This window comes from Melozone crissalis, unplaced genomic scaffold (genome assembly GCF_028551555.1).
Source record: "Melozone crissalis strain CALT ecotype California unplaced genomic scaffold, PUWL_Pcris_2 ptg000042l_1, whole genome shotgun sequence".
NCBI classification, from domain to species: Eukaryota; Metazoa; Chordata; class Aves; order Passeriformes; family Passerellidae; genus Melozone; species Melozone crissalis.
In genome coordinates this window covers 2,853,366-2,925,454 of record NW_026535820.1, presented here as the reverse complement: position 1 = coordinate 2,925,454, position 72,089 = coordinate 2,853,366, and the positions used below count along the sequence as shown (strand labels likewise).

General features: G+C 37.2%; 1 protein-coding gene across 1 annotated transcript; it reads right to left on the bottom strand.

Annotated features, from left to right (window-relative positions):
• Positions 1-29,148: 29,148 nt before the first annotated feature.
• On the bottom strand, positions 29,149-60,211 carry TRPA1 (transient receptor potential cation channel subfamily A member 1). The gene is made up of 28 exons (XM_054285177.1): positions 60,112-60,211; positions 59,886-60,043; positions 57,343-57,505; positions 56,072-56,247; positions 54,262-54,369; positions 53,734-53,842; positions 53,253-53,398; positions 51,850-51,986; positions 49,514-49,562; positions 46,396-46,495; positions 45,315-45,415; positions 43,883-44,052; positions 43,619-43,783; positions 42,882-42,996; positions 41,498-41,664; positions 40,550-40,643; positions 39,549-39,608; positions 38,527-38,625; positions 37,673-37,743; positions 37,104-37,251; positions 36,411-36,500; positions 36,007-36,176; positions 33,817-33,946; positions 33,508-33,690; positions 32,499-32,567; positions 31,752-31,862; positions 31,184-31,281; positions 29,149-29,380 (listed from the first exon to the last, which is right to left on the bottom strand). The coding sequence occupies exons 1-28, from the start codon at positions 60,209-60,211 to the stop codon at positions 29,149-29,151; spliced, it is 3,519 nt and encodes a 1,172-aa protein (XP_054141152.1).
• Between the last annotated feature and the right edge of the window lie 11,878 nt (positions 60,212-72,089).

Below are 72,089 nucleotides of genomic sequence, written 5' to 3'. Positions count from 1 at the left end.
TAATTCTCAAACCATTGCAAGTCATTCCACTACAAAAACAATTTCTGAAAAAAGGCATTCAGTTTAAAACAACATTTTTTTTCTTAAGGAAAGGTATGAGCCACTTCCTTTAAAACTTTGTTTTATAAAGTTGCATTTTCCAAATATGCAATAAATATTGTCTAGCTTTTTTTTATTACTCTCTGTCTTTTTGAAAGAAGTTGATAGAGACTCCAGACGTATTGAAGGAACTGTTCTGTAGGTCTATGCTCCTCATATTTTTTCCACTCTTACTGTATCAACATCTAAAAACAATAAACAAGATTCTAATGGATGAGAAGAATAGATTTCTGAATGTTATGTTTTCTTTTCTTTTTTTTAAGCCTCCTTTTTATACAGTAATTGGCTGACTAGCCTTGAAAGTGCTGCCTGCTTAAAAATTATTTACTGTTATGCAAACAGTCATGTGGCTTCCTCAGACTTAATTTAGAAAATTTATCCCCAAAGAATTTAAGGACCCTAAATTTAAGGATGAAATGAGGCTGCTTGTTTCCCTGAGGAATTTGCTCTGCAGATACAGCAGCAACTGTTCACTAAAATGCCAGCAGTGTCACAAGTTCATTTTCACGCCAGACTTCATCTGGAGCTGCAACACAGCAGCAAGCTGTTGTCCAGCAATAGTCCACAGTATTGTTATGCTCAGGGTAAGGCAGTACTATGCTCACTGTGAAAATGCAGGTAAAAAACCCCAAAACTTCTCATTTAGTTATGACACAAACCCTCATTAAATAATTTATTTGAATACCTCTGAGTGTTCTAAACCGAGATCTTCAGTGGCAGTATTTCTTCTCCTAAAGCCCTTCTAACATGCTACACTGTCAGTGGCATTAATCTCTCATTGCCAACTCACCAACAAATAAAATTCTTTTGCTGCAATTTTTAGCTCTCTTTTCTTTTCCACTTCTGATGTGGATTAAAGCCTGCAGTCACAACTCTGATAACTTGAAGGCATTTGCTCCTACAGTATTTATCTGTTTTTTGCTTTGTTACCCAAAGGAAAATTAAGTGCTGTGCCTCAGATCAGTGAGGTCTGTAGCACACTGATGCCTTTGGAATTCTCTGACAGACATTAATCTTTGGTGAAAAAATGGAAAACTGCATCAATAACTTGGGAAGAGTTTTGAAAAGTGCCTGCCCTTGCAGGTGCAGATCTAATAGTTTGTCACGAAAGCTGTACAAAGACAAGATTGTTTCTGATGAAATGATGATTCAATGTTATTTTAGTTAACAAAATATCTTTTACAATATTGAAAACTCATCTTCTGAAACGCAGGAAGTTCCACCTGAACATGGGGAAGAAATTTGCTGTGAGAGTGACTGAGTACTGGAGCAGGTAGCCCAGAGAGGTTGAGGAGCCTTCTTCTCTGGAGATATTCATAATCTTCCTGGACACAAACCTGAGAAACCTGCTCTAGGGAGCACTGCTTGAGCAGGGGGCTTGGACTAGATGACCTCCAGTGGTCCTTTCCAATCTTACCCATTCTGCAGTCCTGTGATTTTGTCTTTCATTCTCCTCATTCTCATCACCCTGAAGTAATTTAGTAGGGCAAATCTAGAGATATGGAATTTGCTTGCTTTAAAAAATACAGTTTTTTGAAAAGAACAATAGAGAATTTCTTGCTTGTCAGAAAATGCAGATGTCTTTAGGTAGGAGTAGGACATAAGTCTGCTGACACAAAGCTTCTCTACAGCACTATATATGTTTGTCTTAAAGATTGCTGGGAAATGAGTATGCCCTGTTTTATTAGGGTTAGGTCTTAAAAATATACTCAATAAATTTCTGATACACCTTTAATCCTTTTGGACATGCAAGAGTATATCTAATATGTGCATTAAAACTTAATATTGTAAGTAAGTAAGACTTCCTTCTTGCAATAGTTTGTAGGCAGTAGGGAAGAAGTTTACATCATTGCTGCTTGATGCGAATATAAAGCTACAGAGATAGTGGACAGAAACCTCAAGTTCCCCAGGACTGCGTCTAATATGTTGCTGTGTCACAGGAATAAACTGAAAACCTCATTTTGCTAACTTTTGGCAGACAGTGGGTTCCCATTGAATGTTTAAGCCCCTTACACTCTCAAGGTTAAAGCCCAGGAGAATCTAACTCCAAGTCACCCTATGGGAGATTGGCAGATACTGCGGCAACTTCTTTTAACCTGATTCATGGAATAATACAAAACATCAGCCCCACAAAGCTGTTCTTGTATACTTGGTTAGGTGGCAACATGATATATTAATGCCCTGAATCATTATAGTAGAGGAGAGAATGAGCATAAAGGATGCATTAAAATGTAAAGCCTTGACCTACTCAATGTAGGAGAGCTGTTCTCTGGTATTAAGTTATGTGATCAAATTCCCATTAAAAAGATTGAGGTGATTTACACAGCATTGAGCAAAAGATCCCTAGAAGTGTTATTATGGAATATTTGTTTCCAAAAAAGCAGGGAATGGTAGAAAACCAAAACTCTAACCCTTACTTACACTAAATATGGCAAGTGCTATACTCCCTGACAATTTGAGACAGGACTTGAGCAAAGAATTTCAGTGAATAGAGGAAGACATCTTTTTGAAGGTTTTCTTCTGACATTTTAAAGTGGTGTAGCTACTTACAGGAAAGTCTATGAATAAATCTTCAGGCTGAGAAATGTCATGAGAAAATGAGATCAGAGCTTGACAAGCAGCCTTCATCAAAAACATATCAGTAGGAAGCTCATCTTTTTTGAATGAAATAAGACTTGAGTAAAGAACGAGAAAAACAAAATCTCATTTTTAAAGGGAAGGTATAATCTGTGTATTAGACTTCAGATCTGTAGCTGAAATAGATTGATATATCTTTCCTGGAATCAGTACAGCATAACTATGTCAGCTGAAAGCTAAAAACTTGGTATGGAAAAAAAAGGGCGTAGCAAGAAAACCAGCATGGCAAAAAGCCTGTTTGCTTGTACACATACTTTAAATTCTCAATATTAGTCCATTTGTAGGAACCAACAGCTACTTCGAAGAAAATATAGTTTTGCTCTCAAATACACAGCTCAGGCTAGGCTTAGTTAGCCAAGCAGACACTTGGAGGCTTTTCTTTTATAAAAAGTATTGTAATTGCTTTCACATATGGCAAATACAATTATGTATCTCACCAGTAGGGTGGATTATAAATGTAATCCATGAACAATGACTTATATTTCAATAGATAGCAGCTGCGCTTCTGTTAGGAATGTTACAGGAACTTGTGCCTAAAGCTAAAAAAAAAAAAAAAAAAAAAAGCAGTCAGGTAGAGGAGAAATGTAAGTTCCTGATCCTGAGAAAAGAAAGAGCTAGACTTAAATTAGCTTCTTGCTCAGCTTGCTGTACCGAGCCCTATTCAAATATGCAAGAATTATTGATTTAAGAGAGTATGCAAAACTCGTCTCTCTCAGAAAGGGTACAGTTACTATTGAAACATGTGTGCCTTGTTTTAAACAATCTCCATGACAGAAGAGCACAAAACACTCATTTGGGCTAAAATTATTTCACAGATTATGGAATTTACTGTGTCTTATTTATAAAAGTGGCTACCATCACAGATGTGAACTGTACAAATGGACAGAACTGATTGATTACTCCATAGATAAACTCATTTCACACATAATTAAGAAAAATTAACATTTGAAATATGGGAATAAGTGCATAATCAATTCAGTTTCAAGAATAATAATAAAGTTGTTCTAGATGCATGAGAAATGCAATTAAAAAAGTGTTCCAAATAAAAAGTTTGTTATGAACACATTATTTTCTCCTTAACTTTTTGTTTTCCATTTACTATTAACAGATCACCTTACATTTGCCATATACTATTGCTGCTCCAAATAATACCAGCAACTGAAGTTCAAGACAGTCTGTGAACACAGTAAGATAATACTATGCTGGTCTCTGTCTTCACAAAAGCATGAAAAGCATAATAAAGTGACATAAATGCCAGCAACAGCACAGAGTCAGACTTGCATACTCTATGTATCTCTTTTGGAGCATGATTTAAGATTAAAAATATGTTAGAAATAAATAAAATATTGAAATATTTTACCCAATTAAAAATTTAATTTTAAATTTAAAACTCTGACTCCATTGAAGTCAAGGATGTTTAGTCATCATCCTTCAACTGCTGTGACTTTTCTACAACAGCCCCGTTATAAAATTTTACTGACATATAATGAGCATTTATATGGCAGTAGTGCTGAGATGTGCCAGCAGAAGTCAGAACCTCTCTGTGCTTTACCTGCTATGAGAGGCAATCCATAATTTCCATCTATTATCATCTGCCTAGGCAAAGGAGACAGAGCTCATTGTAGTAACAGAGGCAGCACAGGGATTTGCTGAAGCAAATGATTCAATACAGCCAAATAGCCTCTATGACTTTTTGCTGCTATGGCTAGCGTGCTGTTTTGTCCTGTATTTGAGTTTGTCCAGAAAACATACTCTTCAATCAGCTCCCAGAAGTAGACCTAATAAGCTAAATAAGGAATTTTTCTTGCACATTGTATTTTCCCTGGAGTGTTCTAGGGAACTAGTTTTATCTGTAGCTGATGGGTTGAAAAAGAAGATGAAACAAAACAAAATTCCCCAAATTTAATTGGAGAATTATATAAATTTAATATCGCCCAAAGGCTCCCACAGGTTGTACTGCTAGTTGAACTCACACGACGTAGTTTATCCTCCAGACAACATTTGTATTTTTTGTTGTTTGAAAATTCTATGAGCAGTGAAAGTAATTTCCTCTCCTTACAAGTGATATTTATAAAAGGATTGTTTGCCTGGGCTCCCAGATACTAGAACTTCTTAAACCCCCACCCACAAACCAGAGTGAGTCTGATCACACATTTGAAGGGTGGAACTTCTGCCACCAAATGGGGGGGAGCAGTGGGGGCCTCCAGCTGTGCTGCTGTCCAAGTTCCATCCAGCCTCTTTAAACACTGCATCAGACCCTCAACCAGAAAAAAAAAAAATTACTGCTCCTTTGTGTAAGATTTATTGCATTAAAACAAAAAAACCCACTTTCACTGAACCATTGTCAAAAGTGCTTTTTGCCCCGGCTTGGTCCTGCTACTGCCTTTTCCCCCCGCCTTGCTCTGAGAGGTATGTTATCTTCCAATATATTATGGGATAAGTGTCACTCAACAACAAGCCTTAGGCACTTAGCAATCCTCTCTTCTGAGCTGCAATCAACCATGTCACCGTTTCAGCTCAGATGAGAGGAGGGTCTCAGGGAGGTGAGCTGCTGCCCTCACACCTTGTTCTGCCTGCAGCCCATCACTGCATTGCCCTGGGCCCTCAGCAGGCTCCACAAAATCATATTTGCCCAAGATTGTGTTCTCCTACCCCACCAAAGCCAGCCATTACCTTACATGTGCATCACCTTTCAGATCCAGAGATCTTGTTTGGGTGAGCATCAGAATAGTTTTGGATATGTAACCCCACCTTGTCCCACAGAGGGAAATAATCATCCAGGATAAGAGGAAAAAATCTCACAGGAATGATACATTTCTGTTAGTCTGCCCAGCACAAGGAGAGAGACCCAGCAAGTCCTGGACAGTGATTAGCGTGGAATTGTGCTGGTGGGGTACAGTACTGGGATTGCTTTGAAGCATAGCCTTGCCCTGTGGTTGCTAAGATGAGAAATCTCCTAAGCTCTACCTGTCCCTCATGCTGAAGAGATCTTTGATGCTCCTAGCAAGATTGCTGTTTTAACACACTGATAATGACTGCTAAAAAAGACAGTCATTATTAAAACTTTAATGTGAGAAGTCACCCAGTATAAATGTTCCTGAAGAATAAGTATCTTGTGGAAGTATAAATACCATAAAACCTTGGCTCATGCACCAGGACTCACAGGGAAGGAGGAGACTGCTCAATATTCACGTGCATAGGACAAGGCCAGGGACAAAATATTGACAAGATGAAAATTAACTCTCAGTTTTTTAACCCCAGGGGCTGTTTCTGTACTTTTTAATGTGTGGTACAAGGTCTTTATCTCAAAGCATTTTGGGACATTACCTGTAAGTTGTAAATTCTAAGCAGTTTATCTAATGCTAAAACCAGACCAAAATTCGATCTCACTCACTGTCTTTGTGGTTGTGAAAGTTAAAACTTTCCTCTTCAGGATAATGGAAGGAACAATACATAGATTATCTGTGTATAATTAATTCGGAAGCATAGATCTGACCAGCTCCCCATCATAAGCAAAGTGATTTTCTTTGAAGAAAGTGATGGCAGAAATGTTCATATGGGAAATTGTACTACACCATCCTCTCAAAATTTTTTGTTACAGTGCTTGCCTATGATTTTCTGGACTGTTGCAAATCCTAAACTGTATTTTATGTTTGTCTTATGGGAAAAAAAGCCTTGACTAAAGCATTTCCTGTGTGTGGTCTGAAGCTAGTTGTCACAAGTCAATCAGTCACACTTTCATACACCTCCTGTGTAAGTCTCTGGGGTATGGAGAGAGTTATTTTTATACCAAACAACTATATTTCCCTGTACCTCCAATAAACACAAACATGTCTCATATTTTCATCACAGTCACAGGAAAACCACGATTCCCTGCAGCCCTGTGCAAATCATACATTGTGTGTGATGGAAACTCTGTGATTTACTGGCATTTGTGAAACCAAGATGTATATCCTTGTACCTTATTTTCTCCATTTTTCAGTTAAGACATTTGCTCAAACATTAAAATTTTTGTCAGCTGGAGAGTTGACAATAGTGAGCAATGCCTATGAAGTTTAGCTCTTCTGCAGGGGGAAGTGTTTTGAGGTAAGAACTATCTGAAGGGAACAGCATGTAAAAGATTCACAAAATCCCAGAAAATATTTCCATGCAAACCTGCAGATATTCTCCAGAGTCTCTTAAAAATGACTAAGGAGGTGCTGCTTTCACTGAGTTTGTAGAGCACTTTCAACTTTAGTTTCTGTCTCCAGCACAAGGTGAAAAGTCCTGTGATGTTTGCTACTACCCACATCTAATTTGAACCATTTAGCAAGCCTCCAGTTCATTGTTTTAAAATCATACATCTTAAAACTGCACAGCTGTTCACTTCTTATTGCCAGCTAGATAAGAGCTATAAAATGCAAGCCATAAGACAAATATTTCTGAAGATTTGCTAGGTTATAGCCATTCAAAAATATTCCCTCTGCTGCCCAATATGCAAACACCCTTTCTACTGTTAGGTTTTATGACTGCCAAGGATGGAAGCTGTAAAGAATGTGATACCATTGTGCTATACCATAAACTGCTATTTCACTAGATTCTGCAATTTCTTTGGGGAAATCTAGCACCAAGGGGGAAAAAAAAAGTGGAAACCCCCCTTAATTTATTCAAAACCCTTTTCTTCTCAGATACAGTCAAATACATTATCATAAATATGTTTTACAAATAGTGCTCCAAGTACAGAGACCACCCTAACTAATGACCATGCATAGAAACCTGGGGTTTGCCTGCACAATACTGCTTCTCCAGTTCTAACAGTTATGCATTAATACGGTGTGAAAAACCTATATATAGAATGCTTTTGTTAAAATCAGATTATACTAATTCTATATGAAGTGCTTTAATGAAAAATGCTTAATGGCTGAAATACTATAAGACTGCAGTTAGAGTGCAGGTGCAAAAATGATATTCTACACTCCCTGGAGAGCAAACTTGTACATACTGTGAAATATCAATTAAAGTTTATAGTTGCCTGTACTGGTTAAATGTCTTTTTCATGGGAAATTTTCATCTTCTCTTATGAAGCACTCACTCGGGTCAAAATGTGTACTGAATTATGTGGGCATTTTGAGTTATTAAGGAATAGATTTGTTTTACAAGCAAGCTGTAAGCATTCTTTGCAGTTTTTATGAGGTCATCTACATGGCTTTTAAATGGTGCTCTTGGCCAACCTCGATTCTCAGATCAGTTCATTAATTCACACAGCTGTCTTTAAAAACTACAAGAATAATATATACTGGAGTCTGGAAGAAAGAGGTGGATTTCAAGGCTGTATTTCAATCAAGGGGCCTGTTGACATCATAAACTATGAGGGGACAGCCTAAGCTGTTTTGTGAACGGCAGCAAGCTCATGATTGAAACACAGCCTGCTCAATTAATTAACTTAGAATATGTGGAGAAAGGACGCAAAATTCACTTTCATGTGAGCACACCTCCCAGAAAGTGTCAGCTGGGACTCGTGCAACGTTCAGCATTGGTAGAGGTTGTCCTGAATAAAATCTCATCTTCTATGGTATATGCTATGATAGCCAGCCTGCTCACATGTTTCTAGATCTGAATGGGGAAGATCTGGATTTAATTTCTGATTCTGCCACACTTCCTGGGTGGTTTTGGACAGGTGTCTGACTCCCCTGTGTTTCTGTTTCACACTTTTCAATTCTGGGATAGCACATCTTTTTTCATTTCTTACTTATCCTTTTTCTATCTTGTTAAAATTTTGTGCCATAGTCTGTCTGCCAAAAAATGTATCATAGCTAATGCAAACTCTTGAGATCTCAAGATGCTGTTGAAGAGCAAATAAAATCTTAAGTACATTAATACAGGAAAAACTTGTTAGGGGGAATGTTTAAAAGAATGCAACACAAGCTCAAAAATTTGTATCAAAACTTTCTAAAAACTGTATGTGCTCCCCATTTTTAATATGCCTCTCCATAGTCTGGTAGAGAGCAAAGATCAAAATCTAAGAAGTACTTGCAACTAAGCAGGTATACAGTAGAAAATGGGTTCATTCAGAATGTGATGACTATGACAATGAGGATCCACTCCAATATTTTATCTCTTCCCCTTCACTGCAAATGAAAACTGGCATAAATAGTAAGTACAGAGCTAGAAATTGAGATACATTTATACTTAGTTTTATTTATTTTTGCAAGATATTTGAATTAAGCCAAATACAGTAGTTTAGAGGCATATTTGAGCTGAATCTCCTGCACCTGATTAATGGGTAATGTTTTCTGAATTCACTAAATTCTGAATGTGTTTATAATGAAAGCAGTCATCATGCAGTGTGCACTCCAGGTTTAAGCCCTTTCCTTTCTTTGACTTTAGGATCAAGCTATATTGAGAGATGTTTGCAACTCAGCTTTTACAGCCTGTGTGGGCAAGGTGGATGATCTGAGACCCCCTCCAGCTTAGAAAACCTGCTGTAACCTCTGCTCTATCTGCCAGCCTCAGCAGGACGCTCAATGCCAGAACGTGCCCACTGTCACTGCTGCAGAATCAGAGATCTCCAAAGGCCTACTCAGGAAAACAGAGTCACATCAGCACCAACAGGACCTTGCACTGATGCTGGCATATCCATTTGCCAAGTCAATACTTGGATTTCAGTCCTTGGGGTTCCTCTCTTTGGAGTTTCAGATCAGGTTACTTGATTTCTATGGGAGGAAGTGGAAAAGCACTGGCAGTGACACATTTATCACCACTTTACCTGTAAATGTGTGACACACAGATTATTTACCTTCCATTTGCTCTCTGCCTGGTGGCAGAGACTGAAGCAGGAAGAGCTGACAGAGAAGTTTTCCTGAGGAGTTGTGCCATGGCTGTGCACTGTGACTAATGATTATTCCCTGTCATTGTACTCAGCCTGACCCAGGATAAAACATGGGGGCAGGAGACCAAGGCACCCAGCCTGCAGTGGGAATGAAATTTTCCAGATGGTGAGAATCACAATGAGGGATGCCCTCAGTATCCTGCTGGTGCATTGCAAAGGTGCAATGAGGGTCCCTGTCAGAGGCACTGCCAGCCAAGCAGCACGTGTGGGACACTGGAAAAGAAACGCTGGCTGCTAATCAAAGGTACAGGTTATTTTGAGGAAAGAAATGGAATAGGGGCCTTCATGTAAAGTTAAACACCAGTGAAGGAGGAACATGAGGGATGCTGGACAGAGAGAAGTGGAGTTCATCCTCAGCCTCCAGGGCATGACTTTATTAACTAGCCTGAGGAGAAGCACTGTAAGGAGATAGCTGAGTCTCTATTACCACATCCTGTAAGGAAGTCACTGTGCACATTAAATGTGTAGAGAGCCCATAAATGACATTGTAACAGTGGAAATCACTGAAGATCAGATACAGCCTGCTTTTTCACTTAGAGCAAGGAGGAATAGCATAAACCATCAACACTGGCTAAAGAAAGGTCTGAAAAAAAATCAGGATATGTGCTCTGAGGAGTCTGGAAATTATTCTACCCCCATTTTTGTCAGAGCTGAAGGACTGGAAAGAGCAGAGCTTTAGGGTCTTGCAAGCTACACCACTGCAGGACCTTGGGAAGGGAGATGGTTTCCGGCAGTGGGCATTCTTCCCTCCTGCTGCCTGTGGGAAATCCAGAGCTGTGTAATTTGAATACCAGCTACCTATTGATAATACATTATTTGGAGAATCCCCCCTTCCCTGAAGAAGCACACTATTGGGTGCCATTTGGATTTTGGCCTGTTTTCGCATTTTAATCTCTTTATTAACTAATTTTGTGTTTTCTGAGCCTCTCCTGTGAGACAATGCTACTCAGTACCACTAATAATATGCAATATATGGGCAGCCAGTCCTACACTTTGTTTCCAGGATTACCTCTCAAGTATCTCATTCACAGTATCTTTAGTTCACCAGTGAAAAACACTGTGGTTTCTCCAAGTCCTGTTTGCCAGTGAGGAGAAACGAGCCAAGTCTTCTGTACACCTCATGTAGGAAACAAGCTGTGGATCCTCCATTCCTGTAAGTGGCCGAGGCCAGGCTGTGTGGGGCTTTGAGCAATCTGGTTTAATGAAATGTGACCATGCCCATGGCAGAAAGGTTGGAACTGATGATCTTCAAGATCTCTTCCAACCCGACCTATTCAATGATTCACAAATAAAAATTTGCAAAAGCCTCTCAAGTACTTATTTAGAGTTTACACATGTACTTTCAAATACTGATTTTTAAATTACATTTCTCATCCTCATGTCTGCACAGGAACTCATGACAAGTATATTTGTGTCTAGAATGCCCTTAAAATATCTTTGGAAGTGTCTGGAAAGAGCTGTAGGCTCTAGCCATGCCTCTGGAAACCTCATTATAGTCCCTGACTCATTCAGGGCAAGCAGGCAGGACTTCCAGCATCATGGAGATTGTGATGAAAGCTGGATGGTACACGGATGATGAAATTCCACACATTGCAAAACCTGTGCCTGTCAGGATAAATGGTTTCCTCTTCCAGGACAAATCCCTTTTTCATTTTAAACTAGAATCACTGCCATTGAATACACTGCAAATACAAATATAAAGCTGAACCCTGGATATAGGGCTTCCTTAGCTGTTGACAGTGTTGGCATTTTGTGGAAAAGCAATCAAACTGCTCATAAAACACTTTGTGCTGTAGTAGGCCATTTGTAATTGTGAAACTGCAAAGGCTGTGACACCACAGGGGCATCCTGAGATGCCATTGGAAAAACTAATGCTTGCTTCCTGCCCTTCTCTAAATTTTCTGTTAGGAAAGCACCAAATGCATGAAAAACCACAAAGATGCAATATCATTCACTCTTCAAGTCCTTACAACCACAGCTGCTTCTTGTTGCAGGAACCAGGTAACACTGGCTACTGATGGTAGTTCAGTTGAGCTTTCTTTGCAGTCTTTGCTATGTTTGGCAGGTAGATGCCATTAAAAAGAAGGAACAAAAGAGCTGCCATGTATTGCTCAGCTTGCCTGTTAGCTCAGTTTTACTGTTCACATTCCATGAAACCTTTATTGTATAACTCTTATATACAATAAGAGTTGTACACTCTTATATAATTGAATATTCAATATTCAGTCATTTGTCCTCATAGATCACTTCTTGGACAGAAAATTCACCTTTCCATAGTCACATTCTTCCATGGATTTTTTGTAGTTATTCCAAAAGCTTTCCTTGTAAGACCCCTGCACCTTCAATCTTGCTCCATATAACAGTTGAGAAGACAGCACTATTTCCAGTATTGTTTTTTTTTTAGCACTGCTGGCTTCCAGGAACATTTGAAAGTATTAAAATCACCTGCTCCAGCTTCCTGCCAGTTCCCTTCCACACTCAGACTGCTTCAGTTATTCCATTTTTCTCACTTATGTACTTTATTTCTAACACTGTGTAAAAAAGACACGACACGGCAGTTTTGGCAAGGATGCTCAGGGCTTTTCCTCCTTGGGTCATTTCCAGGACACACTCACGTGATTTTAAAAGATTTGCCCCCGCTTCAGGCATGAATTGGCCACAGCAACAGCTGTGCTCCACAGATGCTTTTGCACCTCTCTCCTCCATAACAGGATTTCAGGCGATGGAGCAAAACACACGGTCCCTAATTGTCCTCACTGCTCCTACACGGCTTCCTCTGCTCCTACTGCCTAGAAGTGAGCAGGAAAAGCAAATGGAAAACACTTCTTTTTTGTTTGCAACAGTTGTTCTAGTCTGCAGCTGTGTTTAATTAATTATGTGGGTAAGTGAGATGGATAGAAGTGCTTTTCAAAGCTGCTGAGAAGAGAGCTGTCTGCAGCTAATTATACTGTTACAATAATCCCATGGCATTCCTCAGACTTTTCATCCTCTGACTGAATAACAGTTTAGCAAACTATCCAAGGATCACTTATAGTTTTTAATAAACAGCTGGGAAGAGTGGTAAAGCAAAGTAGAATTCAGCTAGGAATAACTAAAAGATTTTCAGCTTGCTCATTGACAAACCATAAAAGATCAGATACCAGGAAAATACAAGCAGGATTTTCAAAATGTTTCCCCTTCTTTGCCCAAAATATTTATTTAAGTTTGTTTTTTCATTCTTTAGCTAGTTGACATGATTCATTTTAACAAAAATACTTAATACTTATCAGAACCACTTGTGAAATTTCCTCGTAACTGCCAAGAGGGAAAACCAACCAGAATATCATGTAACATTTTTGCTCATTTTGGGAAGAAAAATATGTATGTGAAAACTGAAATAGTAATGCCACAGAGCCAAAACAAAGATTTTTCAAGGACTTTGTAGCATGGGTATTTTTTTTTCTTTTTTTCCAGAACATACTTTTTGTCAAACATCCCAGGTTACACCTGAGAAATTAGATTGGGGGAGGCAAAAGAGAAACATTAAGTAGCTAGTGAATTGGGAGACCCATAATTACAAAATGACAAGTTGTTTTTTCTTCCATAAAATGCTGTAGGACAGGTTTCTTCTTCTTTGCATGCATAACCCCACATTGCAAATCGCTCACACAAGAGACACAGCACATGGATCATACTGTGAGAAGTAAAGAATAAAAATGGAAAAGATCTTCCAGTCTGTGGCCACAGAAGTAGTTTTATTTCAATATGATTATCTCTGCATAAGCCTTGGTGAGCTGCCAGTGCATAGAGAATTCCTCAATGCTGCTACCTATTATAAACATGCAATATCCCAGAGGCATATCTCTCCAAAAACACATCAGAAAATAAAGAGCAGATATGCAAGGTTAGTAAAATCAGTGCCAGCCAATGGCTAATGATACCCATCAGAGCCACTTCTACGAAGGTTTTCTGTTTGCTGAGCTTCCATTCAGGCAAAAATCCATGATGGGAGATGACTCTTAACATCAATCTATATCTCAGTTTAAACATCATGATGTTTGATTTTGCTGCATACAAAAACATGCTAGCTCAGAACTTTCTCTTGGGCATGACAGGTCTAAGTATTAATGGAAGTGTTAATTCAGCTTTCATGTCGACAGTCCAGCTAATATTGCAATTGCAGCAGCCTTTTTCAAAAGAGACACATATTTGCAGAGCTGAGTAGGCAGCAGCTACTACTTTGACAATGTTCCAGGAGCAGACGCTGTAGGTAGACAGTGGAAAAATATTTCACTTTTGTGGAATAAGCCTGAGCATGGGCAGGCAGAAGGGAGACACCAGTGTCATGCACAGACAGCCAGTGCAGACACAGCCTGGAGATTTCATTTGGCTGCCAACCATAGACAATTTTCTGCAATGGTTCAGAGCTCTACATATTGAGCAAAGACGACATTTTTCCAACCTAAATCTGTGCCTGACACTTTCATTTAGAACATGTCATTAATAATCTCACCAGAAGGAAGTATCTGAACACCGAGCATCCACAAAAATATCCTTAAAGCAGTTGTTGCAATGCAACAGCTTTTAAATCCTGTTGGCAATTTTTGCATGTATAGATAAACCAGATTAAGGGGAGAACGAGCTTGATAGTACTGTTTTTCCTCTCTGCCCCTCACCTTTCTCTCAAATGAATAGGGCAGAGTTTTGGTTTGGTTTTTTTTTTTTTTTGTTTTTTTTCTTTTTTTTTCAGAGTGGGGGTGTTCTCAACAAGGACAATCAACACTTGAAGCCTTAGAGATGTAGCTCCACCTCACCAGAATCATGTGTATTTATAGTTTGGGCCTCTGGTGTCCTCTGCAGGTGACTCACAACTGTCTCCTGAAGGGTCCTAACGGAGGTAACCTCTGCCTGGACAGACATGGCCTTTCAGAGCTGCTTGCATCTCTTGATCTCTTAGAGATGATGCAAAAGGTGATGGAGTATGGGGGGAAATGCTAAATGTGCATCAGGTGATGTCATGTTTCTTTCTCTGATATTTCTTTTGTAATTTTATTTTCTTCATTCAAAACATGACCACATAACACTCTCAAATGAGAAGACACCTGCAAAATCAGCACCTAGAATTAAATACTTGTCATGGAAACAAAAGCCTGCATCCTAAATGGGGATGGATCTCAGTCCTCGGTGGAATGTGACAGATTCTGTTTAGCTTGGTCAGGAAGAGAGCTTGTCTCCAGCCAAGAAAAATGGCATGGATAACTCAGCTGTAACAATCAAGCTTTAGGCTTTGTGTCATCTCCTTTGACTGAGTCCCTGCACAGTTTTCAGTGGCCTCTCTGCAGTTCTCAGCTAGAAAAGGTATGTTTACACAGGCCTGCACATAACAATAACTTTATTTAAGGATTCTTGTTTGCAGCATTTGCTTTTTTGAGTGTGTTTTTCAGTTAGGGGTTCATTTAGTCCTGCTGAACACTTGAAAGCTCAGCTTCCAATTTAAAGGGAATTAAATAGTGGTCTTTTGAGTTCTACTGTCTTCTACACTCTTCTGAATATGAAATAGAAAATGTCACCACAATCAAGTGCAGAGCTATGATCACATCGTGACTGTGAGAAGCATGGCACTCAGCCATACCCCATCTGAGGCAAAAAATGTGTAATTTCCATTTGCTATTTCCACTGCTAGTAACAGCTAAAGTCAACCAACCATCATGTCAGACATTTCCCACAGCATGTTGCATGACTTGGACTCCCCAATGCCAGTGGGAATAAAGTAAATGAATTCAAAGGATCCCAAGATGATATCAGATAGATTATCTCACATGGGATTTGCACAGTACTCTGGATGGCAACAGACTCTTGCATCAGTGCTGCAATAGATCAGCTACAAGAATAACCCATCCCTCCCTCCACCCAAAAATCTCAAAATTGATGGAACAATAAGAGATCACAAAAATAAAAAGAAATGGAGAATGGAAAGAGGAAGGATAGTATGGCAGAATAGCACATTTCTATAATCACAGATGTACAGAATCTGGTGACCCCATAAAGATGTAGAATATGATGAGTGTACTGCATTTTCTCTCATTTCTCTAGGGAATTTCCCATTTTGGTGACATATCTCAAGGCTGGAGACACTTCTCCCTGGAAAACTTTGTGCCAATCATTCTTTGCTTCTGGTTCACAGTGGTAAATGAACAAGATGTGAGGGAATGAGAAGGTAATACATGGCCTCCCTCCCACCTGGTCTTGAGATAACTCCTTCAAAAGATAAAACTGTGAAATTACTGCTGAAATGGACAAGGTAGCAAATACAAAGGCAGAAAATGTATTTCCCTAACAGCTCCACCACTGCTAATCACACATGACACTTATAAATGAACTGTATATAATACAGAAAGGCTTTGTTGATTTGATATGGAGCAGGGGGATTTTGGTTTTTTTCTATCTCACCAGCATAGTTTATAGATCACTTGGCTTTCCATTACTGATTGCACAGCACTCCTGGTGCATCAATGAGTGCTTACACAGTAAGTTGATATTCAGGCAACGTTTGTAGCATAATTTAGCTTTCTTTTGGCAAAAATATAGCATGGGAACCATGGTAGGATTCAGCAGCATGTGACCAGGGAGCCAGCCACAGCTCAGGGGCTGCCGCTGATGGTCCCTGTCCTGTGTCATTTATCCACCATGTGGAGGCTCTGCCATGTCATGGTGCTCATACCATGTCTACAACAGGACTGTGTTATTTTAATATGTGTGGTGTTATTTAAACCCCACTCTGCTTGTTTTGGAGAAGATCAGTTGTACAGAAATAAAAACTTGTGGCAACTATAGTGTAGAATTTATATTAATGTCAGGTTATTGAAGTTATTTTCAAAGGCAGTCACCCTGTGCATCATTTCTTATGAAGAGCAATGATTTAATGCCAAGAGAGCACACTTTATTCTAATAAAATTTTCTTTGGAAATGAAGCTTAGCTTCCAATGGGACTTCATAGATTTTGCACTTTTCATAACTTGAATCATAGACTTTTGAGCTGGAACTGAACAACAACAATAAAAAATCCTACAGTGCTATTAGGTAATTTTCTCTTTAATTTTGGCCAAAAGAACACTGCTTTTTGAAATGCACTCCCAAAATCTTTGTCTAATATATTTTTAAATCACTCATGTGATGGAACTCCTGACATTCTTCTTTAGACAATATTCCCAAATCTAATCAACCAATTAACTTTTTTTTACTCCTATTTGAATTAAATTTTCTGCCCTTAAATATTTTCTTTGAAATTCCACTTCAGTTAAAGATTTATACATATTACAATAATAAGATAAAAAATTACTCCTAAAAATGATTGTGATATAGGATATTGTTATAATACTCCCATACAATGATTGTTGTTTGTTGCAGTAGTAGTGCCCTCTGTTCAAAAAAATCTGATCCATGTGTCAGATGCACCCTGATGGACAGTGGAACCCTTGCAGCGTGGATGCTGTCAAGGAGATTGGCATCCTGTCAAAGCCAGAGGGCTTGAGGGTGAAATGAGGCACAAGCAAGAGGTCCACTGACCCAGTGAAATGTGTTTGATTGGCTGCGCAAGATCTCTTTATCTTCTAACTCCTTCTAGAGTCTCCTCCCCTGCAAGGTCGGGCTCTCGGAGGAGCAATTTATAAACTCACAGCTCATATTCTGGTTGCAGTTCCAGAACTGACACAAAATTAAATCAGTCTTGAGTGCAGTAGGATACAAAAATTACCTTCCCAGTCCGCTGAGCCCTTCAGGGCTTCCAATAAATCTCCCAGTGGCAGCATTCCAGCGCTGGTTGCCTATCTTCCTTGCCTTACAAAAAGACCTTGAAATGGAAAGAGAAGGGTTTTCTTTGAAGTCATATTTCATAGCACAAAAAGACATGCACAGAAGCAGCTGACTTAAGTGGTTCCCCCCTCTCGTTCAAAGTATTTTCTGAAAAGTCTTAAATGGGACTTTTTAGTTAATCCCCAGAATTCTTAATTGCAGGGGCCACAGCACGTATCAAAGCAGGAGCTGATGTCAACAAAGGTTCCTTTAAAAAAAAAATGAAGGCAAAACACTTTAAAAATATGCAGGCTAGCAGAAACATTGTTAGACTTCATCTAATTGCATTCCTCCCCTGAAAATTATAGCACTCCTCCCTAAAAAATATTAAACTTGAACAAGTATACTCACTTCATCTTAGAACTGGCACTGAGTGCAAATGAAATATATCCCTCTGTAATTATTAAATTGAGCAAGCCATAATTATGTCTAGTAAGATTTCCAAGGCTTCAGTAAGAGATGTGCTGAGTTTTAGAGCAACCCTTTCACTTTTGTGGAGAAGCAGGAATGGGTCTTGAGGCTGGCTGTGTGAATGGTGTGTGACCTGCCATGGGCTCCCTGCGCTATCATGTTGGCTTGTTCCTCTTCCCCAAGAGCTCATGGAGCTGGATCTCTGGCAGGGCTGCCTGAAGGGCATGGTCCCTGAACAGAGGGGCTCAGAAATACCCCCACACTATTTATTACCTGAAGGCGATGCCACTAAGGGGAGGAACAGCTCCCAGCAGGGAGAAGGTAACTGCCCTGACACAGGTGACCACAGGCATTCAGAAAGTTTTCAGAGCCTTCGTGAAGGTCGCCTTGTCCTTTCATAAAGAGCTGCTGTGGTTTCTTTAATGTCAGTCTTTTTGATGCTTGAACCAGATAAAATACTGTGCAGTGGACATGGACACCAGCCCTGGCGCCTCTCAAACTTTGGTGCTGATGCTGATGCAAGCTTTAGCCTGGGACCCATTTCTATTTTAGGTGCAGAGCCCTCTGAACCTGTCTGTGTGCAAGTGGGCTCCAGGAGGAGCTCCCACGTGAGTGACCTTTGAGGACTTCATTTTGTTTAAGGCTGCTTAAAGTGTTATTGGAAAATTCTGTAAGGCAGCTCAAGTGAGTGAAAATGATTTGCTTAGGATGAATGTAACCACCAGTGCATTACTCCACATAATCTAAACAGAGTTTCAGGCACACTTCATCTATCATTCCCTGAAAGAGGGAGGCTGAGTTAATGCTCTCTGACAAATATTATGTTTCTCAGGCAGCCCTGGTGCTGTCTTCCCTGTTTCCTGACCCACTTTGATTAGATATATAAACAGCATGACTAAAACACAGGTTGGATTTTGCTGTTGGAAATGCAAGATAAGGATACCATAAAGGCTCATCAACACCCCAGCCCTCTCTGTAAGAGACACCCAGCACTCCTGAGATTGGAGATTCCTTCTCAGTGCTGTAAGATGAGTCACTTGGCTAATAACTATGATTTAGAACAGCATTTTAATTGCTCCCTGGGCTCTGTGATGAAGACAGAAGAGGGGCAGGGTGTCACACTTGGGGACAGTGTCCTTCAGGGCAGGGGAGAGGGGAGAGCAGGGCTGATGTCCTGCAGTGAGTGAGCATTGCTCAGAGGGCAGATGGAAAGGCCCAGGAGGAAAAAAGGAAAGGATGCCAGGCAGAGCCACTGACAGCTCCTGGCAGCTGGTTTGCTAATGCTGACACTGTCCTCTGAATCTAATATGAATGTCAGGCACAGGACTTGGAGATGGCAATGAAGAGGGAAAACTCCAGCTCTTCCATGCTGCTTTTGCTACAGAAAGTGTGTCTAGCAAACCTCTTGGTGCTACAACTCTGTAGTGAGGGTTTGAGTAGGTTAATTTTGCCCTAAAAACACCCAAAGCCTCAAATGTATTCATTCATTAGCTCTAAGTGGGCCCATAGCCACATCTCTGGGCATGTATACAAAGAGTAATCAGAAGAAAATGAGGACATTTCTTTCCAAACATGTAAACCTCCCACATCCATCAAACTGCAATTCCCCTTAAGCCAGTCCTCACTGCTCACTTTCCCAGAAAGAAGAATTACAGAGCAACTTGGAAGTCAGCAAAAAATGTACAAGGCACACATCCTCGCTATATTGCTAATCCAAAGGGCTCAGAGGTTAACTGAGAGCTGGCAGGAAGAACAAAAGAGTTTTCTTTATCTGGTTTCCCTGGTACAATCATGCTAAAACATTGGCTGGAGCAGCAAAGGCTTAAGACAGCACTCCAGAGAGCTGGCCTGGTGCCCTATCTTCGGATCTTCACTCTGTTTTTTGGGGAGGGGAGTACAAACTGAGCAATGTCACCTTCCTCAGGCTGTACAGAGAGGCATCTTTCAGGCTGCTAAATTTTCACTGGTTAGAGCCAACCATACAATCTGTGCATGCTGATTGACTGAAACCCAGATTTAATTCTTCATTTTGCACAGGAAGTAAGAGTCTAATCCTACTGCCTTGTCTGTCAGATATCCAATTTCTACTGAATTGAGGCAGGAAGAAGAGCATCCCAGGGTTAGTGATATTGTCTTATGTGGGTTATAATAAGGGGAACTTCGATTGCATTTGGTGAAATCTTTATATAAAGAGACCAATCTTTTTTTTAATGGGAAAAGGAAAACAAAATAGCAAACACAAATTCTGTCATGGCTAGGAAATAAAAAATGGCTATGGTTGTCAGCCACAGCAACGGAGAAATAATTAAACTAGTTTTAACTGCTCCCAGAGACTGCCACACCAAACTGGTATGTGGGGGGACTGGCTACAGACAGCTTACATTTGGCCAGGTTATGCACAACCCCAGCAGGCAAATGTGTGATCAGGATAAATTTACAAAAGAGAGGACAATTTATTAAGGGTCAGTTTCCACAGTTACCAAGGGCTCTCCATCCTGCACTGGGCTGATGCAGCAGGGTGGGAAGAGGCCTGACAGCCCTGTCACCAGCTCAGACCACAGTCAGCTGAGTGCTTACCCAGCCCTGCTGCACCTGCACAAAGGGTGAATTGGGTTCCATGAGCCTGCTTTAACCTTCTGTGGGTGAACATTATTGTCTGAAACTCCCTGTGAGCAGAGCAAGGCTCTGTGATGGGTGTCACTGCTCTGTGCTGGGCCAAGGGAAACTTTGAACAACCTGTGTTGTTCAGGGTCAGAATAGCAGAGAAGGAAATTAAGGCATATCTTAGTCTGCAATGACAACTGAATTAATTTAGGAATTATGAAGAACAGTTTTCTATTTTTCTCTCCTTCTCTAGTGGGACTTGCTTTCCTTTAATTGACCCAGTTTATTGACTACGCTTGAATCATCTTCAGGCTGCTGCCCATTGAGCCCCCTCTGGAAGCTGATTTCAAACTCTCTGAAGTAAAAATGAAACTTTGTTTTCAATGATCTGTGGGACTTTCTGCCATGGTCATTACTTCTGAGCAGCTATTAGTTAGCCTAACAGCAAAATATGAATGGAAGAATGAAGAGTCACTGGTGGGTTTGAGGCAGCTTCACCATCCCTCCACTTCCACAGCTGCAAGCTGTGGCATTGCAGAAAGGGCATCCACAAGGCTCTGCAAGCCTGAAAGCCTCTCAGAAAATATATGGCCTCAGTTTGGGAAAGACCATACATGTTGGGGTACTTGTGACACCTGCTACACGTCTTGCCAGTCACTGCCTTGCCTTGCCTTGCTGGTTCTGGCGTAGAAGGTGATCTTGAAAAATATCTTCTTATTTTTATAACATTATCACAGTAATACACATAAACATTCTGAGGTTGCATTGCAGAAAGAGTGCAGGCCACTGAGCCAGTGAAAGCCAAATGGCAGAAGCTCTGTTTCTACAGATTAAATTATTCTAGTTGCTCAGGGTGGCCCCTGGGGACACCACTGTTTGGGAGGTTATTTTTGTCCTGGAATATATAACTCACACTGCAGCACCTGTTTTTTGGTTTTCCTGGCTGCTGGTTGTTAAGTGCACTCCATAAATGGAGATGGGAGGTCTGGGGGGTGCCTGGTGATTGTGTTTCACATCCCCCTGAGTTCCTGCCTGCACTGGCTGACCTGATTCTGCTGATAGAAGCCGACAGCCAAGTGCTGTGCTAGAATGGAGGTGGTGGCAATGAAGAGCAGCTTGAGGCTTTTTGAGCAGCAAGGGACCGCATACTCTACTCACACTTTGGCAGAAGCACAGGTCTGCTGCTTCTTCATATTAGAATGGTCTTGGTCGGGGATTGTGTAGCACAGGGCAAAATGTCGGTGGTAGTTCTCCTCTGGATGTATCCAGACGTCCTGCACATGCTCTGAAATCTGGCATAATTTGCTGGAAGATTTGCATGAACTTCTCCAGCATTTCTAAAGTTTTTCAGGCTGGGAATGTCATACCTTAACTAAGGTGCAAGTACCAGTGTGTGTCCCCTGGCAGGGACCAGGATTGCAACCTTCAATCAAGAAGGACCTTCATGCATTTCTTAAATTCCTAGGCAATGTGAAGGGTAAATGTGGCAGCAAAGTCACTGCAAAAACCACCTCTTACAAAGAAAAAATGGGGTATCTGAAGTAAGCTACCCTAAGGCTCTCAGTTCCTTTTGAGTAAAGCAGCAGAGGAAGTGCATATTCCACTCTGTTGGCTTATAGGTAAAGAGATGGACCTGGAAGGCATGGAACAGGGCAGATTGCCTGTGCTGGGTGAGGGCTCAATTCCCATCACATTGGTGTGGTATTCAGGCTGCATCTGGGGTACTGGGTCCAGCTCTGGGCTCCCCAGTACAAGAAAGACAAGGAACTACCAGAGCAGGTTTACTAGAGAGTTACAAAGATGATTAGTTGGCTGGGACATCTCTCTCATGAAGACAGGCTGAGGGAGCTGACCCTATTTAGCCTGGAGAAAGAAGACTGAGAGGGGATCTTATCAATGCATACAAATATTTATCTCAATGGCCAGACTCTTCTGTGATGCCCAGGGCCAGGACAAGGGGCAGCAGGCCCAGACTAAAATGTACGAAGTTCTATCTCAGTATGAGGAAAACTTTGCCTTTCTGAGGGTGACAGAGCACTGGAACAGGCTATCTAGAGGTTGTGGGGTCTCCTTCTCTGGAGATATTCAAAAGCTGTCTGGATGAGATTGCGTGCAACCTGCTCCAGTTGTACCTATTTTAGCAGGGGGTTTGGGCTGGATGATCTCCAGAGGCACCTTCCTACATCAGCCATTCTGTGATTCTGTGATGTTCATTTTTATTTCCTTCAGCCTCTATTATTAGAAGTTTTTACTTTTCTTAAAGTCTAGGAGGAAAAAGTCCACAGACCTAGATATGTATTATTATGCTTTGTTTCAAAATTCAACAGTAAACTCTTTACCGATTATTCAGTCTTTATTTAAAGGCTATTTTGTAAGTTAGGATTTTAGACATTAAAAAGCAATCTTTTACATCAGAATATATGCATGCTGGAACGAGGATTCCATTGTTTCACTCTAGAGTCATTAATACATGTTTTATGAGTTCCTCAGGAATAATTGGTGTGTTGCTGTTGTTATTCAGATAAGTGGATGATGCTTTTTATCTCTTCTGGAAACCAGAAAATCCTCCCTTGTGACTCACAGCCCTTATGGACTCTTGGCTCCATCCTTAATTCCCCAGCATGCCTTGCCTTTTCTTTCACCAGTGAAATTTAAGAAGCTTTAATGGCACTGATGACTTTGCTGTCCCAAACCCAGAGGTCCCAGATGACCTCTGAGCCAGTGTCACACATGTCTACACATTTTCTCCCCTCCTTTAAGATCTGCCATAATTGCCTGCCTCCCCTGGTTGGGTCAGATATGCTTTTTATTTGCAGTCCCTCCTCACTTGTCACTCACTATTCCACACTGTTTTTTCTTAGCCTCTCTGTTCATATCTATAGATTTCACAATTAAGGAAACAGTTATTTTAACAGTGTGTGTTCATTTGCTCGTGCTTTCTATAGAAAGTGGGATTGTGCTTCTCAGGGTGTGCTATGGCCAGGAGGAGGGACTCAGACATGGCATCTTCTGTGCCACCTGTGTGTGACCTCTCTGTGTGACAACAGCTACACAACAACAGCTACAGCCACACAACTGATCTCAGGCAAAGGAGGCATCCCAGATCCACCTCAGCTGCTGTGAAGCAACAATTAGGATAATCTCCCAGGTCATGGGAGGCTTCCCAGCTTCAGGCCACAGCGGATGTTGTGTCTTGGGGGCAGCAGAGGTGGATTTCAGCAGCCACCTTTGCTTTCTAAGCTCCTTTTACAGTGTTTAGAAATGAGTATTTCTGCCTTGCATTCCTGTAAGTTTATGCAGGAAACGCTTTCTTTCACTAGTCCAAATGTTTTTTGTGGTTGTATCAGCCTCACTTTGCCCCTGCATCTTTCCACTTGTGGGTGAGAGGGTAAATGTGCACTCTTCTGACTGTGGTTGTCTGCCTCTGCTTTATCTGACCTAATTGTAGAGTGTATTTTTTTTATCCTCAGTACTCATTTACTTATGTTACAAAATATTAGAAAACTTTTCAAAGCAAAATATAATTTATTTGAGTCAGATGAAGGAATGAAGAGAATAGAGAAATCTTTTGGCTAGCTTTATAAATTTATGAAGAAATATGGAATAACAGAGGTTTTTTTGGTTTTTTTTTTTTTTACATACTCAAGAAAGACTTTAAATAGCAAGGGAATAAAATCTAAATAAAATGAAATTAAATCAGTCCAGCTCTATTAAGCTTCAAAGATTTTTGCGTTAAGATTAAAGGCTGAAATGATGCAGACCTTTGTGTGTGAAACTTGTCCACAAAACACTTCACAGGGCTATCAGCCAGATTTCTTGAGGGAGAAATAATCAGGGCCCAAACTTAGACCAGACACAGATTTGAAACACTAATCCTACATCTCCTCAAAACTAAATGAGGTGAGCACATTCAGAGCACCCTGCAGACTCACTAGAACCATCTGAGATCCAAGCTGTCACCTTTGCTTTTGCTGCATGTTGGCACCAGCACAACTAAAATCCAGCAAGGGGAGATGTCTCTCTCAGGTGGTCCTTGGAGTGCCAGCCTCCAGCCTGTCCCAGAGCTCCACGGACTGCTGTACCTGGAGTGGGAGTCGCAGTGCCAGTGGCACCACTGAACCATGATGACTTTCAGCCATTTAACCCATCTGTAATTATCTCACAAACTAGGCAGATACCCAAGAAAAGGTAAAATCTGATTCTGCGGGAAGTGAGTCTGAGGAGATGAGAAGCCACTCTGAGGTGCATCATGGCTATCTCTCACAGCATCCATGCTGCCTTGCTGAATCATTCCCATGGACATTGCCAGCTCCAGGGATTAGCATCAGGACTGGATTGGGAAGCACACTTTCTGCTTTTTAAAGTTTAAATGTTCTTAACTCTCCCTATCCTTGATCCCATGTGGCCGAATGCAGCTGAATTTGCCATTGCTGTGAGCAGCACTGTTGTACACGGATGGATCTTGGGGCTTTCTGTCCTTTCTAATGTGATCACACTAATGTCAATGTCAGTCCCAGTTCCTTTTCCTTTTGTTTTTACTCCAAACTACTGGCCTGTTTGAATCTTCTGTTTTTCACAGTCCTATTTCCTGCTGCTGGTCAATATTTAGACTGCAGTCATGTCTCTGGATAAATAAATACTAACAGTACTAACAATTTCTGAAATGAATAGCTTTAAACTTGGCTCTGCTTTTTAAGCTGTGATTCCCAATTATGAAGCAACATAAAATGCATCACTTCTCGTAACTTTCATTACTTCCTGTCTTGACTTCTAAACCAAATCTTACCATTGCTTAGCTTTTCCCCTGCCTGAGTGTCATGAATCGACCCATGCCCTGGCTCATACAAATCTCTCTTGCAGTGCCTGTGTCAGTATGGATTTACATTTAGGCACCAACCAGTAGCTTTTTACTGTTCAGAAAATGCTGCCTTTAAAGTAGTGCTCCTACTTTTGGTATCAGAGATTTTCTCAGCTCCTGTGTCATTCTTTGTATTTTCTCAATCATTCAAAAGAGAAAGCTCAAAAAACTCTCCTGCTGACTGCAACTCCAGGGTGAGGTTTGCTACACTCCTATACTTTGTCTGCTCACTACATGGGCCTAATTCCTGCCCACAGTGAGCTCCCGAGACAGACAGACAAGTTAAAGCCAGTCTGTAAGACAGGTTACAACTGGTGCATGCCCTCTTGTAGCCTAAGTGATTCCTTACAGCTACAGGGCAGGGTAAAAGGCCATTGATATAAGGGAAAATCTGCCTCTGGTTTCTTCTCTTGGGTTCTCCTCTACAGATTAAGGATATTTTCTCATCTTTTCTTTCTCTTACTACATGCTCTGCTTATGGGCATTTCATCTTACAAAACAAGAAATCTTACCAATGAGGAGGACCACCTCTTTGTTAATATAGATTCCTCTTCTTTCTGAGTATATCTATCCCTCAAGGGTTTGAAATCATTCCCAGCTGATTTTGGGGAGTGGGGATGTTCTCCCCTACCAATCCTCTACAACACAAATTTTCAGACAGTATTTTGTTGTGAAATGTTTCACAAAGCCACATTTTCAGTATGCTGCAGAAAATAAAATTGTTTTATATAACACAGCAAGGAGGATTCAAGGCTATTTCTTTGAAGAAAAAAGTGAGTCAAAAAATTATGGAGACTCACTTACAGAGTGGCTTTGTCTTTGGTCCAGCAGCATATCGTGGAGAACACCAATATGTGTTAGACAGCTTGAAGCAAGTTATTTCTCATATACTGAAAAGAGTCTCACTCACTTCAAATCTGGGCACTTCAGATTTCTGCTAAGTATGTATTTTATTGCTCTAGCTAATTTTAATTTAAATGGGCAAAGTGCTTTTCTAGCTGTCCTTATCAGCAAGAGTCTGATGCTAGAAAGGCAGGCAACTGGATCTTTGGGTTCAGGAAAGGATTGCCGTCTTGTTTCAGACTACCAACTCACACAGAAATGTCATTTCTTGTCCCAAATTGTGACCCTCCTGTGTGTCACACAGATGAGACACAAATCAGTTTTCCCAACGGGAGGTTTTGGGAATTATCTGGTTTTGGTGGGAGGAGATGGTGCCATTGCCTGAACCACGCTGCCATTCATCTTGAGGAGTAAACAGAGACAGCACTGATGAGCAGCAGGAAATGAAATAGAATATTTACTCTCACTATTAGCAATGTTTGATATACAGTGACTATGAGTGCCTACAGAACTGCCAGCATGCCAAATGAAAAGGAGTTACTTCCATACAGACTGAAGGGAAGTGGGTGAGTATTGAATACAGATACACACCCATCACAGTTTGCAGATTCTATATTCACACTCAGAGGATACATTCCCATTGAATAGCAATCCCTAAGTGTGAATTCAAAAATTCACATTGTAACACTTTTGGTTAACATATATTTAGCTGTACCTAATATGTAACACATCAAGACAGGTGGAGGTTGCTCTCTTTTCCCATGCAGCAAGCAATTGGACAAGAGGAATTGGCTCAAGCTGAACCAGCTGAGGTTTACATTGAATATTAGGAAAAATTCCTTCACTGGAAAGGTGGTCAAGCATTGCAACAGGCTGCCCAGGAAAATGAAATAACTATCTGTAGAAGAGTTAACAAAACACGTAGATATGGTGTTTAGAGACATGGTTTAGTGTAAAGTTAATGGTCGTACTCAATGGTCTTTTCCTTACTTAGAGGTCTTTTCCAACCATAATGATTCTAACAGGATTGCTTCTAGAGATTGCTCAAATGGCCCAGTATCTTCAGCTCAGTCTGCAAAAATTTTTAATCATGATTTATATTCCAGCTATACTTGTACTTTTCCTTAAACTCTACATCTCTTGTACTTAGGCTCTATTAGATAGTCCTATCACATGACAATTAAATAATATTAGTCTGATGATTTACATAGAAAGCTAAGTCATTAATTCAATGTTGTAATATTTGCTAATTATAAAATAACTTATTTCTGTCTTGCTATATACAATTGAAAAGGAAAACTTTTCTCAAATTGTGAGCACTCAGGAAAGCTGAGAGGCAGCTCTATATAAAGGTCTCAGAGCTCTGTTTAAAGAGGTTTGAAAGGCTTAGACTTTAAAGCTATGAGTGCTGACTGCTTTGTTCCTGCTGTAACCATACCGCTGTTCTTCAATCAAAACACTGCATTTAGGTCCCATTTACTTACCCAGAAATGCTATCACTCACTGCCATCTAGTGTTAATGGCACAGACTGCCAGGAATTCAAAATTGCTGTTACTACATTTTTCAAATTTGGCCCTATCCTCAGAACCTGGCCATTTTTTTTACTGACAGAGGGAGCTGCAGATGCAGAAAACCTGAACAGTTTATTCACAGGAACAGATCTGACTTTAGGAGCCACCACAGTTTCAGAGACTATAGTTACATTTTTCCTTTTTCTGCTCTGACTCTGCTTACACGTTCTCTTCCTGTTTCACTGTGTCACACCAGGCTTGTCCTGGAGCAGAGCTGCTCCTCCAGTAGCCTCCTCCTTTCTCTGTTTTACCTGGCAAGGATTTAAAATCTCAAAGCTGGGATACAGCAGTTGGGTGAGAAAGAATTTTGCCTACTGAACATCTGTGGCAATTTTAAGGCGCAAGTCACATTAATTTACAGTGCAGCTTCCAGTGTTTTCTGAAGACTGAACAAGTTCTGTACAGTGTGAATTACCTCCTAATGACTACCTTTTAAATAAATAGGAATCATAATTGGTGTTTATGAGAAGAATTATGTATAAGAATAATGTATACTAAGTTCTTAAAGAAAATGTCTGAATTCAAAAGCAGACCACAGAGCCTTACCACCATGCATAGTCATAATTAGTTTATTAGCACTGGTTTGGAAACAAATATATTCAGGTACTCAAACACATTTTAATTAATGTTTACTAAATTTAATATATTACCATATATTACATAATGCACTGAATACTCAGTAAATGAATAATGAAACCAAAGTGCAGATAAAAGTAGCAAGATCAGTTTTAGGTTATCAGGAAGGGCAAAATCACATTAGCAGCATAAGGACAGCAAGTTGTAAATGACTAATATTAAACATGTCATTCTACCACTGCTACAGGCATGCTAGTACAAATGATCCTGTTGTGAACTGCTTCCACTATCTAGAAAAGAAAGTAGTTCTTCCCTTACTTTACAACTTCATGATCCTTGATTTCCTACCTTTCAGGCCTGATCCTGCAGTCCCTACTCAGCAAAACTTCCAATGCACTCTGTCAGATTAGTTTTGTACTTTTTTTTTAAGCTACACAAAGCCCATTGGCTCTCTCCAAACACCTGAATAATAAATGACTAGAATCTAATTTCTAAAAATTTAGAAATTCTAAAAATATTTGTAACAGGAAATAATGTAATTACATACAGACCTAAGTGTACTAGGGCCAAACCCAGGAACAGATCTAGACAGAAGCCAGGACAGCAAGGCTGGCCTCTGTGGACTTAGGCACTTTCCGGATTAGCCAGTCACTTTTAGGATCACAGTTTTGGACATAGACATCTCCAGTCTCTTTAAATACTGTTTTGAGCACCTGCATCCTGGTTTTGGATCTGGCCTTTTTTTATACTCGAGTACATGATGTATCACATTAACATTATGCAAAGACGATAAGAGAAGTGACCCTAAAGTAGAACAAAATGATCATACAACATGATATCACAGCCAAGTCTAGAAGAAGGTATTGTTCTTTTCTGTGCTTGGGTTAGGCACATTTGTTTTAACAGCTTTTAACACTGTATCCCATTTGCTATTCTTGTGCTCTAACTGCCTTTTCCTAAACTTGTGCTGAAATAAATCATTGCTGTCTTCATCCTCAGCCTCTGATACTATCTCCATTTTTTGGATAATCAGTTTAATGAGGTCATGTTGCTTTTCCAACAATGTTGATATATCTTTGAGCCTAAAAAGCAAACAAACAAACAAATACACATCAGACTTTGTCATTTGATTTCAAAGGACATTTAAGTCATTAAAATTACAGATGCAAAAATTGACAGTACTTCACCCTTCTGACAGTACTTAACTAAACCCTTCTGCTAACAAAGACTATTATTTACAATACATTTAATTCTTTAAGCTGAAGTTCTTCTCCATGTTACAGGAAATAGGATTAAAGAACAAATCTGTGGTTCTTGTGAAAAGTAACTTAATATATAGTTAAGATAGAAGCAACTTCACTCTTAAAATAAAGTTGTTGACTGCTCTATCAAAAGTTTTTCCTATTAACCTATTTCCGTAAGAAAAAGGGCAGCAACCAAAAACATTTAGTGAAATTCACAATCACTTTTACAGCATATGAGAAATACTGATGAGGCACTCACTGATCTTTTTCAAAGTGCTATCCAAAGTGCAATTGATGCAATTAAGTAGTTAAACTAATTCAGCATCACACATACAGAACACAGTATCTGTTATCTTTAAGGAAACAGGGAAATAAATGGAAATTGTGACTAGAAACTGTCTTTACAAAACTACCAAAGAGGCATTTGAAAATCTACTTTTCTGAATGTCTACACTCACAAAATTACAACAAGAATTTTGGTGTGACTGAAAAGGTTCTTTGTGAAGAACAGTTGAGGGGCTTTAGATATAGTTTGGTTTTTTGTTGTTTTGTTGGGTTTTTTTAACAAGAAATGGTATTACATCTTAAAATATGTGAAAATCACAAGTAATAAAATGTAAAGCATAAGAAAACCCTGCCCCAAACCAAAATGCAAAAATATGTACACCCCGCACTGACACTAGCTCCAGCAGTAACTGAACTCAGTTTTGAACTCTGATAAAAACACACTGGCAACGTAGTAAGAGTTTTCAGTCAATATTTTCAGAGTACTAAATATGACTTTCCATAGCGATAAGGTCACAAGTTATTCTATTGCAAATAATTTTATAAAATTATAGTTTTCTTCCTCCTCTGTAGGAAAAAAAATCCCAACCAAGGAAGAGTCTGTTTTATGCTGTTTTATATTATAATGATGTAGTATGTATTTGAAGAAAGACTTGCGAAAGTCCATGATTTGCCTGTATATGTAGGGTGTAGTCTCATCATGCTTCAACTCTTGATGAGTCTTTCATGCAAAAAGAATTACTCAATCTGAATCTGTGCCGGTGGACAAAAATTTGGTGGATTTAAAAAAAAAAGGAAAAGGAAAAAAATGGTGAGAAAAAAATGGAGAGAAAACAAGTGCAGGGAAAAGTGAGACTGAGTGAGAAACAATGTGTTTTTCTAGCTGTACATTCATAGTAAGCTTTTTTGAAACCATTCTTATGGATATGTTGGTATTACAAGTAAATCAAGAAAGTACAAAGAATTCCTTCCAAGGCTGTGGGAAACATGCTTTGTTCAAGAGAGAATCAATACCAATTAAATTTTGGGGAAACAATCTGAATCTGATTTACCCAGTGGAAAGTCAGTAACAGATTGTGTATACTTGCAAACCAACTGGAATTACATCACTTGGGAGCTCTGAATAACCCTTGAAAACTTCCATTTGCAACTCTCTAAAATGAAAATACATTTTCTCCATTACTTCAGATTACTTTAGTGAGCAACAAGCTGTGCTGGTTTGGGCTGGGGACAGAGAATTTTAAGAATTTTACTTTTTAGATACAGTATGGAGCTTTAAAATACCTTTAAAAATAGGAGTACATTTGTAATATTGGTTCTACTTTTTTTTAAAACTGTAAAATATCACAAAAATACCTGTATTTCTGCTTCAGAACTTCCAATTCTAGTGTAGTATCAGGGCTCTGTGCATATGTGGTAGAGTCCTCATACCCAAAGCAATATTGGAACACGCTCTAAACAAAACATGGAACCAAACTTAATAGATCCTATAGTCTGACAACAGAATAAATATGTGAACAGATTAATATGCAAACATTGTTCACACAGTGTAAACATTGAAAAGATTTTCTGTTATGATGTTATTTGTTTATATATTAAAAAGTTTGTTTTATAAGAAAATTTGGTCTATCAACAACTGCTCAAATAAAAGAAGAAAAGCCAAAAGGGAGTAATTCTGCTTTTTATTTGAACATCTTTTGTAGCTTGACTTAATAGAGGTACAGTGCACTGACTACTCAAACACTAATTTTATCTGAATACAGCTGCACTCAAACTGATTTATCATTTTCACTGACCTTAGTCAAGGTCTAACCACAATTCCCTTGATGTCAGTTAATAACACAATGTCCTTAGCAGTGTGTGTACAAATTCAATTATCTCTCTTTTTGGTAAGAATTATTCTATCTAATGTCCACCATCTTACCATAAATCCACAGTATCTCGGCCTGTTGGGATATACAGTGATTGATTCCTGGTCCACCCGACTTAAGAACCAAAATGGCAGCTTCTTCTCTAAGTTGGTATGAAGATTAACCTAAATGTGGTTTTGCATTTAGAATGAGATATGTTATCTTACAATAAATACACATTATACGTGAAAATAACAATCATGCCATTTTATTCCATTCACTAGTACTACTCCACACTGCAAACAGTGGTATAATAGCTGAATAGTCCAACCCAGACACTAAAACTACATTGTCATAACCAGTACTGAGTATCATAGCAGAATTAATTTCTCCACATAGATGTGCACTCTTTTTACTAATTTAGTAAAATGAGAATTTAGTCCAGCAGAATGAATTTGGTATCCTTTTGATTTTTGTGTACCTTCTTTCCACTGCATAGAGTCTCTACTAGAAGAAAACTGCAATTTCAGGCTTTGCAGTGACTGATTCTGAGATTCTGGTTTTGGAAAAACTCAAAATTGCTTGAACTGATGGTTGAAAAATTCCTTAAAAATGCATTTGCCTGTGCACTTCCTTGGCAATGACTCGTACGAGTGAAAATGAGATTCAGAATAATATGCCATGTTCAAATTTGCCAAATCTGCTTTACAGATATTCTAAGACAGTTGGGAATGTCATGACAAATCAACTAATTATCTAAAAGGTGTTCTAGCAATGATATGTACTTCCAACATTTGGTGCTCTCATGGTCTGTTACTCACCTGCATTGCAATCCTTTTGAGTGCAGCATATTTTTGTACTTCGGCAATATCACCAACAGCCAAACCAATCTAGAAGAAAGAGAAAGAGTTCATTATCTACTTTTTCATAGTCTGTGATTTCAACTGTATTTCTCTTTCACACTTAAAGAAGAAAATATTCTGGAGTTAAATTACTTTTGCACTTGAATTTGGAAATATTTTTTGTATATTTGTAAAATATGTATCAATAAATGTGGAGAGTGTTTTTACTGACAACACTCTGTTGGTAAGGCACTGAAGTGCTACTTTTGCCAAGAATAACATCCCTTCTTTTACATTCTTCATTACTGCTGGAATGTTAAGAAACCAGTTGATCTCTTGATTAAGTGGAATCATGGCTGCAATAAACAAGTTTAAAAAACACGAGGTTTTTGACTTTTATTGCCCAGCTCAAGTGAAAATGTGATTTCCTAAATAAAATTTCTATTCAGTGGAACATGGCTGAAGATATATTACACATTTTCCCCCCTTTCCACCATTATTGTGTTTTCTGATTCTTAACTTTCAGGTCAGGTTTGTTAGTTGGTTCTATTACTACTTCTGATCGCTGTTTTGTGTTCAGTGAAGATTTGAATTTGGGCTTTATTTTTTTAATTTAAATTATTGTTAGTGTTAGGTTATGACACAACAAGGGATTGAACAAAAATCATTGCTCCTCAATTTTTTTTATCAAGACCTCAGAATAATACATTGCAGCTCAATTCAAATTCCATCAAAGTTATTACCTAAACATATACAAAATACTCCTGCAGGAGTGAGGTGTGGGAAAATACTCAGATGGGGAAACACTGGATGGAAAACAAGTGCAGAGAACAGGGACATTTTAATATGTTACTGAGAATATCTGTTAAATAATGAGTGGCTGTCACTTACTGAAGTAATTCTATACTAGAATTACCAGCACTCTAGAGCTCTCTATACATATTCGTGTTTAACCAATTTTGTATATTAATAAATAGCTTATACTTACTAGCAAGTTCATAAGAAGGATTGGAATAAGCAAGGTAAATATAATGAGAACTGTGTAACTCAGGAATGGATATGGCAATTCACTGCTTAGTAAAGGATCCAGGAATGCATCATGGTAATTAATGTCTCCCAGCATCATTGCAAATGTCTTCATTACAGAAAGCAGAGGTGTGCTGTATGTTTGCTGCAAAAAGAAACATCAAAATAAAGATAAAACCCAACTGATGGAATTTGTAAATAAAGTCTTGACATGCTTTAGTCAAAGATAATATTTATAATGATAAAAGCTTAACTAGAGTATTGAACTAACCTGTGAACCCAAAAGGACAAAGAAACTCAGCCCAAAGGCCAATATCAGGAAAAAGAAAACCACAGCAATCCGAATCAAAGTCCTCAAAATTTCCCAAAACATCACAACATAGATTCCATAGTTCTCAAATCTAGGCAATAAGTAAACAAAAAAGATAGAGAATCAGTCATGGAATAAGACTTCTAAGACAATCCACTCCAACTATTAATCCAGCACAACTATTAATCTAACAACTATTAGTCTACCACTAAAGTATTAAATACTGAGGTTTGAGTCCCTTTCAGTTATTTCTGTAAGGCAGTAAGTAACACTGATTTTCATCTGTGGAAAGGGACGTTGCCTCTCTGAGAGATTCTGTGATGGTAACAAACCTGCTCTACTTTCACATCCAAAAGAGTGCAAGTGATCCTACACACAGCAACTCTAAACTGCATAGTCTTAAATTTAATGCAGAAGAACAGTTTTCAACACAGTATTTTTCATGGATAACATTTATTCCCTCCATAGGCATAGGCAGTACAGTATTGTACCACTGCTACATTCAGAATAAAAAACATTAGCAAACTACTAAAATTTTTTATGCTTCTCAAAGCAACACAGCAACCAAAATAAAGGACAACTGGCACCATAATCCATGTAGCAGCTACATGCTTGATTTAAAAGATTTCACTTTTTACAAGATGTGAAACAAATGATATTATGGAGTTTTAGTGTAATACAAATAATGGAAAACAAACAAACAAAAAGAAACACACTGCTCAGGAAGATAAGGAGAATAGCATGATTTTAAGACACCTGTGTTCCCAACAACAATCTGTTGTTGGCAAGCCTATCCTATTGATTAACACAAAAACTAAATATCAAAACAGGAATTACCATAAAGCAGATTAAATTACTTTTTCTTCCAAACCTGAACTTGTGAATTTATGTCCTCTCTCAAATCCAGGGACCATGAGATTTTTTAAGCTCACAGTAGTAACTGTGAAAATCCCTGTGGGTATCTTTCACTCTGAATGAAGCAATATGTGCAAGACTGAAAAGGTCAAGCTGGAAATAAAGCAAACCCAATATTCTCTTAAATATTAGGCATTTACGAGGCAATATTCAGCTGAAGTCAATGGAATTACAATTTGCTTTGGGAGAAGAGCCTGAATGAGGTAGCAAAAATTATGTGTAGAGTTCTACTGCAACACACTTGAAATAACAGGAAGGCATTTCATCCATCAGCAGAAGAAAGGTTGTGCAATCACCTGTTTACTTTGGAGCAGACAGGACACACCCACTCATTGGTCACCTGAGGCCAGACATGGGGGTGGGGCGTTGAGGAAAAGGTTTGCAGTAGAGGCAAGACCATAAAGGTCCTCTCTTTTGTCATTAACTCTGCTTACAAACCGTGTCCTTAAACATCCCTACTACAGTAAAACACCCCTGAAATTAATCAGCAAATGTTGTGTTTGTCTGTCTGCAAGACTTCGTGGCAGTGATTAGAGCATATGTACAATAAGAATTATGCAGTGTTACCACATGCAGTCCTGCTCAGACACAAATGTGTTTAATTTGTCTTAAGCACTATACCCACAATATTTTTTTCCTCCACCCAGCTCTCCTGCAGTTCATAACTCTTGGAAACTATTGTACCAGTGACATGATTTAAGATAATTAAGGGCAATAAACAGACATGATGTCAACTCAAGAAACTTACAATGACATCAACTGCAATTCTTTTACAGGACACTGCGGCATAAAGTCAAACATGCCATTTAATACGGGAAATGATAAAGGAATTTACCTTCTCCCAGGTATTACTCATAAAACCTGACTTCCTAATGCCATTCATAATTCATATCCTTCTGGGTTCTTTTAAAGTCAAAATCTATACAGTGTAGTGAAAGATGATTTAAAAAAAGATAAAATTCAGCATGGCTGTGCTTAATTAACATTAAAATAAATATTGTTATTTCTATAGTTGCTATAACATATGTTGTGATGGTCTACATGAAAAACACTGAAAATGACTCTACAGTTCATCAGAGATAAAAAATTCCCATGGTCCTAATCTGGAAACTTCTATAGTTTCAAAATAAAAAATACAAAATGGGACTCTCAAACTTGATCTGTCACAATTTGGGATATGTAAAATATCTGAAAACATTAAAATATTTTATTGTAAAGCCTGTAAAATTTTTTTACCGTTGAAGATAAAGCAAGAAGTTCATCCAGGACAAGTACACAGCAATTGCTCCACATTCCCACTGCAAATGAGCTGGTGTATTAATAAATAAAGAAGATACAAAAATTATGCTTGTAGTATAAATGGTCCAGTCCAGTAGATTGGAGTAATCCAACAAATATTTCAATTTCTAGGATTTAAGAGAGAAAGGTTAATATTTACCAGTTATCCATCATTAAAACACTGAATTCAATACACTATTTAAATTCACCATTCAAAATCAGTTTTAATCATTATATATATAAATTAAAAAGTATAAATTGACATTTGACTATTAATCAGGAAAAAACCAGATAATTTCAATATTATACAAACTGCCATGCAAGTACATTGTCTGATTAATGTTATTTCTCTCTGTACTAACCTGCTGAATCAGCTGAAATATTTCTTTGCAGATGCCCAGTAAACTCATAATTAAAACTAAACACATACACACCCTTGTGAAGTATGAGTCCTGCAACAAAAATCAGAGCACAAAAGAAATTAGAAATTATTAAAGGAATGTTAATTTGATCTCTACCTATTATATATACATTATATTGCCTGTTAGCTTGTATCATATACTTATTACTATCTATATTCTGTCTAATTAATATTTATTGTGAAATCCATGTTCTGGGTTGAGCTGTATATGTGATCTCATGATTTTTTCATAGATTAGGATATCTTCATGAACCTTTGATATCCCTTGAATTTATTTTATTTCGTATTTCTACTAGCATATATTTTCTGAGTTCCTGTTTCAGTTTTATTCTTTTTCTCTCGTGTGAATCTTTTTTCTTCAATATTAAATAAATATTATTCACTTCAGGGAAAAAACTGAAGTAACCATGTACTAAATAGAAATTTCTCAGAAAAAAATAAGAAATGGGAACTGAAAATTATCTAAACTGAACATTATCTATCAGCAGAGGTTGCTGCTGAATGTTTAGAAATATATACTTCAATTTTATTCCATAGAGTTGCTAGATCATAAATTAATCTAGACATTATTTAAGTAATCATACCTTTTTGCTGTAAAAATCTTAAACAGTTTGTAACTACTAACAAAAAGTACCTCATATTCTAATGGTCTTGCTTCATAGAGCTCTGTTCCATTCAAAGGTCTTCCTGGTTGTATGTGAGTGACCAGAAGAGTCAGTGGGATGAGACCAAGAGAATATATGCCTAAATTCATTAAATGTGCTCGAAACCCATAGGCCATCCTTGAAAGTGAAAATGTTAAAGTTACAACACTTTTCAAATTTAGAAGAGCATGCATTCAAATTTAACAGTCAATAATATCTTCAAGACGAGGAAATAAACATTTCCTAAAATGTCCCTTTGTGATGAATGTGTTCATCACTTATGTGGACAAAAGTGTATTTGCCACTCTGAAAAACCATTCCTTTCACTTTTACTTGGCAACCTAATTATATATTTTATAACAAAGAGGAAACAAAGATAATAGCTGCCTTTGTTGTAAATATCAAAAAATCTTTACTAAATACTAAGTTGTACTTTATGGAAAAGACATTTGCTCAGTCAGCTCTATAAACATGCACATTTTAATAAACAAATTTCAGGCAAAACAGTCCTTATCTTGACACGCAGTATTATATTTTATATCCACTGAAATAGACCAACCATTTCATAAGCAAATATTCTTTACACACAGGATGACTGAGTAGCTCCATGCGATTGTGGCGCACCATGGCCTGCAAAATACAAGTACAGAAGGGTCAAACTTAATTCATCCAGGCAAGCAAAGTGCTTAAAAAAACTGGCTAGGCCACCTTTTTTACCTGATTATTAGCCTAATGAAAAGTAAAATATGTGTAAGATATTGCAAAGTTCTTTTGATTAAGCACCTGGCCCAAACCCATCACTGTCTTGCCCTCTCTGCCTGCTAAGGCATTCAGTTTCTCTGCTGAGAATCTGTTAGTCTATTTCAAGCTTCAAAAATTATACAGACTATTTTCAACTACACCTGTGAGACCAAGTTTTACATTCAGTGAGAAAAATATTTATTTATTTATTTATTATTAGACAGTATAACAATGAATTGTCAACAGGAATCCCAAAAAGCAAACATATTAAGCCAGAAAGTTTGTTATATAGACAAAGAATGAGAGAACAGATTGTAATGCTACAAAACTAGCAAATTTGTTTCATATTATAAATATTTTGCAATTACCATATGAAACAAATAACTTGTCAGGTTTTTTAGTGCCTTACATTCCAGTGCATGGTCACTGGAATGACTGGAGTGTGGTTTTCTTTGATGTACTACCTGCACGTACAGTACAATATCTTGAGCATTCATAGCTTTATCTAAATCTAAAAGAAATTTTATTTATTACTTAGAACTTTGGCCCATACTTAATTTCAATATCCTTTCAATATACAAAGCCATGGGCTTTGGAGAAGAAATATTATGATGAAAAATTTCATTTTATCTAAACCAAGACAGCGGGCAATGATGTCAGAGTAAAACTTACATTTAAAGTGGTAAGTGGTTCATAGAAAATATCTTCACCATCCTTTACTTTCTTGTTAAGTGTCAAGGGACACTGAAGATATCTGAAGTTGTATTCAATCTATATAATACACCAGAAGTTAAATATAATGCAAATTATTATCTCAGTCTTAGATGATGTTCTTAATACAAAAAAGTCTATCTTTTAGAGAGCATATTGTGTCAAGGTAGTCAGAATCAAGATGTATATTCATTGTTAGCTGAACACATGTCATCAAGGTACACATCTGTGACTGCAAGATGTTTAAATGAACAGCCATTTTGAATTTAAAAAAAAAGTGTACATTTCTTGCTAAAATATTACAATTAAGAAAGGTCATTTTCATAACCATGATTTTTTAATGCCAACTTTAAAGAAAAGCTTGTCTTTAAAAGTTATATGGCTTTGATAATGCAATATAAAGAAAATGCACAGTAGCAAAATATTTGCAAGTTTTCTGTTAATGATGTGGATACAATCCAATATAATCACTGATAAGGTCATTTTCAATATGGTTGCAAAGGTAACATAACTGGAGAACATTCATGTCTCCCTAGCATTAAAAGCAATCTACTGCTTGAGATTTTCAACAAGTATTTACAAAACAAAGAAACATGTTGAACTCAAAAGTATTGATGACATTTGCACTACTTATTGTAAGCACACTTTCAGTATTCATAAATAGATATTACATGTCTTCTCTCACTGCTATTTTGAAATACCCATAACCTCTGATACCCAGCTTGATTGCAGAAATTACCACAGCAAAGATACAGTTTATGGATTGTAGAAGTTTAATGTCACACTTATTAAAATATGTAAGCATGAAGATTACAGAAACTGAACTTCAAACTATTTACAGTCCAAAGGATAAAATAAGATCTGTCTCCTGCGTTCTGTGTAAAGATCTGAGATTCATCTACAACAGTACCTTATATATATGAGCTTGACATGTACATTAAAATATATGTTTTGTACTTTCCCAGACTTTTTCATCTACTTACATAGAAGTCTCGACTTGTCTTTTCCTCTGAAGACTCAATTATGCAGTTGTCCAACACCAGCTTTGCAGATGAACAGAAAAGTGAATTAAGGTGATATAGACAATGTTCAACAGAAAGAATATGTTTAGACCAGAAGAAAATGACTGTCAAATACAACGATCAGCTAACAGAAGTGATGACAGTCAGTTTTTATGATGTAGGTTTTGAAGACATAAAATTCTAGAGTTTTCCTGTAGGAGTTAAATGTAAATGCTGTTTACAAGGCTACATGCCAGTTTACCAGTATGAAGTGTGAATAGTTTATGAATACCTATATAGTAATTACCTATCCTCTGAACAGAGAGAGACACAGTTCTCCCAAGATTTTAGAAGCTGTGGGAAACTTAGAGGAAAGAATTCAAACAACTATTATCTCTCTTTTTGTAACCGTTGTTTATAGATTTAGTTCTCTGGACTGTGCTACTTATAGCTCACCAATAGTGTGAGAGAAGATTCCTAAAAGCCAGTCAGGTCTTAGGTCCACCATTGTTTCTATAAGAACCACAGATTTTTAATAATAAAGTGCCTTTCCATGCCTTCTGATGATAGAGTCTCTGTAACACCTTTGCCTGTCCCCAATACCCCCTCAGTGATATATGTGTGTACCACTTGCTATTTTATTTAAAAATCATTTCTGCTGTGTCATTTAGCAGTTAGTTAAGAGAGTGAAAATATCTCAGATGATTTTGAACCCAATTCACTTATGACTCTCATTCCATCTATACATAATTTTTATGTTACTTTTTATAAATCTATTGATCTCAGGAAGCTAGGAACTTTTCTAATACAGAACTTAAACTGGACAAACTGAAACTATCACTAAAATACTATAAAATAATTTTGTGAACTTCTTTCTATTTTATAATAATACGTATTAGAGAGCACAGCAAACAGAAGAATGAATGCAGAACAACAAAGGTTATTTTGTGAAGTTGTTTCTTTAACATGTGCAGAAAACTTACTTTAAATGAATCAGGAAGATACTCAACCATTTCCAACAAAGGACACTTATTGGCACTGGAAGAGTGAGAGAAAGTCACAACAGCTTCTTCCCATCTGCAAAAAATTATTTCAGATAATAGAAAATTAAGTCATTAAAGCTGCTCTAAATTAACTACTTTTAGATTATTTGAGTTTCATTTAAGATATTAAAAAGCATAATGTATAATGTGCTAATTTTATGCATTATTAAATGGAAACTAAGATGTCTTGGGAGTAGCTGAGTAATATTCTGGACACTTCTGTAAGAATGATTCATGTTAAATTCTGTTATCAATTAAACAGAAATGTTTCAACTATGCTAAGGCCTCCTAAAAAATATGAAACTGGAACAAACTTTGGAATCTTGGGTTACAAAATTACGCAAATAATAATAAATACAGTGAAATCCTGTCAGTATTCCTGTAACTCTTACCAAAAGATGTCATCATTAGGCAATGGTGCATTGCTTTAATCCAAAAGTGGGGCTTCACTATGCCTTAACCTAAAATATTCTAAACTGCAGTTGAAATGCTACATTTTAAAATAACTGCATCATTTAAAAGAATGATTTTTAATTAAATCTCTTGAATGATTTCAGTTGTATTCACATTTTGATTAAAATTTTTTAGGCATTAAAGCATTATGTGAAAGGTCAAAATTATTTCTGATGGCTTCTACATGGTTTTTACATACAGAACCCAAACACTCAGTGTAATATGAAAAGCAGCTTGCCATATGTCTGATGTCCATTACAATTATGCCATTTTTTATTTGTGCTCATTAGAACAGAACATAACCTCTGGAATTGTAAAATAAGTACTCAGTTTTACTTATTACACAACAGATTTTCAGAACTTGATCTCATTTAAGAAAAGTGAAACAAAACACGTGGGCAAACAAATTGAAGAAGAGTTTTCTCTATACTTTACCTTTTGTGCAAAATGACAGCAGACACCACATCTTTTCTCCTATTGTGTATTGCCTCATGGAAAAAAGAAGCCACTGCTTTGTTGAACAGAATTTTTGCACCATAGTCAAGAAGTAACCTCACTGCTTTTGCATGTCCTTCTCGTGCAGCCAAGTGCAAAGCTGTGTTCTGTGCAGACAAGCAGTACATGAGTAATTTTAAAAAAGTACATTTCAGTGCTTTCCCACATTGAAAAGCCACGTGCTTTTCTCAGCTGCAGGTCTCGAATGCTTTCACTAGCAACAGAAAACATTAGAATATTGTCAGATTCTGACAGAGATTACAGACATGTTCTTTATGCCTACAGCTACACTAGGGCAAAATCTGAAGAGGAAATTCACTATAGGTAAGATCATGAATATCTTTTAGTTTTGTAATTAATGAACTTCAAGTCACAAAGAGGTAAAAATCATGGCATCTACAGACACAGAACACCTTATTTGATAATCAACAAGAGAAGCATCCAATTATATTCAGATGTGCTCCTTCAAAAAAAATCTGCAAGAAAATCTGAGAGGGCAATTTTGTAAGTGGAATATTTATTTTTTCTTTAGATTTTTCATAAAAGTAAAGGAATCAGTGGTTTAGGAATCAAGAAACACTAAAACTGACATTTGAGAGTCTTCTGAGCACAGAATCTGCACACAGATTTTTCCAATTGAAATTAAGGACTTCTCATAAATTGAAATTAAGGCTTCTCATAAATTTAAACTCAAGATTTGTTTCTAATCTAGTACTTTAAATGTTTTCAACACCAGTTCTCAAGAGAAATTAGCAACAGCTTCTGTGTTGAGAATTAAACAGCTCTTTAAAATGATCACCCTCTATTTCTGGTGGGACAGGTTCGTACAAGAGGCCTTCAATCCTTGAAAGGGATTCTGTCTTGACCTAAAACACACTACATCTGTCCAAACTCCAGAGCAAGACAGGTGCTGTTTTTGTTGGACATCACTGTGCAGTGTATTTCAAACAACATGTTAATGAGCTATAGTTGATACCAGATTTTTTCACATCTGTGTAAGTTCTTTAAATTTGCATTTGCAGTGTTTGTACTACATTGCTAAAATATTCTTGCATTGTATAGGGGGCAAGAGGAACATGTCTAATACATTCAGTGATTCATGTTTTCTATTAGAATATTTGAATCTATTTTATCTCCTGCTTAAAAGAATTGGATAAAAATTTCAGCAATCATATATTTATCCAAGAAATCTTTTATCACTGAGTCTGCCACAGGAAATAAAATATTACACATATAATGCGCAGTGGAAAACTACCAATAGCCTAGCCCTGACATCTCTTCTAGAAGTAAGAGCAGACAAGAAACAAATAATGTTAACACATACCCCTTCTTCATCCACTTTGTCAGTACACTTCACATTAGTATCCAAAATTATCTGCATTGTGCGAGTGTATCCTCCGAAGGCAGCATGGTGCAGGGCTGTCCAGCCTTTATAATCACTTACATGCAATGGTATAAAATTAGAAATTATAAATAAAAAAGCTTTTTATAAATTTAAAGTGAATATAAATGCCTGCTCCTTTGACTCAGAGGTCTTTTCTTTGGCATGACTGCTGCAGAGATGCCCATACATTCTGTCAAATATTATGTGATGATCAATGAAGAAGCAGAAGGCTCAACTCAATAAGAGTACTTAGATCTCTCCCTTTTCATCTTTTTCTGAGATCTGAGGATCTTTGACCTGAAGGCAGAACTTACAGTGCAAGGCAGAATGCCTGTGAACTAAGAAACCCTTCTCAAGCCTGTGAGTGAAGTTGAAATGATTGTAATATTTCCAAACCATTTTTTTTCTCATGAAAATGTTCAATAATCTTCTCTCAGTTGGATTTAGAGAAACCTAGCATTAGAAGCCTTGGTTTTACAGCTAGCTATTCTCTGTTTTGCAAGTATTTTATAACCATACTCTTACACCATATGTTTGTATTTGCATATATTAATATACCAATTATTTTAATATACTGTATTTATATTTGTATTGCATTAACTTCCCAGCAGATGAACATAAAACATAGGGGGATAGGGTTTTTTTTTGGCTTAATGAATGAAAATCTGTATACTTACCAGAGGAAGAGAGCCCCTCTCTTCAGAAGAAACTGAACTACCTTCTCATGACCATTCTGGGCTGCCAAGTGAAGGGGAGTCATTCCCTTCTTATCACCTTCATTCAAAAGTCTTGTGTCTTTCATGTCTCTGATAAGTCGTTGACAGGTATTGATGCGCCCATAGCTTTGCAAGATGCACAAAATTAATGCACAGAAATTAATGTCAGAGACACAGGGATGAAAGGCAAGGCATGGATTCCATGGTCTGCACTGTGCTACTCACCTGGCAGCAAAGTGTAAGGGTGACTTCTTGTCCCTGCTCTTGGAGTAGATGGAAACGTTGAGGCTGAGTAAATTATTTACAGAGAGGGCCACACCTTGTCTGCATGCATAATGCAATGGAGTGCATCCTTCATTATCTTCATCCACTACAAGACTTTTAATATGTTCCATCTGTTATCCCCCAAGAGATACCCCAAAAAAAATGCACAGAATTACATCTTTATTTCTTCTGCTCCATAGTTTCTAATAGTTTGCAACAACAGGATTAATACTCTAAAGCAGTATCTAAAAATAATAAATAAATTTAAAATAAAATTTAGGAACAAAGAGCACCGTTTTTATCTGCTGATTTGTGGGTCACCATTTTTTCAAACAACTACTCTTCAAAGAGCATAGGAGTTTATCATCCTGCATCCTCACTGCAAACCATTCACAGCGCAATAAAGGAAATTCTTCTTTGCTGCCATTCCAATGCAACGCTCACTGCTGGCAGTAGAAGGCTTGTACCAAACCTAAAGGCAGTCTTATAGTCTGCATTCAGTAGCAAAACCTCTGACTGTCAAAACCCAGCAGTTCAGTTTTACAGTGTTAATTTATTTCCCCTATTTCTTTTTCATATTCATTTCCCCATTTTCCTTGTCTAATGCTATCCTATAACCTTTGTTTAAGCAACTAAAAAACTCCTCCCACCATCTTATCCACTTACTTGTCTGAATTATTAATATGATCAATAATCAGAAAGTCAATGCTGAGGCTTATCATCACTGTTTTAAAACTGATCCACTACATCTGGGAGGTTAAATCCATTCTGAATAACAATCAAAGGTGTTCACAGATTTCAGCACATGTTGTAATGTTGATTCACATTTAAAAGGCTATTTCTGGAGCTCTGGAGGCCAGCAAATTTAATTTTTTCAGACAAGCTTGGGCTCTATCAATATGAGTGCTTCATTTCAACATAGCCAAATAAAAATCTATGTTTGAAATATTTTTAAAAACCAAATCCAAGACTTCATTATGGTCCAGTCCACAGAAAGCTCCTGCAGAATATGCTGCAAACTATTTTTAAAGTTCTAGATCTTGAGTGATTATGAGCATGTCTCCTGGCTTTACTGCATGCAAGCTGGGAAAACAGAAGTAAGAAGTTCTATATTGTATTGCCTACCTCTTGAGCTACTCAATCCCCCAACAGCAAAATAATTTATGGGGTTATGTTATTCCTTTGCCTGGCAATAAGAAAACTGTATTATTTACTTTGAAATGTTTTCATGAGAGATATGTGATATGTACCTCTTCAAACCATTTTTTGTGACACTAGACTATTTAGTAATTATCAAAAAATTTTACAGAATACCAAAATAAAATGGTAGTTGCTTTTTTCTTTACATTTTCCTAGAAAGGGTAACAAAGACATAAACTGAAGCTTACTGTACCTGCAGATATTTCTCATTCAGATGCTGTAATCCTCCAGGCTGCAACACGGTCAAATGCAAGAAATTCCGACCAAGGTGATCTTTTAATGACACATTTGCTCCTAAATAAATATGGAAATAAATATCAGCAACTTCAAAACTGCTGGTTTTTGGCACTACATAATGATGTTTAAGACAAAGGAACAAATGTTGAACTAATGTTTATTAATCTATCAAATTTTATAAAATAATTCTTATAAATCTATAAAATATTCTTTCAAGTCAACCTTGTAACATATAATTTTGTTTCCCAAAAATATCACCCCTAATTATACTCAGCTTTCAGCATTTTCTTGTGTATGCATTTTGTATTTCATCTAAGCAGCACTAAGTTTTATTTATGGGGCCCTTACGTTCCAAGATGCTGATCAAGAGGAAATTTAAAGATGCCGGTAGTCATCTCTTCTAATCTTTAAAGCTGTAACCTTTTTGCAGTTTCAAAACTTACTGTAAGGTTTTTAAAGAAAATCAGTTATACTATTAACAAGAGGAAATACAGTAATAATCATTAAGTTGCACCAAAATGCAGCAGATGAAAGAGATAAAGCTCAAATGTTTTCAAGGTGACTGTGATTTTATAAAATCCCAGGTAAGGATTAAATGGTGGGCTTTAACATTTAAAGATTGCTGGTATGAAACACAGGTCTGTTTAAGTGCTGTATTTATTCTGCAGTTCTGTTTACTTTGTGAGCTCCTAAGGAGGGCAGGGATGAAGTGCCAGCGCCACCTCCACCTTGAGAAGCATGGCACATGGCACACACAGCCTGTTCTACAGCCTGTTCATGCTGTAGTGGAAGGGGTGAAATCACCACACCAATCCTTCCTTTATCTCGGGGGACACCAGCAGTGTGCAGCTGTTTTGCTCAGCTGCTCCTGGGCTGGATGCTGAAGTAGTGAAGTCAAATTGAGAGGGAAGCTGGATGCAGAGTTTTTAAATGAATGAATCAAGCTCAAAGAAAATATATATACATATATATGTATATATGTATATATGTATATGTATATGTATACGTATATGTAGTATGTGTATATTCCTTTTTACCTTTAGAAAGCAGTAAGTTCACAATTTTCCATGATGCACAGGAAGTGGCCAGCAGAAGCGGGGATCGACCTTCTATGTCAACACTATCAATATTAGCCCCCTGAGAAAAAGAATTCCAAGTTTATGGTGAATAATGAATAAATGGAACTTTAAAATGGTGCTGCCCTTTATAAGCACAGCAGAAACACAGGCATTCTTATTAATTCCAGATGGTCCAGATAAGTAATTTCACATTACGTAAATAAACAAACAAAAAATCAAAAAATAAGTAAACACATTATATCTCTCCATAAAACTACCAGGCTTTTTAACCATCAGCCACAGTCCAGTCATCTATATATAAAAAAAATTCAGATGCCAAAATAACAGTGGCCTACTTCTAGGTGTACTGAACCTACAGCTCATGATCTTTTGTTAGAGAACCTTTCCATGTATTCTTAATATTAAATTCCAAACTGAAAACTCTAACTTGAAAATACCAGGATTGATGCTGTGGAAAAATGCAAAAATGGCCCTTTCAATGATGTGGTCTTACCTATCAAACAATTACCAGAAAAAGATCTTTCTAAACCTCTACACTGTATGAACACAATTCAAGAAGTAATGCATCCAGAACTTAGTATAGTTCAATCTGCATAGCTCAATCTATATTAGTTTTCTATCCTTCAGCATAAGTGATTTGAACCAAGTCCATTTTGATGCCAAAGCAGCTGTATCAACAGGGGCATATTTTATTCTGTGTTGTCTACTTTTGCACTGACACATATTGCCAGGACAGTATGGTCACTATAGTCACAGTATCACTATAGTCATATCAGCAAAATACTACTATAAGCATAAATATATTTATCTAAAAAATCCCACCACGGGAGCAGGAAGATACACACAAATGAACCAATGAGATGTATGTATATTTAATGACAGTTTAGATATCATTTTTTCTAGATACTGAGTTGCAAGTCAAACTTGATGAGTTGAACAAAGTACACAAAAAAAAATCTATTTTATTTCAGATAATATCCAAAGATGATTGAAAAAAAAATCGATGGCAGTTTTTCCATTAACTTGAATCATCTTTGGGTCCAGTCTTAATTTGAGAGAGAATTAATAACAATCCTGAGTAATATTTACTTTCCAGAATGGTAACACCTGTAACGTGGTAATAAGAAGCACATAATAAATGTGCAAAGATTACCACAGAGAATAGGGAGTTTACAATGTATGTTCATTAAATATTTGGGAGTAATATATGCAAGACCCTTTCCCCATTAACCTTTCTACAAGGTCAGACAACATCTTAAAAATTATTTTTTTTTTATTAAGAAACAGATCTTTTGTGTCCAAGTGTCTCATTTATTTCAATGAATACAGGGCAGCAATTTCTAGCTCCTTATGTAATACTCAATCACCTTCTCACCAGCTAACATAATTGCTCAGCTTTCAGTAAAATGAATTTTGCAGCATTCATAAATACTTATCTCAGTAAGAAGTAACTTCTATATCACCACATATATTTACCTTATTTATGATACAGCTAAATTGAGAGTTTGGAAAATAGTTTTTGAACTTCATTTAATTTTTCATTTCTGTTGCCCCAAATGCATTAACATAAATGAATTAAACAGATATTAATATAAAAACAATCATGCCAATTTTGTAAATGTCAATTATTATTTATACCTATTTGATCTTTCATTTTCCTTTTAGAAAAAATGAATTAAAAGGGGAAAAAATTCCAAAAAACGGGAAGAAAATACGCAAAATCACTGCTTATTTATTTTGAGCAAAATGTGAATATTTAATGTGTAAATTAAATAGATGTTGCTCTTTACTAAAACTGGAAAACCTTTATGAACTGGAATTTGCTAGTTCTCTCAGGCAGTAACATTGCTGTTACTTTTTTCCCCCTCATGGACACCCCAGCAGAGGCAGAACTCCACGATCTTGCCAGGAGTCCGAGGGAGGACGCAGCACAGGTTGTACATTTAACACTCCACTGACTCCAACTGACACATTTTGATCCATTCTCAGACAGGGAAAACTAAAACAGTCCTAAGGCATCAAACATGACATACCTTATATGGAAAGCCAAAGAAATCCTCAGCAAACCTTCTATGGAAGAGGCCAAACTAGACAAATTGCGCTCAAGGAACGAAAGTTTATTCTTAGCAAATGCAGTGTTAAAAATATTTATGATAAAATGTTTTGCACACACAAGCTTCCACATGCAAAAAACTTGTACCCGCATTTCTCAGGTAATAAGTTTTGTTGACAGTTGGTTTTGTCAGACAAGTTTGAGTAGTCAAACCTCACCATTTTGTATTTAAATCAAAAGCAAGCCCAGCATCTAGTTCTAACTAAATCAAATCTCCATAACAAACTTTCTGAGAAAAGCAAAACTGTATGTAGAAGATAATTGCTTTTAGTATAATTGCCATGAAATGAAGCAAAACACACATAAAACAAAAAAGAAATCTGATGATTTCTGAAAATGTCCTCAGCTGAGAGGGGCACAAAATGATTATGATACATAGTTTAATTGGCACAAATGGACATAATTGGGAACATAGCCAGTAGCTATGGACAAATTGGGAACATAGCCAGTAGCATGCCTGATTATATTTCTTCTCTTTATTCTTCATAATTATCCACTGAAGAAATACAACCAAACTACACAGAATAAAATTTTTTTCTACATCATACACACACTTTCATATATGGCTATGTTTTCCCATATTAATTGTATGTACATTCTTTAAAGAACTGATTTATATCTTGATAAAAGTCAGATGAAATTCTATGCATGTTTAGCATTTTTTTATATTTCATGTCTGAAGAGTGTAGAATGACCAGACCACTTCACCATATTTGGTAAAAGATGTTCATGAAATTTTTTTGAGTAAGTAAAATGGAAATAAAAATGTAAGATTTCATCCTCTGTAACTGTGGGATGATATTATGGATCAACAACTGTAGCTCTCAATTATACATTATGAAATGTATATATCTACCTATCTAATTAGCCTATACCTGAGAACACATTCTATTTAATGATTTTCTCTATGCAGCAATAGATAGCAATAATCTCTCTAAACATGTTGCTTGATTAAATATTTACCATTGAAATCAAATACTCCGCCAGTTCATAATGATCAAACAGTGCTGTTCTGTGGAGAAAAATGCAAAAATACAGTAATATTAGAAAGGACAAAGACATTTTAAGCCAAAGAATAGCATTCTTCTCCATTTTCTAATATTTTCAAATAAATCAATTTTAAAATAAAAAGACAGAGGTATACCCTTATTACATAATTCATCTTAATAAACTGGTTTTATATTTTTGCATGGAGTTATCTTTTCAAACTAAGTTCAGTTCAGTTATTGCATTCAAAACTCACTGCAGGAAACAAAGATCTTATTGGTAGGTAAACAGGTATTTTACCACCGAGTTTTAGGAGAAACAATAATTTCATATGTCAGATCATTCAGTGTGCCACACAAGGCCAATACAGAATTCCACAAATTTCATATGCAGTTTTTCCAAGCATGCCTGGAGCCTCAAATTAATTTCATTATTCAAAAATAATTTGGTTTTATACAAAAGCACAAAGGTGTTTTGTGCAATAATGCCAAGTGAGGTTAAAATGGCAATGTCTAAACATGTATTCTGACTGTGGCAGGCAAGTCTACTTGAAAAAATAAGAACAAACTAATTGGTATAAATTGGGCATTTGGTGCATAGTCAGTAGCATTAGTTAAATATACTGATAAAAAGTTTATGCCATTTATCAAAAATATTTTAAAGCTGTCTATACATTTGGAATCTTCTCAGGTTTTATTCTACAGTAAGGCATTGAATTATATATTACAGGAAAAAAATGGTCAAAGCATGAAAGTATAGCACAGTAAATACGCACGCACACAAAACATTTCCTCAAGTCAGACCTCTGCGAAATATTTTGACTCCATAAGCAACACAGAAGGACAGTTCCAAGGTTGCACTGTATCTCAGATGATAACAGTTGCCTTAGCATTATAAGAGGTAATAAAACATTGGGTGCACTATAGCTAGAACTGATTGCTCAAAAGACATATTTTAAAAATCAAGTCATGGTTCCAAACATGTAGAGATGCCTCCATTATCTATAGTGGACCTTTCCAGCCACACATTAATACTGAATGCTTCACAAATGCTAAAATAAATTCCAAGGTGACTGAAGAGAAAGCAAAGTCATTTTATGAAATATTTAGTTGGAAACATGGCAGTAGGAATGCAAAAGCATCAAGTGCTACCTATACTTCGCTGCTGCTTTGTTTCTCAACAAGTTAATATTCCTACTCAGTTTTATTTATATTCTGCAATATCTGGGTGACTTTCCACCTTCATGATTATTCTTGCTAATATAATTTTTACTGTTTCACAGACACAGGGACTGAAATAGAGTTGTCCTTTTTACCAAGCTTTTTCCAAGGACAATAATTTTCAGAGATAAGGCAGCCAGTTATCTATTAAATAGTACATGTGTCTGCACAATTTGATTTGGCATTCTGTCATCACTTTATCTATAATCACGTTCTGCCATGGTAACATTTCCAAGTGTACCCAAACATTACCCTAATTTTACAACAAACTCTTTTAACGTCTTCAGTTATCTTTGAACCATTCCACTTTATACTGTGTCCAATGAACAATCATCTCCACTGCTTCTACCACTTACTTCATACTGTAAAACTTGTAGAATAACACTGTCAAATAATTACAGTTAAATGCAGTGAAACATATCTTTCTTGTAAAAAATGTATAGATATGGAAATATATGATATTCCATAGAGTTGGGAGCCAGCTTGTTTAACTAAGAGTACCTTTCTGCTACAAAGGATTTAGGGAACTTCTCCACAGTCTAGTGCTCTGGGTTTAAATGGAGAATGAAAGACTACAAATCTTAAGGATTATGACATACACAAACACCATCTCTGCAACTTCGAAGTCACAGGGAAATGTACTAACATTTCCTTTTACCTGATCAGGTATAAGAGTTTTTTGAAAATAAAGGAAAATATTTTTTTAAAAAGTTCATATTATTTTTCATTCATTTTCTGGAGAACATCAAGTGATTATATAAAGGCATTTCTTCCACATTGTCAGAAGGTGTTAACAATTCCACAAATTTGTTCCCCTTCAACTTTACTGGAGTAAATTTTCAATGCAAACTGTTAGTGACCATTCCTTGACATGGTTCCAAGGTAACTGGAACTATTTTCATTCTTGTATCAGCACCAGGATTTTTAACATTCTGACCAAATGTTTTCCTCTTTCATACTGCACAACAACCATCTCCCATACCATGGAGAAGTTCCAAATTACATGGAAGGATGCTCCAAACACAAGGAATAACCAAGAATATCGTGGTTCACAATTCATAGTGAAATCTGGCAGGCACAGCAGCTTCCTACCTGTGAAGCAATGTTTCCTTATTCCCATCTACAGCATCAATAATGGATTCCTCCCCAGCATAGGATGACATCATTAGCTTTACAATCTCTGTCGCTCCTTGAGTGGCAGCAAAATGAAGTGCTGTGCATTTTTCATTCTACAAATGGGGAAACAAGACAAAATACAAATATTTAAACCTCGGAAACCTAACTTCCAATCTATCAAACACACTGGTCAACCAGCCCAGGATTTGTAATTCCCAAATGCCTAAATTTCTATGCAAGCAATAAAGCTTTCGTCTTTAACTGTAGTAGAATTCTAAAGAGATTGACAAAACCAAAAAAGACCAAAGAGATAGTTTTAAAGGACTACTATGAAGCTTCTTATCACTCTGTATGAAGTCCCTAAGATTTGAGATAATTATACTCTTAACAACCTTTTGTAGTTTAATTAAAAACCAGAAAGTTGCAGCACCCTTTAATATAGGAGATGAAGCAAATGAAAGATACAGAAAACCATATCTAGGCCAATACAAAGGAATAAGCAAACAAATAGGCCTATATTATACAGAAAATGCATTATTTTGAAACTTCATTTACTTGCTAAAATGGAATACTCCTTAAAAGTAATTCTTAAATCAACTTTTCTGCAGGTAAAAAATAACATTGTCCAATATGCTATAAAACTATTATAAACTAGACTTACCAAATAATTAAGCAATATACAGATGAATAGAACAATATTTGCCAAAATGGGATCTTCTTTTAGCAAGATGGGACTAACCAGCTTTGATACATATCTCATTTTTAGAGCAGGACCATTTTGATGAATGCATTGGAATGGGCTTTTCCAGAATGCCATAAGCATTCTCAAAATAGTTTTGCCCTTCGCAAAATTAGCAGCATAGATCATCTCATTCAAAAATTCTGTGTCTTCAAAGAATCAAACCAGTAAAAGAAGGCAAAACTATATTTAGTTTTGCTCTCATGAGTTGATTTCATCCTTGCAAACATTTTAATTAGCAATAGATATTTTTAAAAATGTTTATTCAGGAATGCAACTGGGGACAAACCCTTACACCAGCAGTAATACTCCATGGAAGCAGCAGTAGTATCACAAATTTGTGTTTGCTTACAAAGCAGATACTGCAAAGGCCAAGGCAGGCTGAGGATAGAGAAGAATGATCAGAAAGTGTCAGATTTAAGATTCCACTTCTGGGAAGGGATGACCCAATGTAACTTGTGTAAAGAAACATCACATTCTGCTGATTTGAACCAGACTTGCTTTCATTTGCTCTCCCTGTGCTTTGCGTTGGAAGAGAGAGTGAACAATGATTATCTGCTCATCTTTTTTCATACCACTCAGAGCTTTAGAGAGTACTAGGTTTTATCAAAAATACATTTCACTCCAGTCTGAGTTTTACCTGTTTTAGATCAATCTGAGCTCCAAATTCAATGCACATTTTAATCATTTCAAGGTCACCACTCTGAACTGCCAAATGAAGTGGACTGCACTTTCCATTATTGGTAAAATTGATGTGGGTTTTAGCAGAGTGACCCAATTCTTCACCTGAGAGATTAAAAGAAATGGATTTTTTTTAAGTGAGAATGAGATAGCAGAAGATATAAAGGCTATCAAAACAAGCATGTTAAGTGTGCATTAACATTCTCCATTCTCAAAACAAAACCCTGTCACGTCTGCCATTTAACAATGGAGAACATACACTTAGGAAAGCAGCTAATTTGCTGCTGCAATCATACAAAAGTTGTCAGCATAAACCACCCATAAGAATAACTGCAATAACATCTTGTAAGTTTAAACACAGATATAATTGCTTGTTTTCACATTTATTTGAGAACTAAAGCAGCAAATTGCTACTCACTACTTGGGAGCATTGTATTTACCTTTTTTCAGGAGAATTTCCAGACATGTTTTTGCACCCGAAAATGCCGCTGCATGGATAGGCATGCATCCCGTTTTGTTTGGTTTACATATTTTTCCTCCATTTTCAATCTGAAAAATAGGTCTCAATACAGCTTATTGACATACAGAAAAATCTGACAAATGAATATACTATTATAGATATAGTCTCCTGGGTAGCTGTCTCCTTTTTTTAATGTATAATACAAATAGATTATGAAGTTTTTATACAAGTATCTTTTGCATGCTACAGCCATACAATGCATATGCCTCATTGTGTTCTCATGACCTTCAAAATCAGTTTTTTTGCTTGAGTTGGCCAGTCAGATAGCTATAGATATAATATACTCTCTTAAAAGATTAAAGTTTCTTAGCAAGCCATGCAAAGCCAGTTGAACACTAGGTCCATGATTAACCTTCCTGCACTGAGCAAAGACCAAACCCACGAACAGAATAACTCTGCATCAAGGTAGAGAGAATCATCTCAGAAGATGATGGATAATTATACCTACCAGGAGTGTCAGTGCTTCAGGATTGTCCTTGTAACACGCTACCATTATAGGTGTGTTCCCTGCTTCACCTTCCAAGTTAACATCTGTACTGCTATGTTGAACTAAAACCTAAATGTTTAAGAAAACATTCAGTCAAATACAACAATAAAAGCCTATTCCATTATTTTTGTTGCTTACAGCCCATAGAACCCTTGCAACTTCCTCATTTGGCATGCCATAGGCCCACAGATGAGGGGGGAAATTGCAGGAGAATGCCAAAATATGCTGGTGAAAAATACAGATATGAACAGATATGAAGTACAATCCTTTCCAGTGGGCAGCCGGGTAATTGAGTTAAACTCTGCACATAGCTGCAAAGTATTTTAAAGTCTGATTTAAGAATTTATCAATAATGGGAGAAAGTATTTTCTGTAGCACATTGCAAATAAGGATTTTCAACTGAAGTTTTCAACAGAAAATTCCCTGGCAAATGGTAATATTTTGGAATCTGCTAAATTAGAAATCTGCTCAATTGAACAGTAAAATGAGGGGAGATGGGTCTTGATGAAAAGTGGGACCTTGCAGTCTTGAAATCTTGCTCCAGTCTCTATGCTAACAGCTGATACTGAACTATCAGTCCAATAAATTATCTCTATGGCTGCCTCCTGCACTTTTTGAGAAGCAAAGGATCTGGAAATTACAATGACCATATTGGCTTATTTATTCCCCTAGCTACATATTTATTTAATTGTCTTTCAGTAATTTCAGTTATTTATTTTTTCTGCACTAGAGGAACTGGTACATTTAATCACTCTCAGGCAATTTGGCAACAAAAACCAAGGGAGAATTAGTTTGCATAAACAACAGAGTGGAGAAAAAATGAGAGCACCGATTTAGACAAGAACCAAAGCGCAGAAGCTGATAAAAAGCCCATTTTAAAAATGTCTCTGATTCCAGATTTCATTGTTCTTAATTCATAATAAATACAGATTTTGTAAAAGATTTGAGGACACTGAAAGAACTCTTTTCCAAAGAACTCTTTATTTGTCTTGATTATAGATAACATGCGCTTCTTTCTTTTGCATGGATGAACTAGAAAAAGAGACAAATTTAAAGAGACAAGGAAGTGTTGCAATTTTAAGGTTGTATTCATCTAAAAAATTAACTTAAAAACGCTGCATATGAAGTGAAAAAAATCTCACTGCACTTAGACAAATGGTTAAAAAATTATGCTGCTTAAAATCTCATAGCTATTACTGTTTTACAACGTTCAACTTGGACACTTTGGTAATTTCATCACAATATATTTTTGTGATTTTTAATTGCAGATTTAGTTCTGCTACCATTCAACTGATTATTAGAATGTTGGTTCTAAAGACTGTGCTTTCTGACTAGTTTTAATCTGTTTTTTATATTAAAATACACTAGTTTCAAGAATGTTAATACTTCTAAGACACTCTATACAATTGTAAAAAAAAGAAACAGGATATTATAATTTGAAATACACATGCCTACATAAAGTTTCCATTTTAAAAAGAACCTTTAAAGAAAGTTCCTTGTGTCTGAAAAATCAAAAACCATTTTCTGTGAAACATAAGGACTACTATTATAGCACAAACTTCAGTATTTTCATAATTCAGTAAGTTACTTTTTACTGGCAGTGCTAAGAGGACATCAACATTTTTACAGTCATCATGTTAAACATCCTGCTTGCTGAAGAAAGCACATGAGGAGGTATGGCATATATCAACAAGGCCTTGGTGCTCTGCACATGGCTCTGCTGCCTGAGCTACTCATCAAGTGTGCATATCTAGGCAGACTTGAGACTTACCTTCACAATTTCATTGTGCAGGGACTGAACAGCCATATGCAGAGGAGCCATCATATTGGAGTTGAGAATGTTTGGATTGGCTCCTCTGCTGAGAAGCAAGCGAACGCTTTCGACCTGGTTTTTCTTTGTGGCCCAGTGCAGTGGGGTATTTCCAGAAGAATCCATCACATTTAATGCTAGATCAAAGGAGATTAAAAAAAAAACACATCAAAAACAACAAAGCAAAACCATCAAATGTTCTGATTGCACTGAAACAAAAAAAAAAAAGGTGTCTTCAGTGTCAGGATTAGGTCTGTGCTACTGCATTGCTTTGGGAAGGGAAAGGTAAAGATTTCATTAGATGCAGTGCATTGTGTTAAATTGATTAAATGTTGTGCTGAATATACAGTATTCATGAGAGGAATGGAAGTGGTGAAACACTATTATTTATGGGTCTGTTTCTTGCCCACTATTATACATGTTTCTCCTTCTCAAGTAATCCAAGAGTTACTTAATTTCCCTCTCTACTTGATTCTTCTTTTTCCTATTTTATTTGACTTCACAGCAATTTCTTTAGAGACAGCACAGAATAAATGAGTGCAAATAACCTAAATAAGAGGTAACAAAAGAGTGCTTGCAAATTGTAAGAAAATTAAAGACAATATCTACTCTGTTTTGCTTCAGAACACAAAGGTAAATCAATTCACACAGTTTAAAAAAGTGGTCTGTTCTAAACATACATTTTGAGCTTGAAAATGGAAGATTAACTTCTACAAATATCTTAAAAAATCAGGACAAAAATGACAGACTAAAAATAAAAAAAAAATATATATTCCAGCTGGATTAATCTAAAATTAGATTGGCCATCAACAGGTGAAAAAAACCCAGCTGTTCAGGGCCATTGTAGGTTTACTCAGTAGCACAGAGTCTATCAGTGGAGTCTGATGTAGTTCACAAGGCTGATTACACCAGTGACACATAACATGAATAAGGAGGACAGAAAGTCAAGTCCTCTGCTCAATAATTCTAGTTTTTCACATCTGAAGTCTATCTGAGTGTCAAACAAAGCAAGACATATTGATTCACTGCATTAGAGAGAAAACTGTCCTACATAACAAAAGCAACCCAAAACACACCTGAGACAGTGCAAACTGCCATAGACAGCTGGAAATAGATTTGAATCTATAAATGGAGAATACACTTACCAGTCCTATTTCAGTTGGGTAATGGAAATCTTGGTTATTGAACTTTTTTATTGTGCTAAATAAAGTAGTTCATAAAATGAGTGTTACCTTCATAGGAAGAATCATCTATGATCAGCTGCATGAGTTCTATTTGTCCTCCTTCTGCAGCGTGATGCAGCGGGGTGGCATTTAATTCATCCACTTTTGTAAGCCCAGAACGATTCTTCTTAATGAAGCTCCGGAGCCTGCAGGCACTTCCGTCTGAAATAACCTGTTTTGGGTAAAAATATTTTCATTTTCTCATTCTCCTAAAAGGCAGGAAGTTACCAATGCTGTAATGTGATTTTGTGGGCATGTTACCAATCAATAACTCCTGCCCAGTTGTCTGGGCTCATAGAGAAGTTCACAAATCCTGATCAGATGGAGCCAACAGTGAAACTCTGATTGGTTGTTGGTGTAGAGACTGCAAGATCCAGATGAGAAACAGTGCAAAATGAAGAAAACTGAAAATCATCTTGAATACACTGTTCTCTCTTCTGTAGTGAGATCAAGATCCTTCCTTTACCATGGAAAATCTCAAGCACATTCATTCCTTACCTTTTTATACTCTTTCTTGCGGTGGCCATGTAAAATGAATCCAACAGAGAGGAAAATAAATCGTCTTGGTAAATTCCTTTCTTTAGATATTTTTACAGAGATTAATACTGTGTTCTTGGCTTTCAAGTTCAGCCATTGGGGTTCTGTGATGTTCTTTGTGTCAGAGAAACCAATATATTTTTTAATTTCAGCAGCATGCTTCGAACATGAGACTATTATCTCAGCCTGAAACATCTCAGTATCTTCCCAGCAAGCCCACTGACAGCTTGATACATTCCAGGTACTCTGCTTCACAACCAAAGCCCACTACGGAAACTCTGCTGTTTATTATTTTATGATATTCTCCAAATATTTTTGATAAAGCTATTAAAATCCCATATTTCTATGTAAAGTGATAACGTGATTGCAGCAGAATGGGCAGGAATTTAACAAACAGATACTAAAAATCAAGAGAGAATAAAAAGGTAAAACAGTTCAACTACATTGGGTGGGAAAAAAAAGAAAAAAATGCTTATCTAAAGAAATGCAAACCTTCAAATGGTGCGTAAGTAAGCAAAGAATGAAAAGAGGGAATTCCCTATAATCACTTCACATCTGAAAAAGAAAACTTTGCTCTCCAGGATGCCCTGAGTGTCAAAGACTCAACAATTTTTGCCAGCCATAAGCAAATGCACATTACAGGGCAAGCTCATTCATGTGCTTGAGCACGTGTTTAACTTCATTCAGCTTAATGGTCCCACTGACCTCAGTGAGGTTACTCATGTCAATAATGTTACAAATGTGTTTAAACATTTATAAGACTGAGGCCAAATATGGGGCTGGTATCAGCCTCAATACTGCAACCAGAAAAAGATAATTGAAACATGTGATAAAATTGTGGAAAAGATATTTAAGATGAATCCATTGTCACAAAAATAACAGCTCAATTACACACGCAGTATCTATACATTTTAAACCCACCAAAAAGCTGTCTAAGAAAACCTTATTAGAGAGCCTGGTATTTTCTATTTCTTCTAGCATTCTGCCTTTATTATTTTTATTGATCAAGACCACATTTTTCTGCTTTTAACACTAGATTTATTTCTCAGTGTTAGACAAAATGTGGCATGATAATAATTTCTATTGCTCAAAGTAAGATTTATCAGCCAATCCTGCAGAGTTTCACTAACAAAATAAGGAAGAAAGAAGTCAATTTGGTGTTCTCAGTAAAGCAAGCTAATTTAAACAGCAGCAACTCCTTTGCCCTGTGCCTGAACAGCTCTGTAGTGGCAGATCACCCACCAGAGTGACCAGCTGTATTATGCTGAAGAGGTGCTGCTCAGGTCTACAGCTAGCACACAGAAAACATATGTGAATGGAAATGACCTCTGGAGGTATTTTAATCGATTAACAAACTTTGTCAAATTTGTTTAGGCTGCTGTTAAAAATCTACAAAGTTGTCCAAGTCTTCCATCCTGTAAGCAAACTCTTCCTTTGCTTAATTATTCTTATGCTTAAAAAGGCTCCACTAAAGTTTGGTCTAGGTCTCCCTAGCAGCAACGCAAATACATGACTTCTCATCCTAATCTCTGTTAGAAATGGGAAGATATTCTGCCTTTCTGGCTGCAATATCCCTCGTGTAGGATGCATTGATAGTTCCCTTTCCCTTTGTAACAGTTCCAGTGCTTCTAAACTCTTTCGCATCATTTCTGCTAAGATGATCTACTCATTTCCATCGTGACCTCGGCTTCCCTCTAAGAGGGGGTCTCTTTCTGTGCCCAGGGGAAATGTGAGCTCTGCCTCAGCAGCCCGCCACCCACATCCTCCTTCCCCTGCTCCCTACGCTGCCGCTCAGCCTGCACCGCACCACATCAGCGTCCTGTGCCCTCACACCCCACGGCCAGGGCAGCTCCCAGCCTGTCTCCCATCCCGCACCGATCCTCCCTCCCGGTCCCATGAGGAGGGACAGGGTCCCATGGAGGAATGGATCCCTGGGACATCATCCCTGCTCCAGGGACCCTCCGCCCCCTCGCCCACCTCACCCTCCACCTCCATCCCTCTCTCCCAGCACGCACCTTGAAGACATCCTGCGAGGCGACGGAGGCGGCATCGGCCTCGCACACGACGCCCTGGTAGGCGCTGGAGTTGGCCGCCTTGTCCCGGGAGCGGCAGAGCCGCAGCAGAGAGCGCTTCATGCCGCCCGCCCGCCCGGGCCGCTCCGCCGACCTGAGGGCGACACAGCGAGTGACGGCGGGACCCGGCCCGCGGGGAGGCGGGGAAAGCGGGAGAGCAGGGAGAGCAGGGAAAGCGGGAGAGCGGGGAAAGCGGGGAGAGCAGGGGGAGCAGGGGGAGCAGGGAGAGCAGGGAGAGCAGGCGGGGGCGATCCCGGCGGGGCGGGCATCCCGCAGCTCCGGGCGGGCCTGCGGGAGCGGAGCGCCCGTGTCCCACGGGAGGCATCGCCCCAAGTGATGCTGCCTGCCCTGCACCGCCCTCCCGCCCCGAAAAAAGCGGGTCGGGTTTGCTAGTACTAGCTGCTCTGAGTAACCATAACATTTTCTCGCAGAATTTGTTTGACCGGACAGTTCGGGGAGGCTTAGTAAAGCTGTAGGAAGAGTAGAGAAAGGAGCGTGAGGTGTTTTAAAGGGTTAATCCTAAAGAGCCCGTAACTGAGTCACTCTTTACGGAAATACGTGTAACTCGTATTACTTTATTGCTTTACTGAACGTGAGATGAGTAGCTCTGCTAAAGATCAGGTAGTGGGTTGGGAACAGCAGTAGGAGGCACAGGAGGTGATTTTTTGCCTGTGTTTTCATGGCTTATGGCAAGCGGCAGTTTAAGGACTGCCAAAACCAAGTGTCACACCCCATATAGCCTATTTAATAGTTGTCAAAAAGCAATTCTCCATTATTTCGCTCATTTCCTTTTAAAATCCTTTTTATACTGTCTGTGCCACAACATTCTGTGGCACTAAGTGCCATAATTTCATTACATATTTGTGAAAAAATTGTTTTCTTTTACCACTGGCTTCACTTTGTGGTCCCTAGTGCTTTTATTTTGAAAAATGGAGCATTCTTCCCCCTTTTTTTCATCCCCGTTAGTGCTCATTATTTCACAAAGTCATTGATGCACTTTGATGCACTTTGCTCATTGATGGGGCCTTGCACATGTGGTTTTCCCTCTTACAGATGCCACTGTTTATCTCTGAATAGCCACATCCTGCTACTCTGAATCTTTTCCATGTTCTTTTAGAAATGGAATGGGAAGATTTACATGGTTAAGGTATATTCAGGCAATAGTGTTCCTTTTTTTTTTTAAATTTTTTTTTCTTCATTCCTCTCATAAATGCTCACAAATATATTTGGGGTTTTTTTATGCCACTGAGCTAAGTTTCCTTAGAAATTTTTTCCACCACAGTCCCTTTTCTAGCTGGTGATAGTATCAATAAATAGCATTCAGGTATGCAGCTAGTTAGGGTTATGTTTCTTGTGGGTACTTACCTAGAATTTATCAACGTTGAATCTCATCTGACATTTCATCACAAATCTTTTGGGATCTGCCACAATCATCTGTATTTTTGGTCATTCTGAGAATTCAGTAGTGCCTTCCAAGTCACCAGAATGTTTTTTGCACCTTAATATCATCACTGACTTTAAGGGGTCCCAAGGAACCTCCTTGCTTTACAAGGTTGTATTCCTACTCCATGTTTTTGAGTGCTTAATCAAATTCAGAAAAGCATTCTTGCCTGTCCTATGGCAGTTTAGTTTCATTAAAAGACTACAAGAGGGGTCCTTTTTGAAAAAACTTTCCAAATCCGCTTATCTCTGCCATCATTTGTACCTTGGTTTGCTTGCTGATTCCTTCAGAGAGTTTCACTGGCGTGCATAACACCAGACTTCTCTATACAAATGCTGTTTGTTATTTTGATCCTGGTTTTTTTGAGCCTGTAACTCCAGAATTGTTTGTTGTAAGTTGCTGAAATTACAAATCCTTAACTAAGTAGCCTTAAAACCATGAACTTAGAACTTAAACCATGAAATCTTAGAACTTAAATAGTTCTAAGATTAATTGGGGGGTTTAAGTGCTTGTGGTATAAACCCTCAATCCTGTCAATTATCAGGCAACATTTAAAAATGAAACAAAAACATTCTTCCCCTCATAAGCTGCTGTAGCCACAGGTATTGCAAACAGCAGTGCATTAAGGTATGTTTTTGCTGCTACATCATCATTAATTAGGACCAAAAGGAACAGGGATATTTATACTATAGCAAGAAAGCTATACTCAGGAAAACTTGCACTTAGTGCCTGCAGAGATTCTAATTATGTGACCTGGGATTAAGAACTGGAGGAGATCTCTGTATTTCCCATCGCTTTCATGGTGCCTTGATTGGAAGCACCCCAGTTGGTGAGCATGTTCACCTTCCTGGGGTGAGATCCCTTTGAATTCCCTCTCTGCCCTTGACTTTTCTGTTGCTCACAGTCCTCTTTATGAGACATTAAACTCAACATCTGGGTATTGTATAAAGAAAATAAATGCAGTTTTATGTAGGAATCATTATCTGGAAATAGAAGTGTCACTGAAATATCAATAAAAATTAGTAAAAATATCATCCATTTCTTCGTAAAATCCTCTCAATTGAAGCGCAAGAAATACTGTGAAACAATAGAATTGATGAACCTCAACCAACCATAGCTTTACTAATTTGCTTGAATCTGATAATACTGCTCCTTTCTTTTAAAATTACTGCTACATTTTAGTCTTCTAGTAAGTGTTCAGAAGCATGTTCAGAGTATGAAAAATAGTACAAAGGTTTTCCATTCCCAGTAGGATTCAAATGGAATTTTAAGTGGTCTGACCACAGCTTTTATTTCTGCAAAATGATTTGGCATAAGGAACTACTTCACAGAAGCAGTTGAAGAGCAACCCTTCCTACAGCTGTTTTTCCCTAGAGTGGATTAAAATACATTTATACCCTTTAATTTCAAACATGATCTTGCTAATGGAGGGAGTGGATCCATTAGTACTAGCAAAATTCACTAAGGGTAATCATACCACAGCATTTCATTAAAAATATGATTGTTTAATAATTAAATTGTATATACTGTAAATATGCACCATTAGAATACTGGAGCCTGAGTTACGCAGTACTGCCATTTTGTTAATTTTCCAGACCCAGGAACCATAAATTCAAGCAAGTGGCAGTAATGAAAAGAATGCCCTGTATGTTTTTTTTGCTTTGGAATTGATTTATTTGGCACCAGTATGATATACATTATGATGTGTAAAATGATCGTTAGGATTTAGTGAATCAGCTTAGTTCAGTAAGCCAAGTGAAGTCATGATGCTACTTTAGATATTAATTACAGCCATTCAGAAATGAATCTGTTACTGCCTTGACAAGCAAGAATGCGTTGTCTCCTACAAATTTTCAGAAACATACTTGTACCAAGGGAAAAAAAATGCTACTGTCGTTGTCAAACAAGTCAGATCAACTTGACTAACACTTTACACTTATGTCTTGTGGATTTTTCATTGCATTCTTTGTTAGTGAGATTTTGCTGTAGTAAGGAATATGCTGCTATGCTCAGCAGAGGGATTTAAGTTATTGACAGGCTTGTTACATGCCTAATTGTAAAAAAAAATTTAAAATAAAAATGAGGGTATAGAAAACAATAGTTCACTTTATTACACTGCAGAGCCTTTTTTTTCTCTAATGATAAAACATTATATGAAATAATATCACACAGATTTTGAGTCCCACTCTGACTATTTTGGACAAGAAGAAATTTAAGTAGAGGCCTGCAGAGTAAATCTGATTACAAAATAAAATGATTTGAAAGAAAATATAAATTGATTTTATGGTTAGCATCTATTTAACAAGCAGGTGTCATTCCACGCGAACATTCTTGGTAAGGATACTTCCTAAGATATCCAGCGCAGCCCAGCAATTAATTGAAGAAACTATTGGCTTCAAATTAGCTCCTAGAAAAAAAACTTTATGCTGGATCTAGAAGTTTAGGGGTATGGTAGCAAAAGTGAATGTAAGCCCTTGTCCTTGGGCGGGTTGGATGCTTCAGAGTGGAATGTGTACAGGTGAGGGGTGACTTAAGTACCCATTTCAGACAGAAATCCTCCTGGGAGCTGATCCATCTTTTGCAAACTACCTTTTAAACAAGTGAAGGGCCTCTTACATAGCAGGCATCATATTTGTCCCTCAAATTAAAGAGATTAAAACACTCTCTCTACTTCATAATAAATACAATCATGGTCACCAAATGGCAGCTTGCTTTCTGAGCAGTGCTCTCTCCTCCTCCTATTGGAGCTGTGCCCATGTACAGCCAGAGACTGGGTCAAAGTGCTGATGTTTGACTCTCCACCACCCTGGAAATCTCATCTGGTTCCTGCCTTCAGCACTGGTTTTGTGGCTTCACATTCAGTTACCACTGACCAGACCCAGACACCATCTGTGAAGTTGGGGAACTCCATCCTGGGCTTTCCTTAACCATGAAATTTAGGAAAAACTGAATTATCAGGCTTCAGAAACTTTCTGATCCCTCAGTCCAATGAAACTAAGGCATTGAATATATGCTTTACACTGCTTATTTTGAATGAACTTATTTTGGTTTTGAAGATTGTGGAGATGTACCTTCAGTTTTACCATATCTGGAAAAAAGGGGAGAATCTTGATAAAATATCTAGAACTGAATATTACTTTGTGTTGGAAGGGACCTTTAAAGGCATCTAATCCAACCCATCTTCAACTACATCAGACTGAAGATACTGGTGCCTCAGGATATTTATACATATGAGAGTTAGACAAGAGTTTGTTTGGGGCAAGACAGTCCTAGATTTCAGAAACCCAAATCTCACCGGCAGTTTAATTCAAGCACTTTTTTGATGACCAGTAATACATTCAGAAACACTTTCTTTGCGCTGCTTGGTCTTTCCTCAGCAGCTGTGTGATTTACATGACCAAGGCATCACTATTATGCATCCACAGAACTTTCCTCCTGTATATTTGCTGCCTGTCAGGGGACGCAGCATCGTCATTGCAATAGCGCTTTTCATTCATTAGTTTGTCTTTTAGGAATCCTTTTCTCCTATGGACATCCTATCCAGCCAAATCTGTCCTCTACAAAGAATCTTGATCACACAACTTCTACTCTGTCTCTCTGTCTCTGAAAAGAGCCTTACGTTACTTTTGTCATTCCTAAGATATAGTTTTTGGTGGTTACTGATTTTGAGCTGTTATTGATAAATGTCTTTAAAGGTGGGAGTTCTTAAAAATGACTGTATGAAGGAAAACCTGCCACAATGTCCTAGTAATTCATAGCCTCTCTATTGGGATGTTCTTGTCTTTACCATATGCAGTAACAGAAGGACAAAATAAGTAGGAATAATTTATTATCACAAGTATATAAACTGCAATATTTATAATTCTGTCAAATGTTTCCATGCATATTTTCTAATGAAAATATGCAGTAAATTTTAAGCTCGCTATCTTGGAATTCCCTTATTTTGTAATATATTTCCTCAGAGTGAAGTGTACATTTCACTGCTGAACCACAGAGCTCAAACCTTTTCATGTTATAAGCTATAAGTTGTTGGGAACTAGTTTTGGATAATGTCATTTGGATATTTCCCCTGCCACCAGTTTGCAAATATAGAAAATGAAGAATGAAAATCTCAAACATGGGAAAGTAAAACATTAGTAAAGCAACAGCACATATGATCTCCAGTATCTTCATCTTGGCATTTCAAACTCATTTTTATGACAATTTCTTTATCCTTCCTATTATCTATCTTTTCTGTTCTTCTCCCTTGGCTTCTCTCTTTATATTTCAAGACTGCTTGACTGTCTTCTCTTCCCCTGACATTATTTTCTTTCTGTCCATATTATCCATCAAAAGTCTGTCTTCCTCTTAACTTCTGCTGACTCTAATTTCTCCTTTTTTAAACAAAGAGGATTCACTTAACTCTAACTTTCTTAGGGACACACATTTTCTGAAAGCACTTCCATGGTTTCTGATATCTGAAGAGAGATATGGATTCTGACTTTCCAGTGGTTAACCTGACCCTCTTGTTAAAGTAATAATAACTGGGAATAATGAACTGACTCTATTTTGCAGGAATTGGCAACACTAGAAATCTTCAGTAAATGCTTTCTATGGATCATCACAGACTGCACCATGTTCTTAAAAATAGAATGCAATTTCTATTTTTGTTGTGAGGTTATACCTCAGGTCTTCACTTCTTTGAAATATCAACAATGTGTTTTGCAAGTATCACTTCTATTTCTTCTCTATGAATTACCCATACAATTGCACTGAAATCAGGAGGAAAACTTTTGATGTATTAAACTATATTTCTATCAGGTTAGAAAAAAAACTAATCAAAAATTAACTTTATTAAAAGGTAAGTTATATGGTGCACATGAGCTGGATATATATACATATATATATTAATATTATATCATAAAAGAAAAAAATATCTTGACAATGGTTACATCTATAATGAAGCAAAAAGGATGCTCACATACCTGGATCTAAAAAAAAATTGAAATTTTAAAATACATAGTCTTGTTTTAAACTAGTCCGTTTAAACAACTATAATTCAGGAAAGAAGAAATTGGCAAAAACAATGAAACTGAACAGTACTGGGTATTTTAGCTCTTCTTTAAGACTTGTTGACTATTGACTTGATTTCTACAAGCCCTGGCCATTCCTGTCCTAACTGAAGGATGGTACCTAAGTCAAAATCAGTCAGACATTGCATCTCACTGCCTAGGATGAGGTTATGTAGGCTTATTAGATGGAGTAGGTATGGGTATTTGTTTGAAATATATTTTCTATTTCATATTTAGTAGTTATGAAACTATGACCAGAGTCTCATCAGTAATAGTCTATTTTATTCTATTTAAAGCATATTTAATTAAATATTTCCTTTTTTACAAGCGTCAATTGGAAATATAGTTAATATCTACCACTAAGGTAGGTACAATACTTAGAATGTTTTTTTTTAATATGGATATCTTGGGGAAAATAAATGGTGGCCAAAAAGAAAAAAATACAGATTGTGAAAAACTTTTGCCAATAAAAATAAATGTAAATTCCATACTGAACATGAAAGGATGTAATATTATTTGTATATTACTTGCCTTTTCCTACTTTTAAAAGATAGATTTTATGAAAATCAACTAAAATACGTATACACATTTTTCCAATTAGCTGAAATAATGCCAAATTTACATTTCAACATGAATCCAAAAACTTCTATGTTGTATTTTTAACCAAAAAAAATCTCCCTAAAAGCAAAAGAAAAATAGGCCCAACAAAAATTTGAGTGACAGAATTTGAGCGAAAACCATATTACGCTTACCATTCAAGAAGTTTGCAGATGATTTCTCTCTGAAGCAACACATATATAAAGAACACAAAGATTTGACAGTTTGAATCCTTATCTGATGTTTATATCAGTAAGTTCTTGTGGCAGGTGAAGCCACCAGTTGTGTCATGTGGTGGCTCACTTTGTGTAAGGAGATGCTTATTTAAAAGAGGCAGGTATGCATTGCTCAGGGTGGGAGGAGCATCGGTGCTCATCAAGGCATCCTTGAAGCTCTCTATTTTTAATACCTCTAATCCAACCCCATTTCAGTTCTGGCTGCAAATGTACCTTCCATACAAGAAGGTTTTTTCTAATGCAATATCTTAGAGTAGTTTCAGTTTGTCAGGTAGTCACTGGAGGGTGCTTGTTTACCTATTTGCAGTGAACTAATTGCCTTTAATGGAAAATCTAAACATCACTGAAGAGGAAAACTGCCTACTTATGAAATTCACTTTACTAATAAATGTTTCAAAAATTAGAATTACAATATAAAAAGTAGTGGACGGTGATCAATTCCTAATGCAATATGGAACAGTGTAAGAGTTGCATATGCTTTCTCTTTGAAATATAAATCTTACTTTGTCTTCTGCACTTTATTTTCAAAGTACCACAATATTGCTCAGTTCATTTGAACTAATTCTCCGAGGACTCCTTGGCCCCATCTGCATTAGACTGAAAGCAAGATTACACAGTTTCCTGAAGCTGAAATAGTTATAGTGGTCAGCATTTTGATAAAGAACAAAGTTTTCTTGTACTAGCACCTATCAATTACATTGTCTTATCACATAAACTAGAATACATAATTGTGCAGTCAGGGGAAAGCAGCTCATATACTTCAAGCAGTATCACAAATATAAGTTCTGTGTGATTTCATACTCTCTCAGAATCCATAAGCCTTGCTGATTCTCAAGCAAAGGATTGAGTTGTGGTTCAGAGAGTAACATTTTCAAGTTTTCTACCATTTTGATAATATGGTAGCCAGACAGTAATACAATCTTCAGAATAAAATACTTATTCAAAATTTAAATAAAAATTTATTTAAATTTATTTTTAGATAAAGAAATTTAGACAAGTCTTCTAAATTGACATTGGCTAAGGATGACTGGGGCTCTTCATTCTGCAGCTCATCTTTGTCCAGCCTGCTGAAACCCAACAAGCATTGCCACTCAGTCATGCTAGTACTGGCTTTGACCAGATTGCTTAGTGACTTGGGGAGACAGATGGAGCTTCCTAACTTCTGAACAGTCAAGCAACGTGGACATTTCTCCCTACAAAAGCTGTCTAGCATCAATATGTAATTCTATTTATCTGTCTCTTTGGAGATGAATTCTCTATCTCGGTAAATACAAAGTAGATATGAACACAAAAATAGTCCAAGTGCTAGTTGAAGTTTTACAGCACCACATGATTATCTTTAAAAACGTGGAACCAAGAAAGAATGGTCTTGACAGACTTTGTGAACTTACCAGTGCACTTTGAATTGTTTTCCAATGCTGCTGTACAGGTTTTAATTCTTGAGGCACGGTATTTATTGTGTTCATGCGCTGCTGTTACAGAAGATAACTAAATAATACAGTGCACTGGTTTATTAATGGGGACATGGTTGGAATTTTGTGGATATTGAACAGTGGTTGTCAGCTAGAAAACCTATTTTTCTCAAAATTAAAAAGCCAAGTCACCATGACATTTTCTTTGAGGAAACTTCAAAATGAACAATTTTTTAAAAAGAGATTTTCACTAAATTCAGTCACCTGACAGCCCAGGTGTTCTCACCATATCATTCACCAGGTGAACAGTGTCTACTTTGAAACCTGTTAAGTTCCTTGCCTCTATTTTTTCCCTAATACCTTAATGCTTTCATAGTTAGGGATGTTTCTGTAACTCCCAAATTAAATTTATTCCTGATCTAGGGATGATAATTTCCTCTTGATCAACACTGTGTTCTGTTTTAAGCTATCATTCCCTCACTGTGGTATCTCTCTCTATGCTCTGATTTACTTGGATGAGGACAATACAGCCCTTTACAGCCACGATTTTGTCAGACTCAGCAAACCAAACCATTCATTTTATTTTCAAAAATTCCAATAGCCTCTCAAGACCTGCTTGTTCTTACAGTTTCCAAATTGGCAATTTGTAGGGTTTGCCTTCTGTGAATATTAAAATAGGTAGCTGTGTAAGTGACAGCACATTCAAGAATTCTGAGTGTACATTAGGACAATTTCTGAACATTTAATGGGACTAATGAACTTGTTGCACCCTTTCTGTTGTCCTGAGATTGTAGTCATGCTTTTCACTTCTTAGACATAGACTAAGAGTGTTTCAAAGGTGTCTCCCTTGTCTCTCTCTCTTTCTGATGGCCAAACTGATGGTCAGCTGTTCTCATATACCTCTGGGGGTAGGGATTTATAAATCATGTGTGGGGGCTGAGAACTACTGGGACCCATGCTTTAAGGTTATTTAGGCCCCTAATTCATAGATACCACTCTTAAGGAAAAAGCAAGGAAGAGACAGTATAACATGATGAAGGAAAACCTCCAGGATACAACTGTGTCAGCTAGAGGAGTACCCAGGCTGCATACATGTGGAAATAAACATTTCATCTTTTATATACTTTGTCATATGAATATCAAAAGCATTCTTTCAAATTTAAAAGCCAGTAAGTGCTAGATTAAAGGTAAGCCCTGCTCAAATGAATGGGTATTAGGTGCTTAAATATTTTTTAACCACTTTTAAGAATTCAGTTTTTAAAAGTGACACAAAAGGATTAGGAGAAGTACCTGTGAAAAGTTTGTTTTCTTGTCACTGAAGTGACACAAGTTAAGGGAGAGGTTGGGATGGAACCAGCAGTGTCATGTGTCAGCTGGTGATAATGTATACAGAGAGAAGCTGAAAAGCAAAGTACACTGCATTAGAGAAAACAATAAAATATTATTACAGCACCAAAAGTAGCTTAGCAGTGGCAAAGTCAGAGGAAAAATTTTACAAATGCCATCTAGTACGTACAGAGCTGAGATTCATAGATTCACTGTATAAACATTAAAAAAAGTGAATAAAATGATAAAGGGAGTTATGAGGTTGTCTTTATATGGTGGTGCTCTGAGGAAGGGAGAGCTAAGAAGAGTTAAGAAAGCATTAAAAGTATTCAAGTGTTTTCTTTCTTGAAGGCAAGTTGTGCTTTAATGAAATTAATTATAAACTGAAGATGAGGAAACCTATGCACAAGGCATGCTCAGTGACAAATCACACTAGGTACTCAGCACTGTAAAAGGTGAAACAATTTGGAAGGTTCACAATTAGAAGGTTTTAATCAGAAATGTTGTCTAAATACATCCAGTTGAACTCTAGCTAATTTGCTCATTTATTTTACAATTTTTTCCTCTCTTAACGATTTCATTTTGGCTCTCTGGAGTGGAGATACTGCGCTAGATTTCAAAGCAAGAAGCAAGATAATTATTGCTAAAATTATGTAGAGTGTATATTAAGATAAAACACGTATGAAGTTCAAGCTTATTGTTAGAACTGTGCTGTCTTCTCAATGAATATGTGACTTTCATGAAAAAACTGATTTTTTAAATATAGGATTTAATTATCACTTAATTTCATTAAAATATAATAGTTAATATCACATTGCAAACAGGGTGTTACACACTTGCTTCTTGGATACAAATTTTTTTTACTTGGGGAAAATTCTAATAACAGCAAATGCAGGTGACTTCAATGGGATGACAGTGTGAAATATTTTATCCAGTGTATTTAAGGCATTAGCATGTATTTTAAAGAATTCTAACATTTGGACAGAACTCCTTCAATACAGATCATTGTGAATCACCCCATCTATTATTGCCAAACTGGAAAATATCTTTAAAAAAATTCTAAATCCTTCATTTCTTCTTGAATGGGATTTCTGGCATTCATTAGAAATCAAAACTGTTCCAGTAATACAATGGCTGTTCCAGGGTTTGTGTTCTGATTCAGCACCAAGAACATTAGCATGCTCTACAACTGCCCTGGGAAAGCAGGATGGCATCGAGCCACTCCTTTCCTAGCACAGGATTCTCAAGTTCTCAGATTCTCAAATACAGGGTAAATAAAACTGTCCATTGTGTTTTTGCAGTTTCACCAACCTGTAAAACCAGAAAAGGATACCTTCAATGGAAATGGAAACTGTATTTTTTATTTCAAAACTAAAGAGATTAAAGCAACTAGTACTCATTCTTCAATTATGTAGATATTAGTACTTCACAAATATTTGTGTTTTTATCTAAAAGTCTACATTCAGTGCTAAAAAAGTCTGACCTGTTATGAATTTCTTTTCCCCTTATGTCTAATCAACTTGTATGATTTCCCTGAGCATATTATATTGACCCTCAGAGAGATTCTGTATTTTTATTCAGGAATTAAAAGTAGCAATCAGCATAGTTTATTTGTCTTCTTTCCAAATTTGCTCAGTTTCATGTAAGAAACATATATGTCAAAATATATGTTTGCATTAATTTGTATGAAATATGATGTGAAAGCAGACTTTCAGAAAAGCTTCAGTTATTCTTTGTCTCAGGACCAAGAAGGAGATTAATTAACTGTTTCAAATATTATTAACCATTATATTTGCTGTTGTCAAAACCTGTAGATTTTATGGGAGTATTTATAAAGTTAAAAACCTGTATTAACATTGTTATTATTTAGTAATCATGCGTTAAAACTGCAACAGTCACTCTTTAGTTGCTGGAAAATAGGAGATCTTATTATAGTGCATTCTAGCAGTAATTTTAACTGAAATGACACTGGATTTTTAGGTAATTAAATAACTGTAAAATCTCTCATTTTGTCAGAAACTCCTTGGAATGACATGTAAATGACAGATAATTAGTAGAGTGTTAAGTTCCTGTCTTTCATAAGT

Bases quoted from the DNA above. Each gene is read 5' to 3' on its own strand.
- TRPA1 (XM_054285177.1), bottom strand. From the start codon at position 60,211: ATGCCCGCCCCGCCGGGATCGCCCCCGCCTGCTCTCCCTGCTCTCCCT. The intron at 53,399-53,733 runs GTAAATACAATG...TTAATCTCTCAG, and splicing joins GGAAATTCTCCTGAAAAAAG to GTGAAGAATTGGGTCACTCT. The intron at 37,252-37,672 runs GTTGGTCTATTT...TTCACTTTCAAG, and splicing joins GAATATTTGCTTATGAAATG to GATGGCCTATGGGTTTCGAG.